Below are 72,089 nucleotides of genomic sequence, written 5' to 3' on the forward strand. Positions count from 1 at the left end.
AATAAATTTCATAAGGGAATTCAAAAGGAAAAACACATAGGGCTATGGGTAAAGAGCAGAGGAGTGGGGCTAATTGGATCGCTCTGTAAAAGAGCCGGCACCAGTACGATGGGCCGAATAGCCTCCTTCTGTGCTGTACCACACCATGACACTATGATAACGTGTTTAATATATTCAAAGAAAAAGCGATAAAGGCAAAAATTCCAACTAAAATATTTAATACATGTATTTTATTATTGAATGCTATTTACATTGTACATCACCACTTATGTTATGAGACTGCAGCAGTCTCTGTACATCGAGTATAAGGTGGGGAAACATCTGTTGTTTCAGTTTTTGTATTGGTGGATGGACAGTTACAATAAATGGATATAAAACAGGCAGACCATTCATTGGATCTCCTGCGGGTTCTAAACCTCCTGCAATGAAGAGATATGAAAAAGTGAAGCGATCACAAAATGAAGATCCTGTAAACTCATAATTAATCAACACAGCTTCTTAATCTCTATTACAGGATCCGCGTATATACAGTATTAACAGACTGAGAAATGATCCGAAATACATTCTTTCCGTTTTACATTTGTTAATTACACAGAACACATACACTTTCAGACAGAATATGGAGAAAAAACAAATCCAGTTATTTCAACACAAAGTGACATGGTGATCGATTAAAATAAAGTGATGTTTATATTGTGATGAAAAGCACATTCAGCGTCTTCACGCTGTTGGAAAAGTTAATGGACATTCTCTCAGATTTAACACAGAATATTTCGTGCCAGTCTCTGTCACGTCTCGGGACATCACATCCTGGATTTAACGTTGACTTTTTTCTGGAAGGGAAAAAACACATTGAGAGAGAGGGAAAGAGAGAAAGAGAGAGAGAGAGAGAGAACGGTGAAAACAATTCCCACCAACACACCATAGAATCAAATGTAGTCTTTCTTCACTAGTAAATACTCAGAATATTCTCTCTGATATGTCACGTCAACGAGCTGCACGAAACACATTCCCCCCTATCATACGATAGACAGAATATGGTTGGTATAAAGGGAACTTTTATTTCAATAATAACGATACAACTTGTTCTCTTTTATAATTATAGAATTATAAACTGTAGAAAACACATTCCCCACAATCAGAAAATATAATTAAATACAACCTTATTAAAGGGCCTTTTATTTCAATAGTAAAGACACAGCATATTTTCTCTGATATTTTCCATTACCAACCGTAGAACACACTCGACATTATAACAGAATGGATATCACCCGGGACTGGACACTCCCCCAGCACTGGGATATCAGGGATAGAAACAACTGCAGTCCTTGGTTAATATGTGCAATAATCAATATCACCCGGGACTGGACTCTCTCCTAGCACTGGGACACAAACAATTGAACAAACAATAAAACGCTGCTCTTACCGATTTGATGTAGAACTTATAATATTTTAAGCCACAATCTCACTGTCCATCGGTGGCCAAATGTCCGGGGCTGCGTCCGAGTCATGGACAACATCGTCATTTTTTCCGTGAATGAAAGGGACAGGGAAACCAGGCTCAGTGCGGGTCTGAGAGCTGTATACTGTGGGGAGAGAGAGATTATGGATTAATGATGGGATTGAAACCGGGATCAGTGCGGGTCTGAGAGCTGTATACTGTGGGGAGAGAGAGATTATGGATTGATGATGGGATTGAAAGCGGGCGCAGTGCGGGTCTGAGAGCTGTATACTGTGGGGAGAGAGAGATTATGGATTAATGATGGGATTGAAAGCGGGTTCATTGCGGGTCTGAGAGCTGTATACTGTGGGGAGAGAGAGATTATGGATTAATGATGGGATTGCAAGCGGGTTCATTGCGGGTCTGAGAGCTGTATACTGTGGGGAGAGAGATTATGGATTAATGATGGGTCTCAGTGCGGGTTTGAGAGCTGTATGATGTGGGGAGAGACAGATTGAGTATTAATGTTATGATTGAAACTGCAATGTATATCAGTATATTATATATTTGTGTCACCGCCGATTGGAATGGAATTCAAAACAGCGCCAATACATCAATACGTCAGGACATTCCTACAGAGGGGGCTGGTGAATTCAGGAATATCAGAGATTGAACTCACCGAGAGTGCAGAGATCACCGCCGGCTCTTGTGAGTGTGGGCGGATCATCAGGGTCACTTTCCAGCGGGAAGTGACCGCCCTGCCTGTCAATGGCTCCAGGTTCAACATCGTCATAATCGCCCGGAACCGAACCTGGGAGGAAATAGTGATTCTCACTGAAACCAAATGATAGAACTCGGAACTTAGAATTATATTATTATCAGTCAATCTCCCTGGGACTTGCAGGGAGGGACAGTGGAGCAATTGTATTTTTCAGGTGAAGTGGGGTGAGAGGGCGGGTAATTATTGGATCATGATGTGCAAAGGTAGTTTAGTCTCCGTTTAAAACTCACACATCCTCTCCTGATATGTTGAATGTACATTATAAATTCCTTTGTCCAAATTTCTAACAAAAGCTTCCAGTGTCCACCTGTCAGGCTGGAATTGCTTCTCCCGTCCAGTGAATCAACTACAGAGCCGTCACTGGTGGGACGGTGTAATTACAGTGTGACCGTTCACACCGCCAGTTTCCGCTGTAAATGTGAACATCGGAATTTGTCATCGAAGTAAATTGACAGGCCGTACGTGCAGATGTAACTTTTAAAATCTGCGATTTGAATTAGATTGAATGTCATTATAATCAGAATGCTAATGGATTCAGAGTCATTTTCTGTTTATAAAATCGACTATTAGAAATCTGATAACATATTGATATAATTGAGCCTGTCGATTCAACGTGTCTGGAAGAACACTCGTTCGCGTGCTGAGAACACACTCTGTTGCAACTTTTACAACTCAACTGAAGATTGTATAATTATTTGAAATCTGCTGAATTGCTGAATTCATTTTTCACAGAACTTGAAGATGCAATTGTTCTCGTGAATTACATTAAGCCCAGTTAGGAACCGCATTCCCAAGGAAATCAATGTGACAGACACATTTTCCCACATTCCAGGAATATCAGAGTGACGGATCCACTTCTCCCCACACTCCCAGTAATACCAGAGTGACGGATCCACTTCCCCTGCACTCCCAGTAATATCAGAGTGACGGATCCACTTCCCCCACACTCCCAGTAATATCAGAGTGACGGATCCACTTACCCTACACTCCCAGTAATATCAGAGTGACGGATCCACTTCCCCTACACTCCCAGTAATATCAGAGTGACGGATCCACTTCTCCCATCCCATTAATATCAGAGTGACGGATCCTCTTCTCCCACACTCCCACCCCTATTGTTTCACTGAGCGCAAACTGACCTGCACTAGAACTGATTTTGTGCTGTTACCTGTGGTCATTGACATATGGACCGAGTTTGTCTCAATTCGGTTTAAAATAATGCAGCCTCAATACGCAGACAGCGGAGACGTTAATGAGACCAAAGCGTCTGGGATTTAAACCAGAGAACGGGAGGGTCCTGTAATATCGCACTGAATCACCCACCCAACCAGCGCACACATTTCACATTCCATAGAGAAATGTGAGGAAATACATTCAACGGAATTTTTCATTCCATGATACTACTGGGTACAAACAGGATACATTTGCTTCAAATCCAAAGTATTTTTGCAATCTTTTGTAACTAAAGTCCCTCTCCAGAACCGCGGGTCATTGGCAGTGTCAATTTACTTTGAATAACTCTGATGTCTTCAGTTCTTGGTTTTCGACAGTAGAGATCATGAACACATCAAAGAGATCGTGGGAAGTGAAAATGTACCCACCCTGATCACTGGAGGAGATCCCTTCATAATCTTCTGATCCCGGATCATTGACACCCAAACTGGTGTAATATTCGATATTATTGAGGGAGTCAATGGAACTGGAAACTGTGAAACACAAAACATGGATGGTTATTGGAGATATTGATTGGGAAACCGGAACAAATAATATCAAACCTTCAACGTCCCTGTGTTAATGTCCTGGAATTTGTTACAAGGGGAAGACCGATCACCATCTTCTCAGGAGAACTAGAGATCGACAATAAATGGACCCAGAACACCTTCACCACACGGACTGTGGTGATTCAAACAGATGGCCTACCACCACCTTCTCAGGATAACTAGGGATGGACAATGAATGCCGTCGCTACCAGTTATACCCACATCCCGTTAATGAATAAGAAACAAACTGGGCAGCCCGATAATACCGATTCTGTTACACAGAACAGAGCAGACACATTAATACAAATTATCGTCCGGTAGTCTCGATAATATCTCACATATCAGAGAAGAAACAATAATACAGAGTAAAGCCCGTTAGTAAAGAAGCTCTCAGATATCAGAACAATGGGAATCTTCCCAAAGCCAATACTGGGATCATTATACACAAGGACACAGAGACGGTCTCACTGTGTTAGGAATTCTTCACATGGGAACAATGAAAGGCCCAGAGGGAATCTTCCCAAACTCATTCCTGTTGTTACTATACACACGGACACAGAGACTCTCTCACTGTGATAACAATATCTCACATGGGAACAGTGAACAGACTGCTGATCGTTTTCAGTCAGAACAGTTACAATTAAAATGGATATTTAAGGAAAGCGGAGCCTATCCAGTAAAGACTCGTATCAAAGGAAAAGTACAGACCTGATCCACGGAGCTGAGTGGAATCCTCGCCGGGTGGAATATTCTCAATCTCTTCATAAATTGCTTGGTACAAACCAGCAGGCGAACCCCTGCCGCGAGTGACAGCACCTGTTGGAGGGAGGGCGGGGAGATTAACATTTTGTTTCATTCCACGCACATTTACCACTAATTTGTGTGCGAATAAATCCAAATCACAGAGAAGCTGGTCGTCAAGGAACAAAGGCAGGTAGTGTGGACAGGGAAGGGATTTTCGTGTGTGCATGCATGCGCACGTTGGTTTGAGTATACGTACGTGCCTGTATGAGTGTATGAATGTTTGTTATGTGTGTGTTTGAGTATCAACAAGTGTGCATTTGTATGAATGTGTGTGTATATATGTGTGAGTATGAACAAGCGTACGTATGTATGAATGTGTCTGTATATGAGTATATAAACGGATCTGTGTGTATGGGCGTGTGAGTGTATATGAACGAATGTGTGTGCATGAGTGTACATAGACGAGTGGTAGAAGTGCCTAAGGCTGGCTAGGCCAAAAACTCTGGAGTTCCCTCCCTAAACCACTCCGCCTCTCTACTTCTCTCTCTTTCTTTAGGACGCTGCTGAAAGCCTGCCTCTTTGACCAAGCTTTTGGTCCCCAGTCCTAATATCTCCTTAATTCGCTTGGTATCACATTTTGCCTGATTACGCTCCTGTGCATCGCCTTGGGACGATTTACTACCTTAAAGGTGATATTTAATTTCAAGTTCTTTTTGTTGTCCATGTGGTGTGTGTGTTTGTGTGTGTGTGTGTATATATATGTGTGTGCGTGCATGTGTGCTTGTATATATACATCTATATGTCTACGTGTTTGTAAATGTATAGCTGTTTGTATATGTATGTCTGCATGTATGTGTTCGTATATGTATATCTCTATGTACACATATGTCACTTGGAAATATGTTTGTATATGTCTATCTATACTATAAGAATTTGCCTGGTTATACGTGTCTGTATATGTAAATCTATATGTATACCTGCTTTTATATAGTAGCTGTTTGTATAGTTATATCTATCTGTACACATGTTTGTATCGGCATGCGTGCGTGTATACGTGTTTGTATGTGTATTTATGCGTATATACGTGTTTGTGTACGTTTATTTGCGTGTATAGTTGTTTGTAAACGTGTGTGTGCATGTATACGTGCTTGTATACGTATGTGAGCGTGTATACGTGCTGTGTACGTATGTGTGTGTACACATGCTGTACACTTGTGTGCGTTTACACAAATTGTGTACGTAAACGTGCTCTATACGTATTTGGGCATGTTTACGTGTTGCATACGTATGTTTGCGTGTATACATGTTTGTATATGTATACATATGCGCATATGTATTTGTATATGTATATCTGCATGTACACGTGTTTTATATGTATATCTACATGTATACGTGTTAGTACATGTACATCTATAAGCATGCGTGTTTGTATATATATATATATATCACGTTGCATATAGATAAACATAGACAATCACGTGTAGATATAGATATACGTATACAAACACGTATACATGCAGATATACATATGCAAACAGATATACATATTCAAACTCGTATGCACATAGATATACATATACAGACACGTAAACATGCAGATATATATATATTTATATATATATATATATATATATATATATATATATATATGCAAAAACGTATACATATACAAACACGTATACATATAGATATACATATTCAAATAAGCATATATGCACACACATAAACAAATACGTATACAGATAGATATACATATAAAACAGATATATATATATATATATATATCTATGTGGATACGTGTTTGAATATGTATATCTGTTTGAATATGTATTTATGTTTGTATATGTATATCTGCATGTATACGTGCTTGTCAATGTGTCTGTATGCACACGTGTCTATTTATATATCTACCTGTAGACGTGTTTGTATATGTGTATCTATATGTACATGTGTTTGTATATGCATATCTGTTTGTATCCGTATATCTATCGGTATACATGTTTGTATACGTGTGTATATATGTATGCGTTGTCGTATATGTATGTCTATATGAATGCGTGATTCTATGTGTATCTATATGTATATGTGTTTGCATATGTAGATCTGTTCGTATATGTGCATGTTTTTGTGTTTGTATATGTATGTCTGCATGTACACATGTTTGAATATGTATACGTGTTTGTATATGTGTGCATGTTTATGCATGTATACGTGTTTGTGCATGCGTGTCTGCATGTGTGCGTGTTTGTGCGTGCTTGTGCATGTATACATGTTTGTGAGTGTTTGTGCATGCATGCATCTTTGTGCGTCTATATGTGCATATGTGCGTGTCTGTGTGTGTTTGTGCATGTATGCATGTTTGTGCTTGTATATCTGCATATGTGCATGTTTGTGCGTGTTTGTGCATGAATACATGTTTCTGCATGCACGTCTGCATGCATGCTTTTGTGCACCTGTTTATGTATGTATATCTATCTGAATGCATGCACGGGTACGCAGACGTGTGTCTGTCTCTCTCTCTTTCTCTGTTCGTCTATATCTCTCTCTGCGTCTCTCTCCATATATATATATATATATATATATATATATGTCTATGTGTGTGCGCATGCCGACGTGTGTGCGCATGCCCCCATGTGCGCATGCCCCCGTGTACACGTGTGTGTGGACAGTATCAGTATGGAGGACCGACTAAGGAGGTCATGGTTTCTTGGCCTGTTCAGTCAGTATGAGAAGTGACTTGCTGTGAACAGAGAGCAGGAGTGTGTTGGGTGGGTGAGATGTGAGTGGAATAGTTGTGCTGGGATGTAGAATAATCACTGGCGAAAGCAGAAAGTCACCTCTCAAAATGACGGACAGAAGCTGGTCAGAGATTTCAAGATTGGACTTCCGGACCCCAGAAATTGAAGGGGTGGAACGGATACCCAATGGATCAGGGAAGAATAATAGTCAAATAAATAACTGAAAGCACAGCCCAAAACAGTTCAATTAAACTTTCTGTTCCATTGTTGCAACAAATAAATTTTTCTGGAATCTCATTTACCGGCTGACATCCTGGGACGGTGAATGTGGACACTTAAGGGAAGGTCGTGCCTGACTAACTTGATTGAATTTTTTGAGGTGGTAACAAGGAGGGTCGATGATGGTAGCACGTTTGATGTAGTCTACATGGATTTTAGCAAGGCTTTTGACAAGGTCCCAAATGGCAGACTGTTCAAAAAAGTAAAAGCCCATGGGATCCAAGGGAAAGTGGCAAATTGGATTCAAAATTGGCTCAGTGGCAGGAAGCAAAGGGTAATGGTCGACGGGTGTTTTTTTGACTGAAAGTCTGTTTTTAGTGAGGTTCCGCAGGGCTCAGTACTGGGACCATGTTTTTTGTGTTAAATATTAATCATTTACATTTAAATGTAGGGGGGCATGATAAAGAACTTTGCAGCTGATACAAAAAATGGCCATGATATTGAGGAGGAACGCTGTAGACTGCAGGAAGATATCAATGGTCTCGTCAGGTGGGCAGAAAAGTGGCAAATGGATTCAATCCGGAGAAGTGTGGGGCAATGCACTTGTGGAGGGCAAACAAGGCAAGGGAATACACAATAAATGGGAGGATACTGATGTGTAGCGGTAGATTGGGACCTTGGAACCTTGGAGTGCATGTCCACAGATCCCTGAAGGTAGCACAACTGGTAGACAAGGTGGTTAAGACGGCTTACGGAATATTTTCCTTTATTAGTCGCGGCATAGAATATAAGAGCAGGGAGGTTATGCTGAAACTGTATAAAACACGAGTTCGGCCACAGCTGAGTACTGCGTACAGTGCTGGTTACCACATTACAGGAAATATGCGATTGCAATAGAGAGGGTGCAGAGGAGATTTAAAAGAATGTTGCCAGGAGTGGAGAATTTTAGCTATGAGGCAAGATTGGATCGGCTGGGGGTTTTTTTGGAACAGAGGAGGCTGAGGGGTGATTTAATTGAAGTGTATCCAATTATGAGTGACCTAGATAGAGTGGACAGGAAGGACCTATTTTCCCAGCAGAGAGGTCAATAACCAGGGGGCATAGATTTAACGCAATTCGTAGAAGGATTAGAGGGGATTTAAAAAGTACTTGGATATGCAATTGAAATGCTGTAACCTACAATGCTATGGACCAAGTGCTGGAAAGTGAGATTAGGCTGGGTAGCTCTATTTCGACCGGCACAGATACGATGGGTCGAATGGCCTCATTCTGTGCCGTAAATTTTCCATGTTTCTATCTTTCAAATAATTCACCGTTTAAATGTCATATTTTACTAATTCGGGCAGCACATTGAACGGAACAAATCGCCAAAAGCGGATTAAGATTTCTTTCTGACAATACCACGTGAGAATCTCTCTATGGAAAAGTACAATGTACTGGAGTCCCGCCAGGATATGAAACAATATCCGAGATCCAGTGTTCGTTCAGCGGGAGGATTTGAGCCTTACCTCTTCTTGTTGACTTTCTCTGTATTATCACCATCAGTGCGATCAACTCACAGATTAGAAGGACTCCAAGGGTTATGCAGACGACAACGGGGATGGATGTGCCTTTACCTCCCTGTCCTTAATCATAAGATTACAGAAAGATGTATTACAGCCACAGTCCGCGTTGTGTATTAAAAAGTTTACAATAAATGTTTATTAATTGAATGCACTGCTCATGCGCAATGAGTCGCGCTAAACATTCCCCAATAACTATGGTGCACATTGTACCAGAGAAAAGTATGAGCGGGTCAGAATTATAGAGACCGAGTCCCAGCCCCGCCTCCCATGTACCTGCTGAGTACAGGACAGTTCAAGTATAGTCAGAGACCGGGGATTAACGGGCTTTAAACCGATCTCTTTCAAATACTCGGGAAGGAAAAAGCGTTCCAGTCATTTTGAAGCTAGTCACATGAACTTCAGAAATGATCAAAAGTAACAATAAAGTGTTATTATTAATAAGAATGAGAATAATAATAAGTATAGGAGCATGGAAACATTCGGAACAGGACTACACCATTCAGCCCCTCGAGCCTACTCAGCCATTCAATAAGATCATAGGTGACCTGTACCTCAACTCCAGTTACCGTATATGCTCCATATCCCTTGCTACCCTTAACCAACAGAAATCTATCTATCTCAGGATTGAAAGCTCCAAGTAACCTTGCAACCATCGCATTTTGAGGGATAGAATTCCAGATATTTGCGACAATTTGTGTGAAAAAATTGCTTCCTGATTTCGCTCCTGAATGACCTCGACCTAATTTTAAGATTATGTCCCCTTGTTCTTGATTCCACCATCAAACAAAATAGTTTCTCCCTATCTACCCTATCAATTCCTTTCAACATTTGAAACACCTCGATCAGATCACACTTCAATCTTCTATGCTGAAGGGAATACAAGCCGAGTCCATGCAACATGTCCTCATAATTTAACCCTCTCAGCTCCGGAATTAATCTGGTGAATCTGCGCCAGACTCCCTCCAAGGTCAATATATTCTTTTTGAGTTGTGGTGTCCAAATCTGAACACAGTATCCCAGATGCGTTCTGACGAAGTTTATATACAACTGAAGCTTAACTTGTTCCGCTCTGTATTTGAGACACATTGAGAATTAGGCCAATTACTTTTTGTACCTGTCCGCTGGCATTTAATGTTTTGTCTACCATTTAGAAAATGCTCCGATTTATCTTTCTTGGGCCCAAAGTGGATGACCTCATGCTTGCCCACACTAAACTCTATTTTCTATAGTTCTGCACACTCATTTAACCTATCTATGTTCCTTTGCAACTTCCCGCTCCCACAATTTACTGTCCCGATTAATTGGGTGTCATCTGCAAACTTGGATATACAACTCTCTGTTCCGTCATCCAAGTCATTAATACACATGGTGAAAGTTTGAGGCCCCAGAACATATCCCTGGGGAGCACCGCTTGTCACATTCCATCAATCAGATTATGACCCTTTAACCCCACTCCCTGTCTTCTTCCTCCCAACCAATTTCCAACCCAAGTCTAAACGCTACCTGCAATTCCGTGCATTCTCATTTTCCCTACGAGTCTCTTGTGTGAAACTTATCTGATGCCTTCTGGGAGTGCACTAGAGGACATCCATAGTGTCCATAAGAGCCAGACGAGGGCCAGGCAATGGCCATCTCCAACAAGAGAGAGTCCAATCACCACTTCTTTACATTCAACAGCATTACCATCGCTGAATTACCCACCATCAACGTCCTGGGGTTCACCATTGACCAGAAATTAACTGGAGCAGCCACGTAAATAATGTGGGTACAAGAGTAGGTCAGAAGCTGGGTATTCTGCGGCAAGTGACTCACCTCCTGACTCCACAAATCCTTTCCGCCATTTAAAAGGCACAAGTCAAGAGTGTGATGGAATAACCTCCACTTGCCTGGATGAGTGCAGCTCCAATTACACTTAAGAATCTCGACACAACCCAGGACAACGCAGCCCGTTTGATTGGCACTTCATCCACTATCTTCACTCCCTCCACCATCGGCACACAGTGGATGCAGTGTGTACCATCCACAGGATGCACTGCAGCAACTCGCCAAGGCTTCTTCGATACCACCTCCCAAACCAACGACCTCTACCCCCTAGAAAGACAAGGGCTGCAGGCACATGGGAACAACACAACCTGCAAGTTCCCCTCCAAGTCAAACACCATCCTGACATGGAAATATATTGTAGTTCCTTCATCGTCGCTGGGTCCAAATCCTGGAACTCCCTACCTAACAGTGCCGTGGGAGAAACTTCACCTCACGGATTGCAGCGGTTCAAGGAGTCCGCTCGCCACCAACTTATCAAGGGCCATGAGAGATGGGAAATAAATGCTGGCCTTGCCAGCGATGCCCACATCCCATGAATGAATAAAAAAAAACGCTCCATTACCCACCTTATTAGTGACCTCCTCTAAAATCAGCTAGAATATTCAGACATGACTTACCCTGAACAAAGCCAAGCTGAATCCCCCTGAACAGCTCATATTTGTTCAAGTCACTCTATGCTTAATACACATTCTAGTCTGCACAACTGACGTTAAACTGTAGACTTGTTTTTTCTCTCCCACCCTTCTTAAACAATGGAGTAATATTAGGAAATGTCTAATCTAACGGCACAATTCCTGAATCAAGAATGATATTGGTGACCATAATAGTAATAATACAGTAAAATAAAATATTAATGCGAATGCTAAAACTGATACTCGTGATAAATACCTGCAGATGTGGACGGAGAAGCAGTAGGGGGCAAATCGGGCCCTGTGGAATATATTGTACAAACAAGACATGAACTTAAAATATTAGGAATTTTACATTGAAGATAAAAGTTGTTCCTAATTTACGAAATCAATGAGTCATTTTCACAAAACGAGGAAAATCCGGCTGCGAACCTTACCGGAACAAATCACACTGGCATCTTCCTTGTGATCACAGTCATGTTGACCTGGCGGTGAGGAACGACAGTCGGACAGAAAGGATTCACTTCCAGTGCACTTCACATCATCCAGCCAGATAACACCGTCACCACGGGCAAATGCGGCCCCTCCTGCGGCCTGTAGAGCGGGGCCGCAGCGCAGCTGTCTGCAGACAACATTGGCATCGGCCATATCCCAGGAGTCATCACACACCGTGCCCCAGCCGTTATTGGACAATATCTCCACTCTCCCGGAGCAGTTGGTGTTACCGCCAACCAGCCTCACAGGTTGTCCCAGGTCTGGCAAAGAGAATAATGTCATATTTATTTGGTAAATGCCAAGAATACAAGTCAGATATTTGGTATGAAGAGCAGGAAGCACCTGGTAAATGTCCATCTTTAGAACCAGAGTCTCGAACGCAGATACTTGAACTGTGGGATCTCTCCGGCAATTTGACATCTGTTGAGAAGAGAAACATGCTGACGGTATTAGACACCAATGTTTGAAATGACGCCCGCGCATTGAGAGGTTCGTTGTGTTACCTGAACAAACAACACCTGCATCCTCCCTGTGATTACAGTTGTGTTCACCCCACGGGTCAGACTGACACTGCCAAAGGAACGACTCGTGTGATTTACACTCCATCTCATCGAGCCAAATGGGCCCGGATCCCTCTCCGAATAACCGAGTGTTATACTGAACAGATGTGATAGGGCCGCACTGTAACTGTTTGCAGATCACTTCTGCATCCTTTGGGTCCAGATTTTCCGAGCAAACTGTTCCCCAGGTCCCATTGTAGAACACTTCCACTCTCCCTTCACAGCGATGCTCTCCATTCACCAGCCGCATCTCTTTGTGCTCTGTCAATGAAACATAAAATAACTCGTTGTGTGTTCACACTGCCCACCACATGTTTTACCGGTTGTTTTCTCAGGTTGTCGGTAATTATTTCAGAAATCTCCCGATTGAGGCTTCACGTATAATACTGCAGAAAATGAGCAGATTGAAAGCGCCCTTACCTGAACACACCACCCTCACGTCTTCTTTATGAGCACAGTCGTGTTGACCCCACGGTGCTGAGTGACAGTCCCAGAGAAACGATTCCTTACCCGAACAGTTCAGTTCATCCAACCAAACTAGGCCTGGGCCTTGTCCACACGAAGCAGGAAGTGCCGCCTCCAACGCATTTCCACAACCCAGCTGTCTGCAAACCACGTCAGCGTCGGCCAAATCCCAGGAATCATCACAAACTGAGCCCCAGGTCCCATTGTAATAAACCTCCACTCGCCCAGCACATGGACTTCCACCGTCAGACAATCTTATCTGCATGTGTTCTGTTGGACAATACGGGAGCATTGTACATATTAATCTTATCACTCAATCCAACCACTGCTTCTTCAGCGAAGAAAAAAATTCTGATGGATTTTAATGCCCTTTGATAGGTAAATGAAGGAATACCCCAGAACATCTGCCTATGCTTACATACTGCATAATGCAACTTACACCAGTACAACCCCAAGGCATCTGTCTCCACCAAAATACCGCATAATGGAAGATACAGCAGTACGAACCAAAACATCTGCCTACATTTGCATACTGCAATTCACACCAGCAGAACCCAAAATAGCTATCTACAATTATATACTGCACGATGCAACCAACACCAGTACAACACCGGAACATCTGCCTGTACTTAGATACTGCATAATATAATTAACATCAGCACAATCCGAGAACACCGGTCGACACTTACATACTGTATAATGCAACATGCACCCGTACAACCCCAGAACAGCTGTGTACACTTGCATACTTGATAATTGAACTTAAACCATATAATCCCCAAACATCTGTCATCCTTTATTACTTCATAAGAACACTTACACCAGTACAACATCAGAACATCTGTGTGCACTTACTTACGGCATAATGGACTTACACTAGTACAACCCCACAACATCTCACTGCACCTATATACGACATACTTGAACTCACCAGTACAGCCCCAGAACATCTGTCTGCGCCTACATACTGTATAATGGAACATATTTGCAACTTCGGCATTGCATTTGACCCCTGGGCTCAGCTTCCAATCACATATGCTCTCTGTCAAAAAGATCACCTCTGCAACATCGCACACCTCCGCTCCTGCCTCAGCCTGTCTGCAGCTGAAACGCTCATCAATGCCTTTGCTGGCTCCAGTACCGAATATTCCAACGCTGTCCCGGCCAGGCCTTCCATATTCCACCTTGGATAACCTTCATCTCATCCAAAGCACTGCTGCCCATACCTTAACCCGCACCAAGTCCCACTCACCAACAGCCCTGTTCTCACTGGCCTACACTGGTTTCTGGTAAATGCCTCCTGTGTTATATTCTCATCCTCATACTATCAAAATATGGCACAGCACAGAACGAGGCCGTTCGGCTCATCGAGCCTGTTCCGACTCTTTGAAAGAACTATCCAATTAGTCCCGTGCCCCTGCTCTTTCACCATAGGACTGTAATTTTTTCCCTTCAAGTATTTATCCAATTCCCTTTTGAAAGTTACTGTTGAATCTGATTCCACCACCCTTTCAGGCAGTGCATTTCAAATCATTACAACTCACTGAATTAAAAAAATGTCTCCTCACGTCGTCTCTATTTCCTTTGCAAATCACGTTAAATCTGTATCGTCTGGTTACCGACCCTTCTGCCACTGGAATCAGTTTCTCCTTATTTATTCTATTAAAATCGTTCATATCTTGAACACCTCCATCAAATCTCCTCTTAACCTTCTCTGTTCCAAGGAGAGCAACCCCAGCTTCTCCAATCTCTCCACATAACTGAACTCACTCATTCCTGATACGATTCTGGTAAATCTCTCCTCAACACTCTCTCTAATGCCTTAACATTATTTCTAAAGTGTGGTAATCAGTGTTTTATGAAGGTTTAGCATAAATTCCTTGCTTTTGTCTTCTATACCTCCATTATAAAGCTAACAATCCCATATACTTTTAAAACGGTCTTCTCAACTTGTATACGTGCACACCCAGGTCTCTCTGTTCCTGCGCCCCCTTTAAAATTGCACTATTTAATTTATAGTGCTCGTTCTTCCTACCAAAATATATCACTTCACTCTTCATTGCATTAAATTCCATCCGCCATGTGTCTGCCCATTTTACCAGTCTGCCTTTGTTCTCCTGAAGCCTGTTCCTAACCTTCACGTTGTATGCTACATTTCCGAGTTTCTTGTCATCTGCAAACTTTGAGATTATACCATTCACACCCAAATCCAGGTCATTAATATATATCAAAAAGAGCAGTGGTCCTAATACTGACCCGGGGTAACCCCACTGTGTACTTCCCTTCAATGTGAGAAACAACTGTTCACTCACTGCACTCTGCTTTCCGTCCCTGAGCCAATTTGGATCCACGCTGTCACTGTCCCTTTAATTTCTTGGGCTTAAACCGCTCCATGACCTGGTCCCTCCCTATGTCTACAACCTAATCCAGCCCTGAAACATTTCGAGACAGAGAAACATAGAAAAAATTACGGCACAGAAGGAGGCCATTCGGCCAACCGTGTCTGTGCCAGTCCAAAAGGAGCTGCTTTCCAGCACTTGGTCCGTAAGCCTTGTAGGTTACTGCACTTCAAGTGCATATCCAAGTACTTTTTAAATGTGATAAGGGTTTCTGCCTCTATCACCCTTTCAGTTAGTGAGTTCCGGACCCCCACCACCCACTGGGTAAAAGAGGTTTTTCTCAGCTCCCCCCTAATCCTTACACCAATTACTTCAAATCTAAGCCCCTTGGTTATTGAAATCTCTGCTAAGGGAAAAGGGTCCTTCCTGTCCGCTCTATCTATGCCCCTCATAATTTCACTCTCTCGCTCATCTCTCTCTCTCTTTCTCACACCATCTCGCTCATCTTTCTCTCTCTCGCACATCATCTCCGTCAACTCTCTCTCTCACACACACACCATCTCGCTCATCTCTCTCTCGCTCTCACACACCATCTCGCTCATCACTCTCTCTCTCTCTCTCACACACCATCTCGCTCATCACTCTCTCTCTCTCTCTCACACACCATCTCGCTTATCTCTCTCCCTCTCACACACACCATCTCGCTCATCTCTCTCTCTCTCTCACACACACACACCATCTCGCTCATCACTCTCTCTCTCTCTCTCACACACCATCTCGCTTATCTCTCTCCCTCTCACACACACCATCTCGCTCATCTCTCTCTCTCTCTCACACACACACACCATCTCGCTCATCACTCTCTCTCTCTCACACACACCATCTCGCTCATCAGTGTCTCTCTCTCACACACACCATCTCGCTCATCTCTCTCTCTCTCACACAATCACCCTCCCTCCCTCTCTCTCTCACACCATCATCCTCCCTCTCTCTATCACACCATCACCCTCCCTCTCTCTGTCACACCGCCACCCTTCCTCTCACAACATCACTCAACTAAATGACCCCTCAGCATATTCTGTTCAAGTGAAAACAATCCCAGCTTATCCTTACTTTCCTCACAGTTAAAATTCTCCAGTCCTGGCACCCTCTTCGTAAATCTCCTCTGTACCTTCTGTAGTACAGTCACATCTTTCCTGTAATTTGGTGACCAGAGGTGTACGCAGTCCTCAAGCTGTGGCCTAACTAATGTTTTATGCAGTTCTAGGAGAACTTCCCTGCTCTTATATTCCATGCCTCAGCTAATAAAGGAAAGTATCCCCTATGCCTTATTAACCACCTTATCTACCTGTCCTGCTACCTTCAGGGATCTGTGGACAGGCACTCCAAAGTCCCTTTATTCTTCTTTACCTCTTAGTATCCGCCCATTTATCGTGTACTCTCTTGCCTTGTTTGCCCTACCCAAATGCATTACCTCACACCTCTCCAGATTTGCCACTTTTCTGCCCACCTGAACAGTCCATTTATATCTGCCTGCAGCCTACAGCTTTCCTCGTCCTATCAACCAAACGGCCAATTTTTGTATCATCTGCAAACTTCTTAATCATGCCCATTATATGTTAGTCTAAATCATTATTATATACCACAAAAAGCAAGGGACTTAGTACTGAGCCATGCGGACTCCACTGGAAACAGATATCAAATCACAAATACACCTGTCGACCTTTACCATTCGCTTCCCTCCACTGAGCCAATTTTGTATCCAATTTGCCACTTTCCCTTAGGTCAGATGAGCTTTTACTTTTAGCACTAATCTGCCATGTGGGACCTTGTCAAAAGCCTTGCTAAAATCCATGTAGACTACATCAAACGCACTAGCCTCATCGACCTTCCTTTTTACCTCCTCTGCATCCCTTCAACTCTGGACCCTTTTGCATCTCCCACGCCCTTACTCCCACCATTGATGACTGTGGTTTGAGCTGTCTATGCCCCTCCGCCGGTCCACCTCTTTCTCTCCACCGATATTACCACTTTCCTCAGCAGATTAGACCTTCCCCTTTCTGGTTCTGTAAATGTGAACCATTCACTCACCTGAACAAAGCACGCCTACATCCTCGCTGTCAGTCAGACTCTGATTGAATGTGAATGAGCTGCAGTCTCGGAGCTGCGACTCGTGTCCCTCACACTGGACATCATTCACCCACACGGGCCCTTCATCCTCTCCGTACTTTGAAGATTTATAAGCGGATATCGCATTGCCGCAGCCCAGCTGTCTGCAGACCACATTGGCATCATTTAAATCCCAGAGATTATCCCGCACTCGCCCCCAGCTGCCGTTGGAGTAAATCTCCACTCGCCCGTCACAGCGGTTTCTCCCATTTGTCAGTCTCGACGGCCAACCTTCATCTGGAGAAGAATAAATTAATAACAGCGAATAACCTGAAACTCCCAATTCGACAGGCGGGTTGCGAGCACATCCTTTCTGCCGTCTCCTGATCTCGGTGAAGAGAATCTAGAGAAATACAGAGCAGATACCAGCCGCTACTCCAGAGATTGGAAGATAAATCAGAGGGCGACCGGCCCAGGCCGGCGGTGGTTGAAGTGCTGCGATCGATGGCAGGAGCTCGGTCAGAAAATGACTCCTGGCCACTCGCAATTTGCCTCATCCAATATATTGAGGCCGGGTTCAGACAGTGCTCACATGGTCATAATAGCTATTAACTGCCCTCAGGTTCCCTTTTAAAGGGAGCGGGTTCCGAGTTAGTGATAGGATTTCATCCTTCGACATTGAGGCCAGTATAAAGGCCCTTTTTAAAATGGATTACGGTGCCAGGGGGCAGAGCTGCCACAATCAGGCCCTCACCAAATGAGGAGAATCGGTGGCGGGTGATTGCCAGGACTAATGTTTGATGACAGCGATACTATATTACAGGAAGTAGATACACAATCCAGACACAGGTAAATGGATGATTGTTAGTTTCAGCGCTGCCTGGATCACTACTCTGTAAAAATTCATGGCCCTGTTTGATTTGGAGCATAACAGGTGCATTGTGTAAATCCGTCACTTGGTCACTGGTGTATTTCTGACCGAGATCCCCAATGACCAGAAAGACACGAATTTCACCGGGTCAGTTGCACAAGTTCCTCCCAGCCACATTTTTACAATTTCAACGGTAATTTCAACTAAGCTGCAAAACAATTTTACTCTCGCATCGCCGGACATTAATCTGTTCAAACAATAGGAACCTGCAAACTAATTATTGATTTTAGCAACGTACTGAAGTCAATTATCCGAAATGACGGGCTGTAATAAACATAAAGCTCCTGACACTAGAAGAGTGATCGTGAACCAAAGGAGAGAACGAAAGGATCGATTCACTCAACATTACATTGTTCTCTATATAACACATACTGAAACGTGCAGACCAGGTATAAACTCATCTGGAAACATTTATCTGCTGCCGAATTAACGCCGAGAGTTTCCAGGATAAAGCACATCTCATCTTTGCGATGAATTTTATGTTGATTGATTCATTTAAGTCGGTAACATTTATAACGGTTTAAAATACGACAACAGGATTTCTGTGCTATAGCAACGTGAGCCTGTTTTGTAGGACTTTGTACAGGATTATATAAAATTTTTCAGCACACAAACAAGTCATTCGGTTGCCCGGATCTATGCCGATGTTTTTGTTCCACACGAGCCCCCATTCCCTCTCCTTACTTCACGTCACTCTATGAACATATCCTTCTATTCCTTTCTCCCTCGTTTACTTATCTAGCTTCCCATTAAATGCATCGGTGCTTTTCGCCTCAACCACTCCTTGTGGTAGCGATTTCCACATTCTAACCATTCTCTGGGTAAAGACGTTTCTCCCGAATTCCCTATTTGATTTATTAGTGACTATCTTATATTTATGGCCCCTAGTTTTATATTCCCCACAAGTGGAAACAACTCCTCCTCCTCTACCCTATCGAACCGCTTCATAATTTTGAAAACCTCTATCAGGTCACCTCTCAATCTTCTCTCGGGAAAAGAGCCCCAGCCTGTTCAGTCTTTCCTGATAGTTGTACACGTTCAGTTCCGGTATCATCCTTGTGAATCTTATTTGCACTTTGTCCAGTGCTTCTATAGCCTTTTTGCAACGTTGAGACCAGAACTGTGCGCAGGACTACAAGTATGGCCTAATCAAGGTCACGTTTAAGTTTCACATAACTTCTCTGCTTTCGAATTCTGTTCCTCTGGAAATGAAATCCAGCACTTTGTTTGCACTTTTTATGGTTTTGTTGCCCAGCGTTGCTTCTTTTAATGATTTGTGAATCTGTGCCCACAGTCCCCTTATTACCGCTGCGCCATTTAGACTGTTATTTTCCAAGCAGTACGGTGGCCTACTTATTCGACCAAATCTGAACCACCTCACACTTATCGATATTGAAATTAAATGGACAATTAAACATTCTGCAATTTTGTTGTATTCTTCCTCAGTATGAACTCCCCCCCCCCTAAATTTGGTGTCATCCGTAGTGGATTCACATGTATAGATTAAACAGTAAGTTGAGCCATTTATTAATGAAATATGTGCTGGACTGAAACCCTTTGGTCTGATGTAGTTTAATAATGAACCAATCTACTGATCAACCATCGGGGACACGTCCATTGCTGAATGAAAACATGAGATCTTCATCAGTAAAACTGGTGGATCAGTGAATGGTAGAAATAGATTCACTGATGAGAGACTCTACTCGAGGGAAGAACAGTTGGTGTATGTCAGTTCAATAGACAGTGAGGACTCACCCGAGCAGATGACACCGGCGTCAAGTGAGCATTTAAACTGTTCCCAGGATGAAACCGGACAATCCCACAATCGGGACTCGTTCCCTCTGCACTTGTAGTTCTCCTTCCACACTGGGCCGTTTCCCTCCCCAAAGTGAGCTTCTCCCCGGGTTGCGATTACTGCCCCGCACTGAAGGTGTTCACAGACCACACTGGCGTCTTCTAAACCAAAGTAAATATCACAAACCGTCCCCCACTGGTCTCCGTGTAGCACTTCAACCCGGCCGGAGCATCGGCTCTCCCCACCAACCAGTCGTGGGCCATGGTTTCCTGTTTTGGAAACAAATACAGATCGAAATAAATCCTAAATCACACTCAGTATAAAAACAGATGTTTAAGGTGGTAGATGTGCTGGCGATCCAGCAGGCTGATTTTTCCTGGATGGTGTCGAAATTGTTGAGTGTTGTTGCAGCTGCACCCATTTTAGGCAAATAGAGAGTAATTTATCTCACTCCTGACTTGTGCCTTGTAGATGGTGGAGAGGCTTTGGGAGTCAGGACGTGAGTCACTCGCCACAGAATACACAGCCTCTGACCTGCTGTCGTAGCCACGGCATTTATGCGGCTGGTCCAGTTCATTTTCTTGTCAGTGGCGAACCCTTGGATATTGAAGGTAGGTGAGTCAGCGATGGTAATGCCATTAAATGTCAAGAGGAGGTGGTTACACTTCCTCATGTTGGAGATGGTTATTACCTGTCACTTGTGTGGCGCGAATATTACTTGCTACCGATCCGCCCCCAAATCTGTGTGATATCCAGGTCTTGCTGCAAGCGGGTAGGGACTGCTTCATTAACCGAGGAATTGCGAATGGAGCTGAACACTGTGCAATCATCAGAAAATAACTGACATACACCAACTGTTCTTCCCTCGAGTAGAGTCTCTCATCAGTGAATCTATTTCTACCATTCACTGCTGACCTTATGATGGAGGGAAGATTATCGATGAAGCAGCTGAATATAGTCGGTCCTAGGACTGAAATTAGGAAGCACTTTTTAGAAAGGATAGTGAAAATCTGGAACTTTCCCCATCCGCTCCCAAAGAAAAAGGTTGTGGATGTTTGGTCAATCGAAATTTTGAAGGCTGAGCTCGATAGATTTTTGTTCGTTAATGGCATCAAGGAATACGGTTAAAAGGCGGGAAGATGGAGTTGAGGTACAGATCAGCCACGATCTAATTGAATGACCGAACTGGCTGGAGAGGCGGAATCCCCTATTCCTGCTCATATTTTCTATCGTATCATCTGAGGACAGTAAAATGCTCAAATTCTGTAATATAACTCCCCAATCTCCTCCCTCTGGCCTGATTGTACTGACCCGTGCTGGAGTACAGCCGCCCTCTGATACCCCACCATTCAGTAAGTCTGACCCTGGACAGGGAGGGTCGGAAGGCTATTGCAGTGTGGAACAGTCAGATCCTACACACACACACAATTATATTCATAAGTGACTGGAAGCAGGAGCCCTGGCTTAGTCCCCCCTTGCTGGTGTGTGGGACTCTGAGGACAACTGCAGCCCCCAGACAGCGACCCTATAATTCCGTTGGATAAATGCTCCCTAATAATATTTATTAGTGATATTCACAGCCATGTTCAAAGAAACCTTACATTTTACCCTCAGAAATTCACTTCAATATTCTATCCGTGTACAATTGGTGTGGTCTGACGTAGAACAATAATAGTAAACTGTCAGGGCGAGTTTAGATGTGACCGTGTTAAAGAGGAACACAGGAATGTCATCACCATCAGTTTTCCAAATATTAAGGAGGAAGTTAACTGTTTTTCAGTAAGTCTGTACTCACCGGAACAGATCACACTGGCATCGTTCCTGTGGGTGCACTCCTGCTGATTTACTGGAGAAAGAGGACAGTCCCACAGATGTGTCTCGTTGCCTTTACATTGAAAGGAATCACTCCGTAGAATCCCAGTGCCCTCTCCAAAATAAGCACCTCTTGGCACGGACACTGCGACTCCACACTGAAGCTGCGCACAGACCACATTGGCGTCATTCAAATCCCAGTGAAGGTCACACACTGTTCCCCAGGTTTCACCGTATTGGACCTCTAGTCTGCCAGAGCATGGGGAGCCTCCGGATACCAGTCTGGGAATTTTGTGATCTAAAATCATAATCACCATAGTAATCATCATAATCAGAATAATACTAAATATTTACAAATGAATACACATGAGTAATCACAGATATGTGACTATTACTTTCAGATTGGTTCCATTCTGGTTCAATATGGACAATACTGTTTTCCCCCTAAAGTTACTGGTTACACGATGACTGCATGGCTGTTGATAACATTTCTCTATTTATTGCTACCTTACCCAGTTGTCGTCACTGTGATGTTAATAACCCGCATTGAGAGAACTCGGAAAATTATCAATAGCGAGAGATGGGTAAATCCAAGTCAAACAATCTCTGTCCTGCCTGCACTGACTTTGGGTTCGCTCCACTGCCGACTGAATCCATGTTCTCCTCCAGAAACCAGAGGCCAAGATGGGCTGACAGAGGGCGCCCTCTCTTTTACCCTGGAACTGAAGGACAGAAGAGAATTCCGGACAATCCAGTCCCTCTCAGATCACACTCTCCTTTTACCCTGGAACTGAGGGACAGAAGAGAACTCAGGACCGTCCCATCCCCCTCAGATCACACTCTCCTTTTACCCTGGAACTGAAGGACACTGAGGGGAGAACTCCGGACCGTCCCATTCCCCTCAGATCACACCCTCCTTTCACCCTGGAACTGTAGGACACTGAGGGGAGAACTCAGGTCCGTCCCGCCCCCCTCAGATCACAATCTCCCTTTACCCTGGAACTGAAGGACACTGAGGGGAGAACTCCGGACCATCCCGTCCCCCTCAGATCACACTCTCCTTTTACACTGGAACTGTAGGACAATGAGAGGAGAATTGCGGACCGTCCCGTCCCCCTCAGATCACACACTCCTTTTACCCAAGCCACGATACATACGTTTTCTGATGATGGTCAAAGCCGGTACAGCTCATTAACCTAGAAATACCATAAAGAAGGCTTTTCACAGCAGTTTCTTCAATGTTTCTAATTTCCTCAACCAGAGTCCAATCCAACCCTCCACCGCTCTTTGTGAGAAAAATATCCCGACACCAGTCCTAAGTTTGTCTGTCTCTCCCTTCAGCATTTCTCACTTTGTTCCACTGTAAAGATTTAATTAAATGTCGTTTCCCAGATTCACCTGTCCTCTACGTTTAATACCTCCAGCAGCTCACTTCTGAATCACCGCAGTTCCCGCTACAAGGCCCACAATTTACCACATCTACCCGTAGACATCAGTCTCCAGGCTTTCCTACAAACCTCTTCCGGGGTTTGATTTTCCCCCTGCACCTGGAGACCGGAACTATGCACAATGCACAAGGCGGGGCCTTGACAGGGCTCTGTTTAGTTTAATTCTGACCAATTGTAATTGGTGACCAGAACTATAAACAATGCACACGACGATATCTGGACAGATCACTGTTCAGTTTAACTCCGACCTCTTGCACCTTGTGACCGGAACGATACACCGTGCGTGCACAAGACGATATCTGGACACAGCTCTGTTAAGTTTAACTGACCTACTGTACCTGGAGACCGGAACTATACACCGTGCACAAGGCAAGGCCTTGACAGATCACTGTTCAGTTTAACTCTGACCTCTTGCACCTTGCGACCGGAACGATATACCGTGCAGAAGGCGATATCTGGACAGAGTTCTGTTCAGTATAACTCTGATCTCCGTGACTTGTCCTGTACCGTTTCAGTGACAAAGTCCAGCATCCGCTTTGTTTCGCTGATTATTGTTTTTCGGTGAATGAACATGTTGAGGTTCAAGGCCACGAAACCCACTTGATATTTCTCCCCGTCACTCTGGCTAGTCCCATCCCATACTCGCAGTCCGCCTATCGCCCACTTTCCCTTCCAATGCGCAGCACTTTCCACGTGTCCCTATTAAATTCCATCCACAGATGATCCTCCCATTTACATAATGTCTCCGGTTTATACTGGTTGCTCAGTATAACCTTTATATTGATTGCTCCATCCCCTTCCCTCACCTTCTGCTCCCTTTGATAAACGGAACCCAGACCGCTCCCTTTGATGACCGGGACTCAGACTGCTCCCTTTGATGACTGGGACCCAGACTGCTCCATTTGACGACCGGGACCCAGACCGCTCCCATTGATGACCGGGACCCAGAACGCTCCCTTTGATGACCGGGACCCGGACCGCTCGCTTTGATGACCGGGACCCAGACCGCTCCCCTTGATGACCGTAACCCAGAACGCTCCCTTTGATGACTTTACAGTCAGAAATCGGGGAAATTATAATGGGGAACAAAGAAATGGTAGAACAATTAAACACATACTTTGGTTCTGTCTTCACAAAGGAAGACACAAATAACCTGCCAGAAATGTGAGGGAACCAAGGGTCTAGTGAGAGGGAGGAACGGAAGGAAACCAGTATTAGTAAAGAAAATAGTACTAGGGAAATTAATGGGGCTAAAAGGCTGAGAAATCCCGAGGGCCTGATCATCTACATCCCAGAGGACTAAAGGAAGTGGCGCTGGAAATAATGGACGTATTGGTGATCATCTTTCAAAATTCTATAGACTCTGGAATAGTTTCTACAGATTGGAGAGTGGCAAATGTAACCCCACCATTTAAAAAAGGAGGGAGAGCAAAATAGAGAATTACAGACCAGTTATTCGAACATCAATAGTGGGGAAAATGGTAGAGTCCATTATAAAAGATGTGATAACAGGACACTTGGAGGATATTAACGGGATTGGGCAAAGTCAGCATGGGTTTATGAAAGAGAAATAATGCTTAACAAATCTACTGGAGTTTTTTGAAGATTTAACTGGTAGAATAGATAGGGGAGAACCAGTGGATGTGGTGTATTTGGATTTTCAGAAGGCTTTTGATAAGGTCCCACACAAGAGGTTAGTGTGCAAAATTAAAGCACATGGGATTGGGGGGAATATACTTGCATGGATTGCGAATTGGTTGACAGACAGAAAACAGAGTGGAGGAATAAACGGAACTTTTTCCGGGTGGCAGGCAGTGACTAGTGGGGTACTGCAGGGATCAGTGCTTGGGCACCAGCTAGTCACAATATATATCAATAATTTGGATGAGGGAACTCAATGTAACATTTCCAAGTTTGCAGACGACACAAAGCTGGAGTGGAATGTGAGCGATGAGGAGAATGCAAAGAGGCTCCAATGTAATTTAGACGAGTTGGGTGAGTGGGCAAGAACATGGCAGATGTAGTATAACGTGGATAAATGTGAGTTTAACAACTTTGGTTGTAAAATCAGAAAGGCAGATTATTATCTGAATGGTGATAGATTGGGAAAAGGGGAGGTGCAACGAGACTTGGGTGTCCTTGGACACCAGTCGCTGAAAGCGAGCATTCAGGTGCAGCAAGCAGTTAGGAAGGCGAATGGCATGTTGGCCTTCATTGCAATAGGTTTTGAGTACAGGAGCAGGGATGTCTTACTGCAGTTATACAGGTCCTTGGTGAGACAACATCTGGAGTATTGTGCGCAGTTTTGGTCTCCTTATCTGAGGAAGGATGTCCTTGCCATGGAGGGAGTGCAATGAAGGTTTACCAGGCTGATTCCTGGGATGGCAGGACTGACGTATGAGGAGAGATTGGATTGACTCGGCCTTTATTCACGAGAGTTTAGAAGAAGGAGAGGTGATGTCATCGAAACAGATAATATTCTAACAGGACTAGACAGACGAGATGAAGGGAGGATGTGCCCGATGGCTGGGGATCAGGGGTCACAGTCTCAGCATACGGAGTATGTCATTTAGAACCGAGATGAGGAGAAATTTCTTCACTCAGAGGGTGGTGAACCTGTGGAATTCTCCACCACAGAAGGCAGTGGAGGCCAATCATTAGATGTATTCAAGAAGGAGATAGGTATATTTCTTAACGCTAAAGGGATCAAGGGATGTGGGGAAAAAGCGGGAACAGGGTACTGTGTTAAACGATCAGCCATGATCATTTTGAATGGCGGAGCAGGCCCGAAGGGCGGAATGGCCTACTCTTGCGCCTATTTTCTGCGTTTATATGTTTCTATGACCGGGACCCAGACCGCTCCCCTTGATGACCGGGACCCAAACCGCTCCACTTGATGGCCGGGACCCAGACCGCTCCCTCTGATGACCGGGACACAGACCGGTCCCTTTGATGACCGGGACCCAGACCGCTCCCTTTGATTACCGAGACCCAGATCCCTCCCCTTGATGACCGAGACCTAGATCGCTCCCCTTGTTGGCCGGAACCCAGACCGCTCCCTTTGATGACCGGGACCCAGACCGCTCCCTTTGATGACCGGGACCCAGACCGCTCCCTTTGATAACCGGGACCCAGACCGCTCCATTTGATGACTGGGACCCAGGCCGCTCCCTTTGGTGACCGGTACCCAGACCGCTCCCTTTGATGACAGGGACCCAGACCGCTCCGTTTGATGACCGGGACCCAGACCGCTCCCTTTGATGACCGGGACCCAGACCGCTCCCTTTGATTACCGAGACCCAGATCCCTCCCCTTGATGACCGAGTCCTAGATCGCTCCCCTTGATGGCCGGAACCCAGACCGCTCCCTTTGATGACCGGGACCCAGACCGCTCCCTTTGATAACCGGGACCCAGACCTCTCCCTTTGATGACCGGGACCCAGACCGCTCCCTTTGATGACCGGGACCCAGACCGCTCCCTTTGATAACCGGGACCCAGACCGCTCCCTTTGATGACTGGGACCCAGACCGCTCCTTTTGATGACCGGTACCCAGACCGCTCCCTTTGATGACAGGGACCCAGACCGCTCCGTTTGATGACCGCTACAATCAATGTTCAGGGCCTTCCCTTAATCGCAGTTCCTATCCGTGAACATTCCCTCTTTTTTTTGGATGTTTTTATCAATCTCTGCATGTGGGCCTCTATAGAATGACAGCATTTATTGCCCACCCATAGCTGCCCTTTAGGAAGTGGTAGTGAGCCACTTCTTGAACCGCGGCAGTCCATGTGGTGAAGGTATCTCTCAGTTTTGTTCGGTCGGGGGTTCCAGGGTTTTGACTGAGGGACGATGAAGGAACAGCGATATATTTCCAAGTCACGATAGTGTGTGACTCGGAGGGGAATTTGGAGGTGACAGTGTTTCCATGCACCTGCCGCCCTTGGCGTTCTAGGTGGAGCAGGTCATGGGTTTGAGAGGAGCTGTCGAAGAAGCTTTGGTGAGTTGCTGCAGTGCATCCTTTAGTTACTACACACTGCAATCCCGTTGCACCACTGGTGGAGCTAGTGAATGTTTAAGGTACTGGATTGGCTGCTGATCAAGCAGACTGTTTTGTCCTTGATGGTGTCGAGCTTCATGGGGGTTGTGTGAGCTGCACGTATCCAGGCAAGTGGAGAGGATTGCTTCATACTCCGAACTTCTTGGTGGTGGAGAGGCTTTGGGGGGGCTGTTAGGTGGGGAAGTCCAGTGTTTTGACTCAGCGACATGAAGGAACTTTGAGGTGGTGGTGTTCCCATTCACCTGCTGCTTTTGTCCTTCCAGGTGATGGAGGTCTCGAGTTTGGGAGGTGCTGCCGGAGAAACCTCAGCCAGTTGCTGAAGTGCATCATGTAGATGGTACAGACTGCAGTCTCGGTGCGCCAGTGGTGGAGGAACTGGATGTTAAAGGTGGTGGATGGGCTGCCGATCAAGTGGACTGCTTTGTCCTGCATAACGTAAAGCTTCTTGATTGTTGTTGCAGCTGCACCCATCCAGACAAGTGTAAAGTATTCCATTACACTCCTGACTTTTGCCTTGTAAGTGGTGGAGAAACTTTGGGGAGTCAGGAGGTGAACACTTGCCACAGAATATCAGCTTCTGACCTACTCTCGTAGCCACAGCATTTTTGTGGCTTTCAGTTAAGTTTGTGGTCATTGGTGACGCCCAGGATGGTGATGGTCAGGGATTCGGCGATGATAATGCCATTGGATGTAAGGGGGACATGGTTAGTCTCTTTCTTGTTGGAGATGGTCATTGCCTGGCACTTGTTTGACATGAACGTTACTTATAATTTATCAGCCCAAGCCTGAATGTTGCCCATGTCTTCATGCATGGGGACAGGGACTGTTTCATTATCTGAGGGGTTGCGAATGGATCTGAACGCTGTGCAATCATCAGGGAACAGCCCCATTTCTGACCTTATGATGGAGGGAAGGTCATTGATGAAGCAACTGAAGATGGTTGGGCCTAGGAAACTGCCCTGAGGAACTGCCGCAGCAGTGTTCTGGGCTGAGCTGATTGGCCTCCAACAACCACAACCATCTTTCTTTGTACAAGATATGAATCCAGCAACTGGACAGTTTTCCCTTTAATCCTTATTGACTTGAGTTTTACCAGGGCTCTTTGGTCCATCACTCGGTCAAATGCTGCCTCCATGGCCAGGACAGTCACTAACCTCACCTCTGGAATTCAGCTCTTTGTCCCTTGTTTGTAATGAGGTCTGGATCCGAGTGGTACTGGCGGAACCCAAACTGAGCTGCAGTGAGCACGTTGTTGGTGAGTAAGTGCCGCTTGATAGCTTCTTAAGTCACTTTGCTGATGATTGAGAATAAGCTGATGGGACGGGAATTGGCCAGGTTGGATTTGTCCTGTTTCTCGTGGACAGGACATACCTGGGGAATTTTCCACTTCGTCGGGTTGATGCCAGTGTTGTAGCTGTACTGGTACAACTTGGCTGGAGGCAAAACTAGCCCTGGTGCACAGGTCTTCAGCGCTACAGCCGGGATGTTGTCAGGACCTGTAACCTTTTCTGTGTCCCGTGCACTCAGCCATTTCTTGATATCACGTGGATTGAATCTGCAGAATGGATCTAAAGACAGAAAGCATTGACCCGGCGGTAGCCCTTGGCACGGTCTAAAGACACCCAAAGCCCTTCTCATCGCCTCAATTACCTTTAAACTACAGCCACTGTTGTTAATTGGCAAAGGGGACAGCCACTTTGTGCAAAGCAAGATCCCACAATTAGCAAATTGTAAAATTGGCGCTTAATATGTTTTGATGGTGATCAGGCGAGAACTATGGGCCAGGATTCCAGGAGAACTTTTTGCTCTACTTCCAATAGTTGCGTTAATCTAGTGGAATAGTTTAATGCTCTTTTTAACTCGTGAGAGACTCTGTCCTTTTTGCCTTCTCGATATTCGTTCAAAGCTTAAAATGATTGAAGGCGTGCAGGCAGATGTGGGATCTCACTGTGCAGTTTCCTCCAGTGCTGCTCACAGTAATCGCGGACCCAATGTCCAGGTTCCCCCCGAGACGGAGAAACCTCCCTCCCCAGTCTCAGCTTCAGAGTCTGTGTAAAATCTCAGATCTCACAACATACGATGAATGCAGGGGCACAGCCGTGCTCACGGCGCATGCCCGGTAGCGGTTGGTGGGTTCAGAATGGAGAGTTGGATTGAGTTTGGGACATTTCCAGCTGTTCGGATCATTCACCGCGGCTCTGGGTCAAATCTCAGTGGGAACTTGTTCTGTCTGCTGTGTAAATTTGCCGAGTATCAGGTATTTACTGCTCCCAGTGGGGGATGTTTAATAAATATAATAATAGGGATATTATAACACAAACAGTGATCCTAATATTAACAATACAACATTAATAATAATCTGAGAATACTGGAATTATCATCTCACTTTCCGGGTACGGACAGTCCCGGATTATTTTACTCTCGCTTTTCCCGGAAACAGTCAGACCCGGCGGGAGATGAGAGACAGAAGGAAGATTTTTACCTGAGCAGATGACACCGGCATCACTGGAGTGTGAGTAGGAATAGTGACGCCATGGATATGAATCACAGTCCCGCAGAGCGGCCTCGGTCCCGCCGCACTGAACACCCCACGTCACAATGGGTCCGGACCCTTCCCCAAAGTGAGCCCCGCCCGGTGCTGACAGCGCGGCCCCGCAGCCCAGCTCCCGACACACGACAGCGGCGTCCCGCAGGTCCCAGTAATGATCATACACAGTCCCCCACCATCCTTTGTAGTGAATCTCCACTCTCCCAGCGCACGGACTACCTCCGTTCACCAGCCTCAGCTTCACAGTCTCTGTAAAATATCAGAAATAACATCAAGCGGTTACAGTGTATTGAACCCCCAGTCTCCCAGTGCACGGACTGTCCCCATTCACCAGTCTCACAGTCTGTAAAATATCAGAAATAACATCAAGCGGTTACAGTGTATTAAACCCCCAGTCTCGCAGCGCTCGGACTGTCCCCATTCTCCAGTCCTCCAGTCTGTAAGCACGAAGCGGTTACAGAGTATTAAATCCCCGTCACCGGGAGATTCCCAGCCGCAGATCGGCTCCCACGGGGCGGATGGGCGATAGGCTGAGAACGTATTTCAGACTGAAGATGTCGGCAGAAGGGCGTGGCTTCAATGGTCAGCTGTCCTTCATGCTCAGAACTGATTGGCCAAGCGTAATGAGAGCCCAGCTCCAGTCAAGATACGAAGAATTTTTGCCTCCTGAGCCAATGGAGAAAGAGGCGGGGCTGGGTGTTCATGTGATCGCCATGGCCTTGGTTACATCGAGTTGCATTGAAACTACTGCACAGGTGTTCACGTTCCACACGAGCCTCCTCCCTCCCGACTTCATCTCACCCTATCAACATATCCTTCTAACCTTCGTCTCTCATCGGCTTATCTAGCTTCCCCTTACAATGCATCGATTCTATTTGCCTCAACAGAGAATCTGAAATAAAGGGCGATTACCTGACCGGTCAGCCTGACTGTTCCCAGGTCTGCCTGAAATGAGACATCGAGAATTAGAGTTCGCTTGGTCAAGAAATGAATGAAAATATCAGAAAGAAAAGTTAAAATACAACAAAGTTTGAGTAAAAATTCCCGTCACTTTGTGTAAGAAATGATACCGGGGTCTGTGATTTCATCTGTTCTTCATTCATTATAAAACCGGAAACACAGTCTCTGAAACATTACAACATTTGCAACGTGCCTACAATTTATGCAGAAAATTAGTACACACACGCGCATACACACACAAATACACAAAGAAACACAGACATACACACAGACACACACATATAACCACACACATATACACTCACACAGACAATACACGAAGATACACACAAAGACAGATTCATACACAAAGACACAGACACATACACACTTACATACATACATATATATAACCCCAGCACTGACAACTGGGAACAATATTTCTGACCCACCTTCAAACTGAACAAGACCCATTAACCCGACTCGTTTGTTTCGTGTCTGACACCCAATGTTCTAACCATTCTACTTCGTCTCCTCCTGTACCATACGCCTATTTTACATTCCTTCTTGAAATCCACATACACTGGATGTACTTCACTTTCATTGTCTATATAGCCTGTACAATTAGTGATATCTCCTGAAGCATCCATTAAACTTGCTAACAAAAATCTGCCTTGAGTAATTCACTTGTGGGCACTTTGATTATTTCAGGTATCTCTCATTGGTCACCGATTTCAACTCGAATTATCGTAAGCGGGAGAGGATAGGGTCAGAAATATTATGCGTTATTTAACACAGTACAATAATCGCTCTGGTCGATGCGTAACACGTGGAGAATAATTCCACTCATCGTTATATGTACCAAGATCTTACATTGTTCTCAGGATGTGCACAATGCTGGATCTGCCCCATTTATTACCCGTGTGTAGGTGTCCTGAGAAGGTGGTGGTTATGTGCCCGCTCCTTGTGCTGACGGTGCTCTGACCAATTATTAGCCGTTTGTAAATATTCTGAGAAGGCGGTGGTGATGGGTCCGCTCCTTTTGGTTACGGTGCTCTGAGAAGGTGGTGATGATGAACTCGCTCCTTGTGTTGACAAATGATGACAGAAATATAGGAACAGGAGTAGGCCATTTAGCCCCTCGATCCTGTTCCGCCATTCAATTAGATCATGGCTATCTGTGACCGAACTCCTTATACCCGCTTTAGCCTCGTACCCCTTACTACCTTTGGTCAACAAAAATCTATCAAACTCAGATTTGAAATTAACAATTGAGCGAGCATCAACTGCCGTTTGCGGAAGAGAGTTCCAAACTTTTACCTCCCTTTGCGTCTGGAAGTGTTTCCCACTTCACTCCTGAAAGTCTTGTCTCCAATTTTTAGTCTATGTACCCTCGTCCTAGAATCCCCAACTAGTGGAAATAGTTTCTCTCTATCGACCCTATCAGTTCACCTTAATAGCTTGAAAACTTCCATCAAATCACACCTTAATCTTATGAATTCTAGGGAATACAACCCTCGTTTGTGTAATTTCTCCTGGTAATTTAACCCTTAGAGTCCAGGTATCATTCCGGTAAATCCACACTGTGCTCCTTCCAATGCCAATATATGCTTCCGAAGGTGCAGTGCCCAAAACTGAACACAGTAATCAAGGTGTGGTCTAACCAGGGCTTTATACAGCGGTAGCATAAATTCTACCCCCATGTATTCTAACCCTCTAGATATAAGGGCCAGCATTCCATTAGCCTTTTTGACAGTACTCTGACCATTTATTACCCGTGTGTAGATGCCCTGAGAAGGCGCTGGTGATGGGTCCGCTCCTTGTGGTAACGGTGCTCTGAACATTCATGACACGTGTGTATATGCCCTGAGAAGATGGCGGAGATGGGCCCGCTCTTTGACCAGCTGCAGTGCTCACAGTGATTGCCCTCTTACAGTGAAGTTAAGTCGCGAATTTCATAATTTCGATCCAAAGTCCATGAAGGAACCGAGATATACCTTTAATTAAAGATTATTTTATTGTGTGATGAATTTCGGTGCCTTACTCATTAAATTCCTAACTTCCTCAAACAAAACACAATTTTAAAAGAAGAGTTGATCAGGTGGGATCTCGCCTCCTAACTCCATGCGGGCTGTTCCTCGATAATTTTCTGCTCTATGGGTTCTCTTGTAACCTGCCCTCTCCGATTTGTGACATCATTTTACCAATTAATGATGACCGGTTAATGGTCCTCTCGTTTACTGGTTAAGCTTTACTGCTCTTTAAAATGCAGCCAGTATATTGACCTGCTCCCAATCCCCGATGATATTCTGCCCTCCAGTATTCCCGGTCTCTTACTATTTTCTAGGTCATATATTATAGATATTGTGTTGACCTGCTCCCAATCCCCCTGATGGTAATGTACCCTCCAGAATTCCCGGTCTCTTTCTATTCTCTAGGTCATATATTATAGACATTGTGTTGACCTGATCCCATCTCCCTGATGATATTGTGTTGCACAGATTTCCTGGTCACTTTCTATTCTCGAGGTTATGTATTACAGTCTCAAGATAAGGGGTCATCCATTTAGGAGAGAGATGAGGAAAAAAATCTTCACTCGGAGGGTTGTGAATCTTTGGAATTCTCTACCCCAGAGGGCTGTGAATGCTCAGTCATTGAGTACATTCAAGACAGAGATCGATGGATACTACGGCATTAAGGGAATCAAGGGATATGGGTTAGGTGCGGGCAAGTGCAGTTTTTTTAATTCATTCATGGGATGTGGACGTCGCTGGCAAGGCCAGCATTTACTGCCCATCCCTAATTACCCTCGAGAAGGTGGTGGTAAGCCGTCTTCTTGAACCGCTGCAGTTCGTGTGGTGACGGTTCTCCCACAGTGCTGTTAGGAAGGGAGTTCCAGGATTTTGACCAAGCGACAATGAAGGAACGGCGATATATTTCCAAGTCCGGATGGTGTGTGACTTGGGGTGGGGGGAACGTGCAGGTGGTGTTATTCCCCTGTGCTTGCTCCCTTGTCCTTCTAGGTGGTAGAGGTCGCGGGTTTGAGAGGTGCTGTCGAAGAAGCCTTGGCGAGTTGCTGCAGTGCATCCTGTGGATGGTACACACTGCAGCAACTCGCCAGGGTTGAGGTAGTAGATCAGCCATGATCTTACTGAATGGTGGAGAAGGCTCGAGGGGCGGTATGAGCGTCTCCTACTACTATTTCTTATGTTCTTATGACAGTGTAACACCGATTCCTGTCCTCAGCTGTGCTTGCCGAGAATTCTTGAATGATAGCCAGCTTCTCAAACATAATCTCACAGGTGTCTTTCTTTACCCGGTTCTGTAGTGTAGACTGTGCGTGACTTGTTTCGACCCCAGTAGTGCCTCACAGTCCTTCCCAACTCTCCCCTGATAATAGTCAGTGCCCAGCAAATTCTCCTTTCCTTACCCATTGACAGACTAGTGGGAATAATCTTTCACTATTTCCACCCCTGCCTCAGCTGATCCGCTACTAAAACCTTTGTCCATGCCGTTGTTACCGCCAGACTGGACTATTCCAATGCTCTCCTGACCGGCTTCCCATCTTCCACCCTCCATAAAATTGAGCGCATCCAAACCTCTGCTGCCCGCACCTAACTCACACCAAGTCACCTTCTCCGATCACCCCTGTGCTCGTCGACCGACATGAGCTGCTGATCAAAGAATGCCTCAGTTTTAAAATTCTCATCCTTGTTTTCAAATCCCTCCATGGCTTCGCCCCTCCCTATCTCTTTAATCTCCTCCAGCCCGACAACCCTCAGAGATCGATGCGCTCCTCCAACTCTTGTCTCTTGCGCACCCCCGATTTTAATCGTTCCACCTTTGAAGGCCGTGCCTTCAGTTACCTAGATATTAAGCTCTGGAATTCCCTCCCTAAACCTGTCCATCTCTCTAAATCTTTCTCCTCCTTTAAAACGGTCCTTAAAACCCACCTCTTTGAACAAGCTTTTGGTCATCTGTCCTACGAGGTCCTTATCTGGCTCAGTGTGAAATTTTGTTTGATAATGCTCCTGTGAAGCACCTTGCGACGTTTTACTACATTAAAGATGCTCTATAAATGCAAGCTGTTGTTGTTAGTTATTCTCTTAAAAACGATCACCATCTGAATAATTCTTATGTTACAGTGATTGAAGAAGAATTCCCAGCACCACCTTCACAGGACAGCTAGGGATGGACTGCAAATGACCCCAGAACACCATCACCACAGGAACTGGAGGGTTCAAAAAGAACGGCCGTCACCACCTTCTCAGGGCAGATGGACAATAAATGACCTCAGAACACCATTACCAAATGGACAGGAGGGTTCAAGAAGAACGCCCGTCACCACCTTCTCAGGACAGATGGACAATAAATTCCACCCCGGGCAATTATGCCCCCACCCTAAATCAATAAAAACAATCTACAACAACAACTTGCATTTATATAGCACCTTTAACACAGTAAAACGTCCCAAGGCGCTTCACGGGAGTGTAATCAAACAAAATCTGACACCGAGCGACATAAGGAGATCTTCGGACAGGTGACCAAAAGCTTGGTCAACGAGGTAGGTTTTAAGGAGCGCCTTAAAGGAGAAGAGAGAGGTGGAGAGGTTTAGGGAGGGAATTCCAGAGGTTAAGGTCTAGGTAACTGACGGGACGGCTGCCAATGGTGGAGTGATTAAAATCAGGGGATGCACAAGAGGCAAGAATTGGAGGACAACCGAGACTCCCAAATCCGTCCATTGGTTGATGGGCCGAATGGCATCCTCCTGTGCGGTACCTACTGTGATCCTATGATCTAAGATACATCGGATAAATGTTCAGTCTTTTCCTTTTCTCAGACGGTATTATTTCCCATTCATCTACACAACTCTCTTAACCTGCTGATTCCTCCAATATCTCCTGTATCCTTCCTCACAGTTTCCAATCCGCTCTCATTTGCTATTTTAAACAAATGTTGAATCTAATTCTCTGTGAACCCATGTCCAAATCATTGATCGAGACAGAGAGTATATCCACTATCCCAACGCTCTCCTGATCGGCCTGACATTCTCCACTCTCTGTCAACTTCAGCTGATCCAAAACTCTGCTGCTGGTATCCTATCTCGCACCAAGTCCCGCTCACTAGTCACCCCTGCCCTCACTGACCTGCATTGGCTGCCGGTTCCCCAATGACTCAAATTTCAATGGTCGCACAAAACCCCACTAATGTCGTGCTTGGTGCGAAATTGTTGAGTTAATTGTAAACGTTTTATTTCAGTCAGTGTGCTCTTGTATCACAACAAACAGTGAAATACAATTATTAATATAATTAAAAAGAATCTGGAAGGACATGAAATAAAAGGGCAGAAGTTGGGGATATTCTGGTTCGGGAATTTAACTTCCTGAATGAGATACAAAGCCGCGCTCTTTTTCAGTTCATTGAAATCAACTACAGGGGTGATTTATTGATTACCAAATACAGTCAATACCGAGTGTTTATAAAAAGTATTCCTCCCACAACAGATTATTATGTATGTCAATAATCAAAACAATAATTAAATACTAATATATTTCTGGATCAATTTGACAGCTTTCACAATTAAAGGAGTTCCTGTTGGATTTACGAAGCAAATGAAGTTCAAACATTAATTGTAGCTGGTTCCAGTAATGGTACCCGACCGTTAACACGTCGCGATCCACCAGTTATTAGTGGTATTATTATTACTGAAACATTTATCTTTAATTGAAATGTAAGATTATCGCCGAGAGATATCCACTATTAGCGAAGTAACTGTTAAGGCGTTGGGTTGAGATGCCTCAGTCTGAGTAGAACAGTTTAAAAAACTCCAATAAAACACCGGACAGAGGGAGGTCACACCAAACAATCCAGACTCTGTGGTCAACAGCACAAACAGTAATTTCCAACACAATAACTTTATAGTCTTAACTAATCCCTGAATAAACGATACCACGCATAGAAAATAACCAAACATGCAGCGAATATTTACAAGACCGGGGAAAATTGCTCCGGTCGCTTTCTGTCGAAGATAAATATACAAATGAGTTTAGTATTTGTTGCACAAAAGAACCAGAGTATAGAACATGTGGAAGGAGATTGAGAAACAGGTCCCGATATCTCATTAAACACATGATACTGTGTAAAAAGTATGGGGCATGTGGAAGGAGCTTGAGAAACATTAATTATTACATCACACTGTCCATATAAACACATGAAAAAGAAATTTAATTTAAAAAGGTCATAATTTTGAATATTATCATTAACTGAAAAAAATACTCACACAGCAAAGCTCCCGGAGATTTAGGAATTTTCAGTAATTGAGACAGTTCACTTAATAATAATACTAATAATTATTAATTGAACAATAGAATCACTAACTGAACACAAATTCTGATACTGCAAATCCACCGGAGATTTAGGATCTTCAGTAACATCATTTTTGGAGACTGTACTTAATAATAATTATATTAACTATTAATACTAATTGAAACAATATTGGTTCCTTCTCTAGTTAACATTTAATTATAAAATATTTATAGTCCTTGTCCCACAGTCTAATGCTGAACAAACAAGTCAATATATTTTTAATCAATTCTCTGTATCACACCGGGGTCAGACAGCGCTTCAACTCAGAAATATCGGGGACAGAAATGTCTGTGTGGGATCAGTCGGCAGTCGGTGCAACTTTGACTGGTGTTCTACACTCAGTGAGTTAACTTGCACCCCTGACTCCGATATTCTCTATTCTAACAGTGACCGCGCTCTACTTCTAACAGGCTCAGTTTAAATAGTCCGATTCGAATTTCAACTCCAGTCTGCCCTGTCTCCAGAAGAACCGCAGGTGGAAGGCGATTGAGAAAGAATTCCCGATTTATCATTCAACACAACATAAATCTGTATAATAAGTATGGAGCATGTGGAAGGAGCGAGAGAAAAGATAATTAAATGACACTGTATACATAAATGTGTGAAATAGAAAGCTTAATTTTAAAGATCATCACCAACTGAACAACAATCCTCACACAGCAAATCCCACATTTAGGAAATTTCAGTAACATCATTTTTGGAGACTGCCTTTAATAATATTTATCCGAATAATTAATGCTAATTGAAACATTATTGCTCCACCTCTAGTTCATATTTAACTTTGCAATATTTACAAAACTTGTCCAACAATCTAATGCTGAACAAATTATCTAAAAATGTTTATTTCAATTCTCTGTATCGCACGGGGATCAGACAGCTTCTACTGAGAAATATCGGGGACAGAAATGTCTGTGTGGGATCAGTCGGCAGTCGGTGCAGCTTTGACTGGTGTTCTACACTCAGTGAGTTAACTTACACCCCAGACTCCGATACTCTCTATTCCAACAGTGACCGCGCTCTACTTCTAACAGGCTCAGTTTAAATAGTCCGATTAGAATTTGAACTCCAGTCTGCTCTGTCTGTACAAGAGCCGCAGGGGACTAATTAAAACAAATTGCCGCAGTATTTGTAATCAATTTCGGTTTAAAATCTAAGTTTGACACAAATGTCCTCCGGTAATTTAAACTCGGTGTTAATCAGATCTAAAATATTCTCAATATGTTCACTGACACCGACAGAAATGAAGAATAGTTGTCTGTTTGAAGCAGATGGAACATAAAATCAGACAAACAAAAATGTGCATTGAACAAAAATTGGACAAATTTAATTATTTTTAATTCACACATCACACGATCGCATTCAGAGACAAATTTGAATAAAATATGCACACGTTTTATAAATTGGCTTTCATGAGCATGAGATTTGTGAAAATGATTCAGGGAGTATACTACATTTCATATTCTTTCCATGTTTTATGCTTTGCAATGAACCCTCTTTAAATCATCTACAGAAACAGTATTTTAGTATTCAATCAGTTTTATAATATGAAATGAGATTTGCCCTAATACTTAAAGTAAAGGCACAATGTACCTGATAACAGTGCGAGAACGTTTCCCTGTCTGCACGACAGCATTTCTTACTGATAGAGATTAATAAATATAATAAAACAAACACTGGAAACAGCGAGAAACTGAACTAAGTCATCGACCGACAAAATTAACAAAATATCGAACATGTGGCAGGTGATTGAGAAACAAGTCCTGAAGTCTCATTGAACTCCACAGGACACTGTGCAAACAGAATAGGGCACGTGGAAGGAGATCAAGAAACATTAATTACAAGACACTGTCCATCCAAATTCACAAATGGAAAGAATGATTTGATATAAAAAAAAGTTTATAATTTTGAAGATAATCGCTAACGAAACAAAAATATTCACACAGCAAATGCCCCGGAGATTTAGAAACATTGTTATTATTTTCTGGAGAGTGTACTTTATAATAATTACACTTATAATTAATAGTAATTGAAACAATATTGTTGCATCTCTAGTTGATATTTAATTATACAATATTATAGACCTTGTCCAACACTCTAATGTTGAAGAAGCTGTTTTAAAAAAATCAGTTCAATTCTCTGTAACACACGGGGGTCAGACAGCGCTTCCATTGAGAAATATCGGGGACAGAAATGTCTGTGTGGGATCAGTCGGCAGTAGGTGCAGCTTTGTCTGGTGTTCTACACTCAGTGAGTTAACTTACACCCCAGACTCCGATACTCTCTATTCTAACAGTGACCGCGCTCTACTTCTAACAGGTTCAGTTTAAACAGTCCGATTAGAATTTCAACTCCAGTCTGTTCTGTCTGTACAAGAGCCGCAGGGGACAAAATAAAACAAACTGCCGCGGTATTTTTTATTCAATTTCGGTTTAAAATCTAAGTTTGACGCAAATGCCCTCCGGTAATTTAATCTAGGTGTTAATCAGATCTAAAATATTCTCAACATGTTCATTGAAGAACTGTTCTCTATTTGAAGTTGATGGAACATAAAATCAGACAAACAAAAGTGTGCATTGAACAATAATTCTACAATTTAAATTATACTTTTCAATTTTCACATTACACGATCTCATTCAATGATAAATATTGAATAAAATATGTACCTTTCCTGCAAATTGGTTTTTATGAGCAAAATATTTGTGCAAATGATTCAGGGAGTAAAAAAAATGTCATGTTTTTCTCTGTTTTTTGCCTTGCAGTCAACGCCCTTTAAATCACCGACAAAAATAGCATTTTAGTATCCAATCAGTTTTATAAAATGAAATTAGATTTAACTTAATACTTAAAATAAACGCACAATCTATCTGGTAGCAGTGCGAGAACGTTTCCCTATCTGTAAACCAGCATTTCTTATTGATAGAGATGAATAATGTTATTAATAGGTCCTAAATCTCCAAGTATATGCTGTGGGATTATTCTTTTATATCAAATTAAGCTTTTTATTTGAGGCATTTGGATGTACAGTGTCCTCTTGTAAGTAATGTTTCTTGATCTGTGTATTTATTCATCTCCACCAATAAGAAATGCTGGTTTACAGATAGGGAAACGTTCTCGCACTGCTACCAGATAGATTGTGCGTTTATTTTAAGTATATTCTGAAGATACTCGCTAACTAAACAAGAATACTCCCACAGCATATACTTGGAGATTTAGGACCTATTAATAACATTATTTTTTAGAGAGTGTACTTTATAATAATTGGACTAATAATTAATACTAATTGAATCAGCATCGGTTCCATCTCTAGTTAATATTTAATTATACAGTATAATACGGACCTCGTCCAACTCGAATGTTGAAAAAACTATTTGAAATATGTTTATTTCAATTCTCTGCATCACACGCGGGTCAGACAGCGCTTCTGCTGAGAAATATCGGGGCAGAAATGTCAGTGTGGGATCAGTCGGCAGTAGGTGCAGCTTTGACTGGTGTTCTGCACTCAGTGAGTTAACTTACACCCCAGACTGTGATACTCTCTATTCTAACAGTGACCGCGCTCCACTTCCAAAAGGCTCAGTTTAAATAGTCAGGTTAGAATTTCAACTCCAGTCTGCTCTGTCTGTGCAAGAAACGCAGGTGGAAGGCGATTGCAAATCAAGTCTCGATCTATCATTAAACACCACATAACACTTTATAATAATCACGGAGCATGTGGAAGGAGCTTGAGAAAAGTTTATGCTATGATGCTGTGTTTGAAAACGTATGAAATAGAAAGCTTAATTTAATTTAAAAGGATAATCATTTTAAAGATCATCAGAAACTGAACAACAATCCTCACACAGCAAATCCCACAGACATTTAGGAAATTTCGTTAACATCATTTTTGGAAACTGTCCTTAATAATATTTATGCTAATAATCAATACCAATTGAAAAAAATGATTTTACCTCTAGTTAATATTTAATTATACAATATTTATAAACCTTGTCCAACAATCTAATGCTGAACAAATTATTTTAAAATATGTTTATTTCAATTCTCGGTGTTACTCTGGGGTCAGACAGCGCTTCTACTGATAAATATTGGGGACAGAAAAGTCTGTGTGGGATCAGTCGGCAGTAGGTGCAGTTTTGACTGATGTTCTGCACTCAGTGAGTTAACTTACACCCCAGACTCCGATACTCCCTATTCTAACAATGACCGCGCTCCACTTCTAACAGGCTCAGTTTAAATCGTCCGATTAGAATTGCGACTCCAGTCTGCTCTGTCTGTACAAGAGCCGCAGGTGGAAGGGGATTGAGAAAGAAGCCCCGATTTCTCATTAAACTCCACATGACACTATTACAATTGAATAAAACAACATTTACTTTCCACATCACCTCAATGTGTTCTGCAGTAAAGATCAAAAATTATATTAACGAGGCAGATAGTTCAATAATAATCACCGTATCAATAGATAACCGAATACTTCCAATGATCAATAACTCACAGTTCAGAACCTGTAGTAGAAATAGGGTCAGGAAGGGCCGCAGCATCGTCCGGGAGCCGCTTGCACCGATAGGACCCGAAAATTAACCGAACTGTTCGCAGATACCGAGCGGTCCCTCCAGCGCCAACCGACTGATCTGGGAGTTAATCAGTTCACAACAGTTTGTATAGAAGCCAATGTTTCCTTCCAAATAACCAATAGATTTTAATCAGGTGTGAAGCGTGAATTACAGTCCGGTAAAATCCCCCAATGAGAAGTAAGCTGCCCGTTTCGAGATACAATGAGCCCAGGTTCCTCCCACCGCCTTCTCCTGAGAGACCAATGGCCTTTGTGAGTCTGACAAGGAAACCAGGGCATTGGGATGATGAAAATATCGGAATAACCGGGGGAAGGGAAGTGGAAACTGATGGAAAACGGAGGAAGGTGTTTTCTTTGACTCAAATCAATTTCACTGATCATCATTTCACTGATCATCATTTCATTGATCATCATTTCATTGATCATCATTTCAAAGATCATCATTTCACCGATCATCATTTCATTGATCATCATTTCACCGATCATCCTTTCATTGATCATCATTTCACCGACCATCATTTCGTTGATCATCAATTCACCGATCAACATTTCACTGATCATCATTTCAAAGATCATCATTTCACCGATCATCATTTCACCGATCATCATTTCAAAGATCATCATTTCACCGATCATCATTTCATTGATCATCATTTCACCGATCATCCTTTCATTGATCATCATTTCACCGATCAACATTTCACTGATCATCTTTTCGCTGATCATCATTTCATTGATCATCATTTCACCGATCACCATATCACCGATCATCATTTCATTGATCATCACTTCACCGATCAACATTTCACTGATCATCTTTTCACTGATCATCATTTCACTGATCATCATTTCACTGGTCATCATTTCACTGACATTTTTAAATTGCCTTTCCCGGTAGAGTGAGGAGAATGTGAGATCCATGAACACCCCGAGCCGGGAGAATGCCGAGTCCGTCCGGTCACCATCCCACTGATGGTCGGCACAGCTGGACCGATAACCCCATTGGGACAGGGCCCGAGCAGAAACTGGTCACTTCACACATTACAGCAGCAGTTCATTTAAATTCTAACATATTGAGATCATTCTATGCAACACATTAATAAGAAATCATTCCCCATTCCAAACAAATGCCCTGATTGTTATCCACCCCGTGGCGATCCCTCCCTCCATCACACCAACTGAAGCTGGTGCTTGTCTCAGTGACCGGGCTCAGAATGTTGCAGTCACTTAGTGGCTGCCCCGGGAACTGCACCTATACATATCTCACACTGAGCAGAGTTTCAGTCCCTGTCCCGGGAACTGCAGCTGTATATTTCTCACACTGAGCAGTTTCTTTCTCTGCCCCGGGTAGGGAGTCCTGGGATCAGACAGGACTCTTACCTGGAATGTAATGGAGAGACACTATGGAGTTAGAGGCAAAACTGGGAACAGCAGAAATCTCCCCTAAAATGTGACGGACAGACACTATTGCTTTAGAGGGGGACCTGGGATCAGACAGAAATCTCACCTGAAATGTAACGGACAGGCATTATAACGTAGGGGCATAGGACATAGGAACAGGAGTGTGCCATTCTGTACCTCGAGTCTGTTCCGTCATTCAGTGAGATCATGGCTGATCTGTTTCCTCACTCCATTCATCCACTTGACTTTATAAAACACTGGTTCGGCCTCAGCTGGAGTATTGTGTTCAATTCTAAGCACCACACTTTAAGATGTCAAGACCTTAGAGAGGGTGCAGATGATATTTACATGAATGGTACCAGGGATGAGGGAGTTCAATAATATGGAGAGATTGTGGAAGCTGGGGTTGTTCTCCTTACAGCAGAGAAGGTTAAGAGGAGATTAGACAGAGGTGTTCAAAATCATGAACGGTTTTGATAGTGTAAATAAGGAGAAACTGTTTCCAGTGGCAGAAGGGTCGGTAACCAGAGGACACAGATTTAAGTTCTTTATAAAAGAGCGAGAGGCAACATGAGGAAACATGTTTTGATGCAGCAGGTTGCAATGATCTGGAATGCACTGCCTGAAAGGGCAGTGGAAGCAGATTCAGTACTAACTTTGAAAAAGGAATTGGACAAATACTTGAAGGGAAAAAATTACAGGGCTATTTGGAAAGAGCAGGGGAGTGGGACTAATTGGACAGACCAAGGGAAGTCTAGAACAAACTGCATTTATTTCAATGCAAGAAGTCTGATGGGCAAGGCAGATGAACTCAGGGCATGGATGGGTACATGGGACTGGGATGTTATAGCTATTACTGAAACATGGCTAAGGGAGGGGCAGGACTGGCAGCTCAATGTTCCAGTGCACAGATGCTATAGGAAAGATAGAGCACGAGATAAGAGAGGAGGAGGGGTTGCGTTCTTGATTGGGGAGAACATCATGGCAGTAGTGAGAGGGGATATATCCGAGGTTTCGCTCACTGAGTCTATATGGGTAGAACTGAAAAATAAGAAGGGAGAGATCACTTTGATAGGATTGTACTACAGACCCCCAAATAGTCAACGGGAAATTGAGGAGCAAATATGTAAGGAGATTACAGACAGCTGCAAGAAAAATAGGGTGGTAATAGTAGGGGACTTTAACTTTACCAACATTGACTGGGACAGCCATAGCATTAGGGGCTTGGATGGAGAGAAATTTGTTGAGTGTATTCAGGAGGAATTTCTCATTCAGTATTTGGATGGCCCGACTAGAGAGGGGGCAAAACTTGACCTCCTCTTGGGAAATAAGGAAGGGCAGGTGACAGAAGTGTTAGTGAGGGATCACTTTGGGACCAGTGATCATAATTCCATTAGTTTTAAGATAGCTATGGAGAATGATAGGTCTGGCCCAAAAGTTAAAATTCAAAATTGGGGAAAGGCCAAGAGACAGGAACTTTCAGAAGTTGATTGGGAGAGTCTGTTGGCAGGCAAAGGGACGTCTGGTAAGTGGGAGGCTTTAAAAATTGTGTTAACCAGGGTTCAGGATAAGCACATTTCTTATAAAGTGAAGGGCAGGGCTTGTAGAAGTAGGGAACCTTGGATGACTCGGGAGATTGAGGCCCTAGTCAAAAAGAAGAAGGAGGCATATGACATGCATAGGCAGCTGGGATCAAGTGAAACCCTTGAAGAGTATAGAGATTGCCGGAGTAGAGTTAAGAGAGAAATCAGGAGGGCAAAAAGGGGACATGAAATTGCTTTGGCAGATAAGGCAAAGGAGAATCCAAAGAGCTTCTACAAATACATAAAGGGCAAAAGAGTAACTAGGGAGAGAGTAGGGCCTCTTAAGGATCAACAAGGTCATCTATGAGCGGAACCACAAGAGCTGGGTGAGATCCTGAATGAATATTTCACATCGGTATTTACAGTTGAGAAAGGCATGGATGTTAGGGAACTTGGGGAAATAAATAGTGATGTCTTGAGGAGTGTACATATTACAGAGAGGGAGGTGCTGGAAGTCTTAACGCGCATCAAGGTAGATAAATCTCCGGGACCTGATGAAATGTATCCCAGGACGTTATGGGAGGTTAGGGAGGAAATTGCGGGTCGCCTAGCAGAGATATTTGAATCATCGACAGCTACAGGTGAGGTGCCTTAAGATTGGAGGGTAGCAAATGTTGTGCCTTTGTTTATGAAGGGCGGCAGGGAAAAGCCTGGGAACTGCAGACCGGTGAGCCTGACATCTGTAGTGGGTAAGTTGTTCGAGGGTATTCTGAGAGACAGGATCTACAGGCATTTGGAGAGGCAGGGACTGATGAGGAACAGTCAGCATGGTTTTGTGAGAGGAAAATCATGTCTCACGAATTTGATTGAGTTTTTTGAAGGGGTAACCAAGAAGATAGATGAGGGCTGTGCAGTAGACGTGGTCTACATGGGCTTCAGCAAAGCCTTTGACAAGGTAGTGCATGGTAGGTTGTTACATAAGGTTAAATCTCATGGGATCCAAGGTGAGGTAGCCAATTGGATACAAAATTGGCTTGACGACAGAAGACAGAGGGTGGTTGTACAGGGTTGTTTTTCAAACTGGAGGCCTGTGTCCAGCGGTGTGCCTCAGGGATCGGTGCTGGGTCCGCTGTTATTTGTTATTTATATTAATGATTTGGATGAGAATTTAGGAGGCATGGTTAGTAAGTTTGCAGATGACACCAAGATTGGTGGCATTGTGGACAGTGAAGAAGGTTATCTCGGATTGCAACGGGACCTTGATAAATTTGGCCAGTGGGCCGATGAATGTCGGATGGAGTTTAATTTAGATAAATGTGAGGTGATGCATTTTGGTAGATCGAATCGGGCCAGGACCTACTCCGTTAATGGTAGGGCGTTGGGGAGAGTTATAGAACAAAGAGATCTAGGAGTACAGGTTCATAGCTCCTTGAAAGTGGAGTCACAGGTGGATAGGGTGGTGAAGAACGCATTCGGCATGCTTGGTTTCATTGGTCAGAACATTGAATACAGGAGTTGGAATGTCTTGTTGAAGTTGTACAGGACATTAGTAAGGCCACACTTTGAATACTGTGTACAGTTCTGGTCACCCTATTATAGAAAGGATATTATTAAACTAGAAAGAGTGCAGAAAAGATTTACTAGGATGCGACCGGGACTTGATGGTTTGACATTTTGGGAGAGGTTAGATTGACTGGGAATTTTTTCCCTACAGAGTAGGAGGTTAAGGGGTGATCTTATGGAAGTCTATAAAATAATGAGGAGCATAGATAAGGTAGATAGTCAAAATCTTTTCCCAAATGTAGGGAAGTCGATAACGAGGGGACATAGATTTAAGGTGAGAGGGGAGAGATGCAAAAGGGTCCAGAGGGGCAATTTTTTCACTCAAAGGGTGGTGATTGTCTGGAACGAGCTGCCAGAGGCAGTAGTAGAGGCGGGTACAATTTTGTCTTTTAAAATGCATTTGGACAGTTACATGGGTAAGATGGGTATGGAGGGATATGGGCCAAGTGCAGGCAATTGGGACTAGCTTAGTGGTATAAACTGGGCGACATGGACATGTTGGGCCGAAGGGCCTGTTTCCATGTTGTAACTTCTATGATTCTATGATTCTATGATTCTATTTAAAGAGCCGGCACAAGCACGACGTGCCGAATTGCTTCCTCCTGCGATGTACCTACAATGATACAAGAGCTCCTTATCCCTTAATCCCTTTGTTCGCGAAAATCTATCGATCTCAGATTTAAAATTACGAATTGAGATGGTTTTTGCTGCTTTTTGTGCGAGAGTTCAACCTTTCTACCAACCTTTGCGTGAAGAAGTGTTTCCTAACTTCTCTCCTGAATGGCCTGGCTCTGATTATAAGGTTAAGTCCCCTTGTTCTAGATTCCCCATCAGTGGAAAAAAATTCTCTCTATCTACCCTTTCAATTCCTTTCATAATCTTAAAACCAACAATCAAATCACCCCTTAACCTTCTATATTCCAGGGAATACAAGCTGAGTTTATGTAATCTCTCCTCATGATCTAACCCTTGGAGACCTGGTATCATTCTGGTGAAACTGCACTGCACTCCTTCCAAGGCCAATATATCCTTTCTAATGTTCTAGCCATTTAGTACATAAGAACATAAAAAATTGGAGCAGGTGTAGGCCATACGGCCCCTCGATCCTGTTCGCCATTCAATAAGATCATGGCTGATCTTCAACCTCAAATCTACTTTCCTGCGCGATCCCCATACCTCCTGATCCCCCTAGAGTGCTAAAATCTATCTATCTCAGCCTTGAACATATTCAACGACTCAGCATCCACAGAGCTCTGGAGTAGAGAATTCCAAAGATTCACAACCCTCTGTGTGAAGAGATTCCTCCTCATCTCAGTCTCAAATGGCCGACCCCGTATCCTGCGACTATACTCCCTGGTTCTCGTCACTCCTGCCATGGGAAACAGCCTCTCAGCATCTACCCCCTTAAGCCTTCTCAGAATCTTGTATGTTTCAATGAGATCACCTCTCATTCTTTTCAACTCCAGACAGTATAGGCCCATTCGACTCAATTTCTCCTCACTGGCCAACCCTTTCTTCCCAGGAATCAATCTAGCGAACCTTCGTTGCACTGCCTCTAAGGCAAGTATATCCTTCCTTAGATAAGGAGACCAGAACTGTACACAGTACTGCAGGTGAGGGCTCACCAAAGCCCTGTACAATTGTAGTAAGAGTTCCTTACTTTTGTACTCCAACTCCCTTGCCATAAAGGCCAACATGCAATTTGCCTTCCTTTTGCTTGCTGTACCAGTATGCTAACATTTTGTGTTTCCGGTACGAGGACATCCAAATCTCCCTGAACACAAATATTTAACAATTTCTCACTATTTAAAAAAATATTCTGTTCGTCTACTTTTCCTAACAAAGTGAATAACCTCACATTTCCCCACATTGTACTCCATATGCCACCTTCTTGTCCACTCACCTAACCTGTCCATATCCTTTGCAGACTCATTGGGTTCTCCTCACAGCTTAGTTTCCCACTAGTCCCCCTTTATCTATACTGCTAGTTACATCTTCAAGGAACTCTAATAAATTTGTTAAACACGATTTCCCTTTCATAAAACCATGTTGACGCTGCCTAATCATATTATAATTTTCTAAGTGCCTTGTTACCACTTCCTTAATAATGGAGTTCGGCAATTTCCCGACGACTGGTGTCAGGCTAACTGGCCTGTCGTTCCCTGTTTTCTCTCTCCCTCCTTTTGTTGAACAGCGGTGTTACATTTGCTACCTTCCAATCTGGGACATTTCTGGGATCTAGAGAATTTTGGAAGATCATAACCAATGTATCTGTGCCTCTGCAGCCACCTCTTTTAGAACACTAGGATATAGGCCACCAGGTCAAGGGGCTATAAAGATGGATATAAAGGCTAACATTATTTTAGCCTTCGTGGTTATTTTTGTACCAGCCAACTGTTTTTTAGTGATCTGTGTACAGGGGCCAATAAATCTCATTGGGCCTCCACTGTTCCTATCATTTCAACATTTAAAAAATGGTCCAAAATAGATGACCACACACTTACCTATGTTGAATTCCATCTGCCATAGTTTTGCCTACATTTGGAGGACCCTGAGATCAGGCAGAAATCTCCCCTGAAATGTAATGGACCGACACTATAGAGTTAGAGGGAGGCCCTGGAATCGGGCAGAAATATCCCCAGAAATGTAATGGACAGACAGTATAGAGTTAGAGGGAGACCCTGGGATCAGGCAGAAATTTCCGCTGAAATGTAACGGACCGACACTATAGAGTTAGAGGGAGGCCCTGTAATCAGGCAGAAATATCCCCAGAAAAGTAATGGACAGACAGTATAGAGTTAGAGGGAGACCCTGGGATCAGGCAGAAATCTCCCCTGAAATGTAATGGACAGACACTGTAGAGTGGGAGGGGGCCCTGGGATCAGGCAGAAATCTCACCTGAAATGTAATGGACAGACAGTATAGAGTTAGAGGGAGGCCCTGGGATCAGACAGAAATCTCACCTGAAATGTAATGGACAGACACTATAGAGTTGGAGGGGGCCCTGGGATCAGACAGAAATCTCACCTGAAATGCAATGGACAGACACTGTAGAGTGCGAGGGGGACCTGGGATCAGACAGAAATCTCACCTGAAATGTAATGGAAAGACACTATAGAGTTGGAGGGGGCCCTGGGATCAGACAGAAATCTCACCTGAAATGTAATGGAAAAACACTATAGAGTTGGAGGGGGCCCTGGGATCAGACAGAAATCTCACCTGAAATGTAATGGATATTGCAAGTGGGAAGAGATGATTCTTCTCCAGCTGGAATTGCAGTTTGGGCATGAGAGGGAACCTGTCTGCTGGCAACAAAGCAAAAAGAAAACTGTTCAATCTTTTAATGTAATCGCTTAATATCATCCTTTAATCCTTGATATAAAGATCATATTAAATGTGGATAACTCATTAGTTAGTCTCAGAGAAAGTTCTTCATTTATAACAATAATTTTTTTACAGTTTAAACCTAGTGTGTTTCCCTTTCAATATCCTGATTATAACCAGTGTATTAACTGAGACAGCATGTGGTTTACAGCGTTTAATGTCAGTCACAGACTGCAAAGTATTTAACCAAATGTTCAACAAGCCGTGAAATACACAGACAGAAACAGACTTGAACCATTCACACCTATTCTGCACTGGCCTTCAGATCATGTTTGAACATAACCGCGATATTCATATGAAAAAGCTGCTTAAAGTTTTTCTTTCTACCCTCGATGACCAAAACTCCCCAAAAAGGGCCAGTTTCAAAGTACGCACATAAACATTTCTAACAATTGTGCGGCTATTTATAATATTGTGAGTTTGGACTGGTATTTGTGTGTCTGATTATTGTACAATTCAGTGGATTCTCCAGAATCCCAAATCCATGCTTTATGAGTGAATCAAAGCGAGGAGAGTGGAGAATTTCACAGTGAAGTCCCAAAGAGATACTCAAAAAAATGCTTTCCATTTTAGAGAGAACAACCGCTCTAACAGGGGACCTTTAGCAAACTGATGGGATTGAGATGACCTTTGATCTCAATGTCATCTGAAGCTCAGACTGTTTGTTTTTGGTGCTCAGGTCACCGTGTGTCTGTTCTCCAAGCATTTAGTTCTTGTTAGATTGTGAGTGACCGTTCAGTACAGCGATAAAGTCTCCTATACTCTCTAGTCTTTTCTGCATCGGTTCAATTAAGCTCCAACGACAATTTCAACGACATCTCTTCACTCCATACTTGGACCAGTTTCCGTTGTTTATAATTTTACTGTCAATAGAAGTTCGGGCCACAAATCGTGTCACCCTTTAGAGAGCGGGTGTCCAATGAATGCTCTTTGTAGCTTCCTCTCGAGGCTTTTCTCACCTTTGTGATGTTGAACACCTGCTCTGATGTTTCATCTTCCATTCACTGAGGCAGAATGATACTGGATTTCGACATGTATTTAAATATTTCAAATATAATGTGTTTAGAAATGAAAGGGAAGGAGCAAGGGACGGTGGGGTGGAGGTGTTCATCAGAAATAACATAATGGCCGTCGCAGGAGAGGATATAACTAACAAAGAGTTAAAACACAATCCATAGGATTAAGTTGAAGGATAGGAATGGATCAGTCACACTATTGGTGATATACTCAAGCCCACCAAATAGTGGCAAGGAAGTGGAGAGAGAAATATGTCGGCATATATATGAAATGAGTAAATAACACAGAATCGGAATCATTAGCGATTTCAACTACCCCCAAATAAAGTGGCAGGAAGAGGGAGTGAAAGGGGAGAAGGGGAATGAACTTTTTAACAGTGTGTACAAGACTCCTTTCTGAACAATGCATAGGAACCCCAACAAGGGGAGAAGCACTGGGAGACCTAATAATGGGGAATGAGCTGGAGCAGATAAGAGGAGTCAAGTGTGGGAGAACCGTCACCACACGGACTGCAGCGGTTCAAGAAGGCGGCTCACCACCACCTTCTCAAGGGCAATTAGGGATGGGCAATAAATGCTGGCCTCGCCAGCGACGCCCACATACCGTGAACGAATAAAAAAAAAGTGTGAGAGAAGATCACTGTGGTTAGTGATTACAGTATAAGGAGGTTTAAGATAATGATTGAGAGACATAAAAGTGTGGGGGTGGGGGCAATTATGAGGGACGAGGATCTAAGAAACGTAAAATGGAGAAACATATTGACAGAAAAATAGATAGAACAACAGTGGGCAACGTTTAAAGGAGAGAGCAATAGAATCCAGGAAAAATACATTACACGAGATTGAGTACAATGGGCTTATACTCTCTGGAGTTTAGAAGAATGAGAGGTGACCTCATTGAAACATGCAAGATTACGAGGGGGCTGGACAGGGTTGATGCCGTCAGATTGTTTCCCCTGGCTAGGGAGTATAGAATTAGAGGGCATTGTCGCAGGATAAGGGGTCTGCCATTAAAGACAGATGAGGAGGAATTTCTTCACGCAGAGGGTTGTAATCTTTGGGATTCTCGACCCCAAAAGACTGTGAATGCTGAATCGTTGAGTATATTCAAGGCTGAGATAGATGGATTTTTAGATTCTAGGGGAATCAAGAGATATGGGGGTTGGGCAGGAAAGTAGGTTTGTGGTCAAAGATCAGCCATGATCTTATTGAATGGCTGATCAGGCTCGAGGGGCTATAAGGCCTGCTCCTGCTCCTAATTCTTATGTGCTTATGTTTTTATGATGAAATAAGAACAATCGAGTGAACAAATGAGATATCATGGATAAATAAAGAGGTGAGGATGAAATTGAATCTGAAGAAAAAGGCATTCACACAATTAAATGAAGGAGAGAATCACAAAAGTGAATGTGATGAGATTAGGGAAGAGATAAAATAGGCTTGAGCATCGAGTTGGGAAAGACAGAGAGTGAATCTCTAACAGACTGAAATGCTAACAGGATGAGGACTTTCAACTGGGAGTTAGGTGAGTGTGGGAATTTAGTGAGTATGGGAATTAAGTACAGAGGGGGAAGTAGGTGCTAAGTGATTTAAACCAAAGCACTGTAGACTAAGACTGAGTGGAGCATAAAGGGAGCTGCACGAGGAATCTAAACAAGACAAGGAGGAGCGCCGAGGGCAAGTCAGTATTTAGTTCATTGGGTGGTGTTTTTCACTGGTTCGTGTTTTAGTGACAGATAAACAGTTAAGTGCCTTAAAGCTAAACAAATTTTAAATGACAGTAGCTAACATGGCGGGACAACTGGGGCCCGTCGCATGCACATCCTGTGCCATGTGGGTAGTCCAGAACATTTTGTGTATCCTGGAGAACCACATGTGCAGGAAGTGCCGCCAACTGCTCGAACTCGAGCTCAGAGTTTCTGAGCTGGAGGAGAGACTGGTGTCAATAGAGTGCATACGGGAAGCAGAGAATTATGTGGATAGCCGTTTCAGGAGGTGGTCACCCCGCAGCTACAGAGAGTTCAGGCGGAGAGGGAGTGGGTGATTACCAGACAAACTAGGAGGAACAGGCTGGCAATGCAGGAGTCCCCTGGGAGTGTGACACTCACATGCGGTATTGAGTGTTGAATACCAGTGAGGGTGTTGACACCTCGGGGGAGTGCAGTCAGGATCAAATCCACAGCACCATGGAGGACTCGGCTGCACAGGGGGGCAAAAGAAATGCAGTTGTTACAGGGGATTTGATTGTCAGGGGATAGACAGGCGTTTCTGCAACCGCCGACCTAAGTCTCATTTGGTGTGTTGCCTCACTGGTGCCAGGGTAAAGGACATCACTTAGAGGGTGCAGCACATCTTGAGCGGGAAAGGGGAACAGCCAGACTTCGTCGTCCATGTGGGAACCAATGACATAGGAAGGAAAGGTCGAGGTCCTCCATTCAGAGTTTCAGGAGCTAGGACGGAAGTTAAAAAGCAGGATCTCAAACGTAGTAATCTCTGGATTACACTCAGTGCCATGTGCTCGTGAGTACAGGAATGGTATAATAAGACAGGTTAATGCGTGGCTGGAGAAATGGTGCAGGAGGGAGGGCTTCAGATACCGGGGGCATTGGGGCCAGTTCTGGGGCAGGAGGGTCTGTTCAAGATGGACAGGTTGCACTTTAACAGAGCTGGGACCAATGTCCTCATGGGGAGATTAACCAATGCTGTGTGAGAGGGTTTCAACTAATTTGGCTGGGGAATGAGAACCAGGATGAAACATTAGAGAGGATAAAAAAGGTGCGCAGAGGATTGGGAGGGACAAATAGCACTAGAATAACGAATGGTTCAGAAAGAGGAGGGAACAAATAGGTGGTAAATGCGAGTCAGTCTGCGATTGGAGTGCATGAGTGTAAATCCAAGTAGTGTGGTAAATAAGGTTGATGAGCTGGAGGCCACATGGGATTATGATAGAGTGGCAATAACGGAGACATGGCTTAAAGAAGGGGAGGATTGTGAACTTAATATTCCGGGCTACAATGTATTCCGGAATGATAGGGAAGGAAAGAAAGAAGGGGGCATGGCAGTATTGAGCAAAGGAACTATTATAGCACTGAAAAGGATTGATGTAGTTGAGGGGTCAAAGACAAAATCTGGTTAGAATTAAGGAACAATAGAGGAGCTATGATAATGGGGGACTTCAATTATCCCAATATAGAATGGGACAGTGAGAGTGTAAAGGGCAAAGAGGGAGATGAATTCCTGAAATGTGTTCAAGAAAACTTTCTGGAATAGTTTGTTTCCGGCCCAACCAGGAGGGAAAAAGTGCTGGATCTAGTTCTGAGGAAAGTAGTGGGGCAGGTGGAGCATGTTTCAGTGGGGCAGCATTTGGGGAACAGTGATCATAATATCATTAGCTTTAGCATAGTTAAGGAAAAGGACAAAGAAAAATCAAATGTGAAAATGCTTAACTGGAGGAGGGCAAATTTCAGTGAGTGAGAAAGGGATCTTGCCCAGGTGGGTTGGAATCAAAAATTGGGAGGCAGAAGAATAATTGAACAATGGGAGGCCTTCAAGGAGGAATTGGCTCAGGTACAGAGTAGACAGGTCCTTACAAGGGGAAAGGAAGGGCTCCCTGGATGATGAAAGATAAAGAGATTAAAACGAAACAGAAAAAGGAGGTTTACGATTAACTTAAGGTTCATTACACAGTAGAGTACCAGGTTGAATAAAGAAAGCACCGGGGAGACCTAAAAAAGGGAATAAGAGGATCAAAGAGAGAGTAGGAGAATAGGTTAGCGGCAAACATAAAAGGGAACCCAAAAGTATTTTATAAACATATGAAAAGTAAAAGGGTAGTCAAAGGAAGGGTGTGACCGATTAGGGATAAAAAAGGAGATCTTCTTGTGGAGGCAGCGAGCATGAATTGGCTGGGGTACTAAATTAATACTTCACATCTGTCTTCACGAGGGAAGAGGAGGTTGCCAATATATCAATAAAGGAGGAGGTAGTAATGATATTGGATAGGATAAAATAGATAAAGAGGAGGTAGTTAAAAGAATGGCAATACTCAAAGTAAAAACGTCACCCGGTCCAGATGGGATGCATCCTAAATTATTGACGGAAGTAAGGGTGGAAATTGCGGGGGTTCTGGCCACAATCTTCCAATCCTCCTCAGATATGGGGATGATGCTGGAGGACTGGAGGATTGTAAATGATAAACCCCTGTTTAAAAAAGGGGAGAGGGATAAACCAGCAATTATAGGCCAGTCAGCCTAACGTCGGTGGTGGGGAAACTTTGAGACACAATAATCCGGGACAAAATAAATTGGCACTTGGAAAAGTATGGGCTAATAAATGAAAATCAGCAGGGATTTGTTAAAGGAAAATCATGTTTGAATAACTTGATTGAGTTATTTGATGAAGTAACGGAGAGGATTGATGAGAGTAGCAGGGCTGATGTTGAGTTTATGGACTTTCAAAAAGGATTTCATAAAATACCACATAATAGACCGGTTAGCAAAATTAAACCCCACGGGATTAAAGTGACATTGGCAGCGTTGATACAAAATTGGGTAGCGGACCCAAAGCAGAGAGTAGTGGTGAACGGTTGTTTTTCAGACTGGAGGGAAGTATACAGTCGTGTTCCCCAGAGGTCAGTATTAGGACTACTGCTCTTTTTGATATATATTAATGACCTGGACTTGGGCGTCGAGGGTATAATTTCAAAGTTTGCAGATGACACTGAACTCGGAAATGTAGTAAACAATGTGGAAGATAGTTACAGACTTCAGGAGGACACAGACAGACTGGTGAATTAGCAGATAGCAGATGAAATTTAACGCAAAGAAGTGTGAAGTGATACATTTTGGTAGGAAGAATGAGGAGAGACAATCTAAACTAAATGGTATAATTGTAAAGGTGGTGCAGGAACAGAGAGACCTGGGGTTGCACATGCATAAATCTTTGAAAGTGGCAGGACAAGTTGAGAAGGCTACTAAAAATATATGGGAACCAGGGCTTTATTAATAAAGGCATACAAAACAAAAGCAGGGAAGTTATGCTGAACCATTACAAAACACTGGTTAGGCCTCAGCTGGAGTATTGTGTTCAATTCTGGGCACCGCACTTTAGGAAGGATTTGAAGGTCTTACAGATGGTACAGAATAGATGTACTAGAATGGTACCAGGGATGAGGGACTTCAGTTATGTGGAGAGACTGGAGAAGGTGGGGTTGTTCTCATTAGAGCAGAGAAGGTTACGGGAAGATTTGATAGAGGTGTTCAAAATCATGAATTGTTTTGACAGGGTAAATAAGGAGAAATTATTTCCAGTGGCAGACGGGTCGGTAACCAAAGGACACAGATTTGTGGTTGTTTATTGAGCAGTTTTCTGTTGGAGCTGACCCTGCTTTGACTATTATGACTGACTGTAATGATCCTGCATTTACTCACTATACAGGGACTCACATTGTTTACTGAACAGTTTTGTATTGGAGCTGATCCGGCTCTCATTATGTGAGATGGTACATTTTGGCAGGAGGAATAAGGAGGCCACATCCACCCTGGAATATAAGATTCTATAAGCGGCAGAGGAGCAAAGTGATCTCGGGGAACAGATTCACAAATCATTAAAAGTAGTAATGCAGGTTAACAAGGCCATAAAATGGTGGCAAAGCACTGGGGTTCATTTCTCGACGAATCGAATTGAAAAGCAGAGAAGTTATGTTGAACTTATATAGAACCGTGTTTGGACTATACTTAAAGAGCACTGTGCAGCATGCTGGCCTCCATATCACAAACAAGATATAGAGGCACTAGAGACGGTGCAATAAAGATTCATGAGGGCGATACCAGAACTGAGAGTTGATATTTATCATGAAAGACTGAACAGGCTGGTGCTCTTTTCTCTTGCAATGAGAAGGCTGAGGGTTGAAATAACAAAGGTCTTTAAAATAATGTTGGGGTTTCATAGGGTAGACGTAGAGCAGATGTTTCCAATTGTGTTGAAATACAAAACTAGTAGGCATAAATATAAGATGGTCACTAATTAATCAAATAAGGAAATCAGGAGAAACTTATTTATTCAGGTGAGAATGTGGAACTCGCTGCCACATAGAGTGGTTGAGGCGAATAGCACAGATGCATTTAAGGGGAAGCTAGATTAGTACATGAGGGAGAAAGGGATAGAAGGATATGTTGATAGGATGAGATTAAGTAGCCTGGGAGAAGTCTCGTGTGGAGCGTAATCACGGGCATAGATCAGTTGGGTCGAATGGATAGTACCTGTGCTGTAAATTACTGTAATTCAATGCAATTCTATGTAATTATCACTGAAGCCATGCTGCATTTACCCACTGTATAGGGACCAACAACAATAATAATAACTTGCATTTAACATCGCTTTTAACGTAATAAAACGCCCCAAGACGCTTCACATGAGCAATTTCCAAACAAAATTTGACACCGAACCAAATAAGCAGGTATCAGGACAGGAGGCCAAATGCTTGGTCAAAGAGGTAGGTTTAAAGGAGCGTCTTAGAGGACAAAGATGTTCAGAGGCGGAAAGGTTTAGGGAGGGGATCCCAGAGCTTGGGGCCTAGGCTGTTGAAGGCCAATGGTGGAGCGGTTAAAATTGGGGAAGCACAAGAGGCATTAATTGGAGGAGCGCAGAGATCTCGGAGGGTTGTCGGGCTGGAGGAGGTTTCAGAGATAGGGAGAGGCAAGGAAATGGAGAGATTGAAAACAAGTATGAGAATTTTAAAATCGAGGCGTTCCCGGACTGGGAGCCAATGTTGGTCAGCGAACACAGGGGTGATCGGAGAATGGGACTTGGTGTGAGTTAGGATACAGGCAGCAGAGTTTTGGATGAGCACAAGTTTATAGAGTGTGGAGGATGGGAGACCGGCCATGAGAGCATTGGAATAGTCAAGTCTAGAGGTAACAAAGGCATGGATGAGAGTGTCAGCAGCAGATCATCTGAGGCAGTGGCTTTGACGGGCGAGATTACAAAGATGGAATTAGGTTTTGGGTTTGGAGTGGGGATGTGGTCGGATGTGTGGACCCCAATGTTTATTGAAGAGTTTTGTTTTGGAGCTGACCCCGCTCTGACTATTTTCACTGACTGAAGTAATGCTTCATCTCCCCACTGTACAGGAACTCCCATTGTTTAGTGAACGGTTTCGCATTGGAGCCGATCCTGCTCCGATGATTATCATTGAATGTAGTGATGCTTCATTTATCCACTGTACTGGGACCCCCAATTGTTTATCGCCCAGTTTTGCTGTATTTACCCATTGAACAGTTTAACAGTCACAATCTATAAATGAGCTTGTAACTTTTGATGGCAACTTGCCAAAGTTTAGAGGAAAAGTGTTGTGATCCCTCAGTGAGACTCTCACAGAGAAGCAGAGCCGACGGACACGTTTGCTGGGAATCAGAAGTTGCACATTATCACCATCGATGAAATGTACAAGGGAAAGACGCGGTGTGTTCCCTGTAAACAAAAAGGGAAGTGATTTATAGAAGGTGATCACTTGGAATCGAGGATGAATTTCCCGAACCCCAGTGTGTGAAAAGCCGCTCACAGTCTGCAGTGTCTCAGACCAGTCGCTGTGTGTTTTGCTGTTCTGTTGAACTGACAGGAAGCACCTGGTGTTGTGGGGATTTCTGTGGTCGAGTTTTGCTGTCTGCTCACATGAAATATTGACACAATGCTGCTGGAACTTTCCCCTTGTGATTTGAACATAGGCGGCATAACTTCCAGCAGGTCATAGAGTCATAGAGCATTAGAGTTATACAGCACGGATAGAGGCCCTTCGGCCCATCGTGTCCGCGCCGGCCATCAAGCGCTGTCGACTCCAATCTCCAATCTCATATTCCAGCATTTGGTCCGTAGCCTTGTATGCTATGGCATTTCAAGTGCTCATCCAAATGCTTCTTGAATGTTGTGAGGGTTCCTGCCTCCACAACCCTTTCAGGCAGAGGGAAGTATATCTGGGTAATATCATTAATTCACTGAAAACACATGACAGCTTAGTGTCTGCAAACAAACTTAACCCTTATCGCAAAGACTGAATCCCAGCACAAGAGGACGGTAATCTGTGTAAACTTTCCCAAATGTACAACAACAAATATCCATAGGTCCAGATAAGTAGAATATTTCTGTGTCGAAATCAATCAGGAAATTCAGGTAGAGCGGGAGCAGCAATTCTCCCGGTGGTCTTAAAGTGAAGGAGAAGAAACCAGAAGAAGTTTAGGCTGATTTCTGGATCAGTGTCCAGTCCCGGGTGATATTGATTATTACAGACATTAACCAAGGGCTGCAATTGTTTCTATCCCTGATATCCCAGTGCTGGGGGAGTGTCCAGTCCCGGGTGTTATTGATATTCATAAGGCTGTGGATGCTGCGGGATAATTGGAGCTTTCAAGGCGAAGGTTGATAGATATATGTTCGGCAAAGGTATGAAGAGATATGGAGCAAAGGTGGGTAAAAGCAGTTGAGGTGCAGAAAAGCAACGATCTAGTTGAATGGCGAGACAGTGTCGAGAGACTCAACGGCCACCTCCTGTTCCTAATGTTCCTCTGTTCCCATTCATCCTCCATCCCCCTTGCTGGTCACTTCAGAGTCATGGACTTCATGTACCCAAAGCAGAAATTTACAAGCTTTTCATCCTCAAGGGCGACATAGCTACTTACCATTGAGCCTCCTGGGCCACATGTAAGTTTAAATCCCTGTTCCTGTTAATCTGCGTTAAGTCTCAAACCGTGAATCCGAACCATCCTGGTGTCTGATTGAGAGTTTATCCACCAACAGTGTCAAGAGCAGCCCTGTGCAAACCTCTAGATCCACAAAATTCAAGCTGGACAAATGCAAATGAGAAAGGTAAGTGTAAAGAGGACTGAGTTGTCTGGGCTTTGAGGGCCCAATTGCCAGCGCTTGGTGAGGGTTGACATGTGTCCATGAGCTGCAGTTTGGACACTCATGCCCAACGGGATGGGACAGGCAGCTTACTTCCTGGCAACTTGACAGGTGGCCCCCCACCAACACCCCCACACCACGACCCCGTCCCCCTCCTCCACCCCGTTTCCGGGACATTGACAAGTTGAAAAGGCCGTTAAAAAAACGCATACAGGATCCAGGGCTTTATCAATAGAGGTATGGAGTATAAAAGAAAATAACTTTTGGTAAACATTTATAAAACCCTAGTTAGGCCGCAGCTGGAGTATTGTGCTCAATTCTGGGCCCCACCATTTAGGAAGGGTCACGGCCTAAGAGAGGGTACAGAAGAGATTTACCTGAATGGTACCAGGAATGAGGGACTTCAGTTATGTGGAGAGACTGGAGAAGCTGGGATTGTTCTCCATAGAGCAGAGAAGGTTAAGTGCAGATGTGTTAGAGGTGTTCAAAATCATGAACGGTTTTGATGGAGTAAATGAGGAGAAACTGTGGTAGAATGGTCGGTAAACAAAGGATACAGATTTAAGGTGATTGGCAAAAGAACCAGAGGCGAAATGAGGAAACCTATTTTAACACAACAAGTTGTTATGATCTGGAATGCACTGCCTGAAAGGGTGGTGGAAGCAGATTCAATAGTAACTTTCAAAGGGAATTGGATAAATACTTAAATGGAAAACATTTACAGGGCTATGCGGAAAGAGCAGGGGGAGCAGGACTTCCTTCAAAGAGCCGGGACAGGCACGATGGGCCATATGGCCTCCTTCTGTGCTGTACCTACTATGATATAATGATACACATATTAACCAAGGGCTGCAGTTGTTTCTCTCCCTGATATCCCAGTGTTGGTTAAGCGTTGAGACCCGGGTGATATCGACTGTCCTATAATGGAGAGTGATTGAAAGTATCAGAGAGAATATTCTGTGTCTTTACTGTTTAAATATAAATCCCCTTTAATACTGGCTGTATTTAATTATATTGTCTGATTGTGGGGAGTGTGTTTCCTACAATTTATGATTCATAAACTATGTAAGAGAACCTGTTCCCTTTATACTAACCGCATTTTATTCTATTGTATGATAGTGGGGATATAGTTATTACAGTTAATGATACAGAAACTATCAGAGAGAATATTCTGAATATTAATGATGAAGAAAACTGTATTTGATTCTAGGGTGTGCTGGGGGGAATTGTTTTCACCGCGATCTCTCTCTCTCTCCCCCTCTCACTCTCTCTCTCATCGTTTGTTTGTATTCCAGGTAAAAGTCAACGTGAAATCCAGGATGTGATGTCCCGATACGTGTCACAGACTGGCGGGAAATGTTCTGTGTTAATTCTGAGAGAATGTCCATTAACTTATCCATCAGTGTGAACATGCTGAATGTGCTTTTCATCACGATATGAACATCACTTTATTTTAATCGATCATAATGTGTTGAAATAACTGGATTTGTTTTTTCTCCATATTCTGTCTGAAAGTGTCTGTGTTCTGATTAATTGACAAATGTAAAACAGAAACAATGTATTTCTGATCATTGCTCAGTTTGTGTTAATACTGTTCTGCATCGATGGACCAACTTTGTAATAGAGAACCTGTGTTTATTAACAGTGGATTTACAGGAACTTCATTATTTGATCGCTTCACTTTTTCATATCTCATCATTAAAGGAGTTTTAGAACCCGCAGGGGGTCCAATGAATGGTCTGTCTGTTTTCTCCCCCTTTATTGTAACTGGTCCCTCCAGAGCCACAGAAGCTGAAACAACAGATGATTTCCCACCTTATGCTCGATGTGCAGAGACTGCTGCAGACTCATAATGTAAGTGGTGATGTACAGCGTAAATAGTTTTCAATAATAAAATAAAATACGTTTGTTCACTCTTTTAGTTGGAATGTGTGCCTTTACTGGTGTAATTCTGTTTACGATATTCAAGTTATTAACATGGTATCGTTGTCTCACGGAATGGGACAGCACAGACAGAAGGCATTTGGCCTACCATGCCTATGAAAGAGCTATCCAATTAGTTCAACACCCCTGCTGTTTCCCCATAGTCCTGTAAATGTTTTCCCTTCAAGTATTTATACAATTCCCTGTTGAAAGTTACTCTTGAATCTGCTTCCACCACTCTTTCAGGCAGCATATTTCCGATAATAACAAATTGCTGCGTAAAAAAATGTTTCCTCGTATTTCTCTGGTTGTTTTGCTAATCACCTTAAATCTGTGTCCTCTGGTTACCGACCCTTCTGCCACTGGAAACAATTTCTCCTTATTTAAGGACAGCATTAGATCCAAAGAGGAGCAATGTAAAGTTGCCATAAAAAGTAGCAAGCCTGAGCATTGGGAGCAGTTTAGAATTCAGCAACAAATGAGCAAGAGATTGATCAAGCGGGGATAAATAAATTACGCGAGTAAACTTGCAAGGAACATAAAAGCGGACTGTAAAAGCTCCTACAAGTATCTAAAGAGAAAAAGATTCGTGACGACAAATGTAGGCCCCTTACAGTCAGAAACGGGAGAATTTATAATGGGGAACAAGGAAATGGCAGAGCAATTAAATAAAATCTGTCTTCACGGAAGAGGACGCAAATAACTTCCCAGAAATGCTAAGGAAACAAGGGTTCAGTGAAAAGGAGGAATTAAAGGAAATTAGTATCATTAAAAAAAATAGTGCTGGAGAAATTAACGGGACGGAAAGCCGATAAATCCCCAGGGCCTGGTAATCTGCATCCCAGAGGATTAAAGAGGAAATGATGGATGCATTGGTTGTCATCTTCCAAAATTCTATGGATTATGGAACAGTTCCTGCAGATTGGAGCGTGGCAAATGTAACTCCACTATTTAAAAAAGGAGGGAGAGAGAAAACAGGGAATGACAGACCGGTTAGTCTAACATCCTTCGTGGGGAAAATGCTTGAGTCTATTATAAAGGATATGATAATAGGACACTTAAAAATATTAACGGGATGAGACAAAGTCAACATGGATTTATAAAAGCGAAATCGTGTTGGACAAACCTACTGGAGTTTTCTGAGGATGTAACTGTGAGAATAGATTATGGAGGATCAGTGGATGTGGTGCATTTGGATCTTCAGATGGCCTTTGATAAAGTCCGACGTAAGACATTAGTGTGCAAAATTAAAACACATGGGATTGGAGGTAATATACTGGCATGGATTGAAAATTGGTTAACAGAGAGGAAATATAGTGTAGGAATGAATGGGTCTTTTTCGGGGTGGCAGGCGGTGACTAGTGGGGTACCGCTGGGATCGGCGCTTGGCCCGAGCTATTTACAATATATATCAATGATTTGTATGAGGGAACCAAATGTTGTATTTCCAAGTTTGCTGACGATACAAAACTAGGTGGGATCGTGAGTTGTGAGGAGGATGCAAAGAGGTTTCAAGGCGATTTAGACAAGTTGAGTAAGTGGGCAAATACATGGCAGATGCAGCATAACGTGGATAACTGTGAAGTTATCTACTTCGGAAGGAAAAACAGAATGGTAGGGTATTATTTAAATGGTGAAAGATTTGGAAATGTTGATCTACAAAGGGACCTGTGTGTTCTTGTACACCAGTCACTGAAAGCAAACATGCAGGTGCAGCAAGCAGTTGGGAAGGCAAATGCTATGTTGGCTTTCATTACAAGAGGATTTGAGTACAGGAGCAAGGATGTCTTAGTGCGGTTATACATGGCATAGGTGAGACCACACCTGGAGTATTGTGTGCAATTTTGGTCTCCTTACCTAAGAAAGGATATACTTGCCATAGAGGCAGTGCAGCGAAGGTTCACCAGACTGATTCCTGAGATGGCAGGAATGTCGTATGAGGAGAGATAGGGTCGACTAGGCCTGTATTCACTCGAGTTTAGAAGAATGAGAGGGGATCTCATTGATACATAAACAATTCAGACAGGGCTAGGCGGACTGGATGCAGGGATGGTGTTTCCCCTGGCTATTGGCTCGAGACCTCGGGGGTCGCAGACTCAGGATATGGGATAGCACATTTAGGACGGAGATGAGGAGAAATTCCTTCATTCAAAGGGTGGTGAACCTGTGCAATTCTCTACTACAGAAGGCAGAGCATGCCAAGTCACTGAATATATTTAAGAAGGAGATGGATAGATTTCGAGACACGAAAGGCATCAAGGGGTATGAGGAGAGCGCGGGAATATGGTATTGAGATAAAGGATCAGCCATGATAATATTGAATTGCGGAGCAGGCTCGAAGGGCCGAATGGCCTACTCCTGCTCCTATTCTCTATGTTTCTATTTACTCAATCAAAACCGTTCATGAATTTGAACACCTCTATCAAATCTCCCCTTCAACTTCTCTGCTCTAAGGAGAACAACCCCAGCTCCTCCAGTCTCTCCACATAACTGAGGTGCCTCATCCCTGGTACAAATTTAGTAAATCCCTTCTGCACCCTCTCGAAGGTCTTGTCTTTCTAAAGTGTGGTGCCCAGAATTGAACACAATTAGGCTGAGGCCGAACCAGTGTTTTATGAAGGTTTAGCAAATACTCCTTGCTTTTGTACTGTAAGCCTCTGTTAATGAATCTAAGGATCCCATATGCTTTTTTAAACAGAGATTGAAAAAGCATATGGGATACTGAGATTTATTAACAGCCTTCTCAGCTTGTCCTGTCACCTTCAAAGATTTGGGCACATAGATCCTCAGGTCTCTCTGTTCCTGCACTCCCCCTTTAAAATTGAACCATTTCGTTTATATTGCATCTCCTCGAACTTCCTACTAAAATGTATCACTTCACACTTCTCTGTGTTAAATGTCTTCCGCCATGTGTCTGACTTTTTCACCAGCCTGTCTATGGCCTCGTAAAGTCTGTTCCTATCCTGCACAATATTTACTACATTTCCGAGTTGCAAACTTTGAAATTACATCCTCTCTTCCCAATTCCAGTCATTAATACATATTAAAAAGAGCACTGGTCCGAACACTGATCTCTGGGGAACCCCACTCTACGCTTCCCTACAACCGGTTCCCAGACACACCACAATGTTGTTTCACTGCTCTACATCTATACCTGGGGATTCCAGAGTGTGGCGGGAGATCAGGAGAATCTGATCACAATTTCAGGGCCAATGTTTTTGGATTTTAATTTGAAAAGCTAAACAATGCAGTTACTCACCACAGAGGGCGTTTTCAGACAAACTGCTGCACCGTCCAGTATTCACCAGCAGGGGGAACTCCGGAATTGGACGACGCCATTCAGCCCTTCGTGCCTGTTCCGTCAATTCATTCGGTCGTGGCTGATCTGGAACTCAAGTCAACATAGCCATTTTGATCAATAATATTGGAGACACTTATCTCATCAAAATGATCTATCATTTTTGAAAATATCTATTCACCCAGCCTCCACTGCCTTTCGGGAAGAGAATTCCAGATTTCCACGAACTTTTTGGTGAAAAAGTGCTTCCTGATTTCACTTCTGAATGTCCTTGCTCTAATTTTATGATTGTGCCCCATTGTTAGGGAATCCCCAAATTTTGCCAATTATTTTAAACAAGCAAACAATTGCCAAATATATGATTTAAGTTCCAGGACACAAATCATTAAAAGCTACGAAACAGGTATAACACGAAATTGAGATGGCGAATGGAATGTTGGCCTTTATCTCGAGGGGGCTGGAATACAGAGGGACGGACGTGATGCTTCAGTTGTTTAGAGCCTTGATCAGACCCAATCTGGAGAACGGTGTTCAGTTTTGGGAAACAAACTTCAGGAAGGATGGATTGGCCTGAGAAGGGGATCAATGAAAATTGACCAAAATGAACCGGGGCTGAAAGGGTTAAATTACGGAGACAGGTTGCATAAACCTGAGTTGTGTTCCCTTGAGCTTAGAAAGTTGAGGAGTGATCTGCTTCAGGTCTTTAAACTGATAATAGGATTCGCTAGAGTGGAGAGGGAGAGGGTTTTTTCCCTTGGTTCCCCACTATTTCTGATATGTTTTTGTGTCTTCCACTGTGAACACAGATTTAAAAAAATCATTTGTTTAACTTCTCTGCCATTTCCTTATTCACCATTATAATGTCTCCTATCTCAGCCTGTAAGGGACCCACGTTTACTTTCGCTAATCTCTTCATTTTTACTTCCCGTTGGAAGCTATTACAATCTGTTTTTTTATATTTCTTGCTGGTATACTCTCATATTTAATTGTCTCCCTCCATCAATATGTTCTCTCTCTGTCTCTCTCCTCACGTTCCATCACCCTGTCCCTCCTTGTGAGCTGTCCATCTGCAATATCTCCCAGCTCTGCTGAAGGGATCTCCCTGATCCATCACCATTTCTCCATCATTTACAGATGCTCTGACCTGTCACCATTTCACTTCTCTTTATAGACGCTCCCTGACCGGTCACCATTTCAGTTCCCTTTACAGACGCTCCTTGTCCAGTCACGATTTAACCTTCATTCGAAGCCACTCTCTGACAGATCACTATTCCTAATTCATTTACAGACGCTTCCTGACCGTCATCATTTCTCCTTCATTTACAGACACTCCCTCACCCGTCACAATTTCTACCTCATTTACAGACACCCCCTGACATGTCACCATATCTCTTCATTTACAGACGCTACCTGATATGTCAACACTTTTCCTTCAATTGAGGAAGCTCCCTGACATGTCACTATTTCTCCTTCATTTATAGACATTCCCTGAGAATTCCGAGCACCTCCAGGCTGTCCCGGAGTTTGGCGCATGCGCGGGGCCACGGGCCTTTGGTTGAAAGTTGGACTGAAGCGAAAGGGGAGAAACCGGAATCCGTCGGGTTGGGTCGCGCTGCGGGGTTAACGTTCACTGCTTTATACTCGGGCCTGGGGCCCGCTCACCCCATGGTTTATTAATCTGTTCCCTCCGATCCTCTTACCTGCACCGACCGCTCCGACTCCCGCAGCCTCCACGACCGCTCATGCTCAGAACACACAGCCAAACAAGAGCCTGTACTGCGCCTGCGCTCTCGTCTCCTCTGATTCAGATAGGGGACATTCTGTTCCGCGCTGCTTGCTGGGGGCTGCAGCCGCCATCGATGCGCTTAATCTCCGGACTGAAAGCAAAGAGATGAGAATCAGGGAGAACACGTTTGGACCAAGGGTAATAAAATAAACTGAAACCCCAACGCTTGGTGCTATTAAAACCGCAACAAACACTCAGGGCAGCCGCGACCCGCTACTTTGGTGAACGGCACATATGATTTTTTTCCCGTGACTATTAATTTCGTTTTATTAAATGTTGCAACTGACTGGTTCAATTAATGTTTATTGCCCAACTGTCCCTCAGGACGTCACTCTCACTATGAACCCGCCCTGGTGACTAAGGAGAGTTCCGAACCAATAGGAAGAGCGGAGATGGACTGGAGGACCGAGCGGGCGGCTGGTCCTCCAACCATTCGGAATGTGTGAGGAGCGGGACTTACGGCACGGAGTGGGCGGGTCTGAGCCCGGATGACCCGAATTGTCTGAAACTCTGCATCATTTTTAAAACTTAATTTATCTTCAACACCAGGAGAAAATCGGAATTTTATATTGTGGCTTTAAACAGATGAAACACTGTGAAGCGGATCAAACGTTTCAACATTTGTTGGTAAAATGGATTAATTTAGGACACCATGACAAAGGAAATGAAGCGGATGTTGCGTAGATGGATTGTGAAAACGTGTTTGATAAGGTGCCGAACAGGAGCCTTGTTAATAAAATTAAGGCTGAAGTAATTAAAGGGAGTGGGACAGCGCGGATAGGTCGTTGGGTAAATGGCAAAAAACAGAGAGGAGTAGTGAATGGATGTTCTCCAGACTGGAGGAATGTAAACAATGGTGTCCCCAGGGTCAGTGTTGGGACCATTGCTCTTCTCAATATAAAGAAATGATCTGGGCTTGGGTATATGGGGCACAAGATGAAAATCATCAGTTGACGCCAAAAAAGGGACCAGTGCAAACTGTGAAAAGGACTGTAAGTGACTTTAGTGTGACATACACAGGTTAGTAAATGGGGCAGGTGGGTGTCAGATGAAATTTAAATCAGGGCAATATGAGGTGATACATTTTGTGATTTAAAAAAAAGATAAAATCGGGACTAAATGATAAAAGTTTAAAAGGAGTAGAGGAGCAGAACAGTAGCGGGGTGTAAGATTCTAACTAACGCTTTGTCTTATTAATTAGCAGATTCTATTGTCTAGCGTTAGTAACTTTAATACTTTATTACGAGATACAAGATGAGCAGATTCTCTGTCTTCGAAAGTATCTTATGTTGATCCATCAATCAGAGTAAACATGCAAGACCCTGGTGTCCACAGTAACTTCAACGAGGTCAGCCCATTGGACGGAACCTCGGATGCTCTGAGCTTCATCTCTGGTGTCTCCAGTCCCCACTGCCCCCTTCCATCAGCATCCCCTCATTTTTAAACCCTTTAGTGATCCATCTCTGTCACCTGACTTTTCTTTGTCTTCTCTGCTGGGTTTAGGCCGGAAGCGAGGAAATGACAGCTGGAGCTTCTCCAATCTGTGATTTACAAGGACACATTCCTTGGTTCCCAGCGATTACTTTTGTTCAGTAATTTTCTCATTATCCCTAAGCTACCCTGCCTACTGTTAATTATGTTATTTCTTATACTTTTCCAATTATAGGTCGAAACATCACACGTTATAATCCAATCTATTATTTTGTTCACCCTGGTTTAAGTTTATAGTTTGGTTAATAACAGACAAACTCCTGTTCTTTCCCCTTATCAGATTAGAGTTTCCAACGAGCCGATTCCGTGGAATGGAATGTCTGATCAATGTTTCCATGGCGACCGGTCTGCTGTGAAATGCTTGTTTGAGTTTCTAACTCAGACTAAATTTCTCTTCCCCATAATACACATTCGATAAGATTTATGTCAATGTGTTTTAAACATGTTAAGTTAATATCTCTAAAATCTACAAAGGGTTCAGATACATAAATCTTTAAAAGTGGGAGGGCAAGTTGATAAAGTGGTTAAAAAACCAAATGGAAACCTAGGTTTCACAAATATGGGTATCGAGTACAAAAGGACAGAGGTCATGTAAAACTGTACAAATCATTGATTAATCTGCAGTTAGAATATGGTGTAAAGATTTGGGCATCTTACACTAGGAAAGATGTCAAGGCCATGGAGAGGGTATAGAAGAGATTGACGGAGTTGATACCAGAGACTTCAGTTGTGAGGAGAGACTGGAGAAACTGGGGCTCTTTTCATTTGAGCAAAGACGGGTGCGTGGTGTACAAAAATTAATCAGGTAAATCAAGAATAAACTATTCCCATTGGTCGGTGAGTCAGTAACTGGAGGGAATCAATTTCAAGTCTTCACCAAAAGACTCAGCTCCAGGGATAAAATTTCGAAAACACTGTACAAAAATGTTAGGGACACTCACTGTTCTTCCAGACCTGTGTCAGGGGAGAAACTGATGGTTTTCTCTTATCTACGGAAGATACAGGGAAATAACGGGGGACTGGGACTAACTGGATTGCTCTTACAAAGATCCAGCACAGGCTCGATGGGCCGACGGGCCTCTTTCTATGCTTTAATGATTACATGATTCTATGATTCTATTTTCGGGTTAAATGTTCTCGGCAAGGTGATGGATGACAGCTTCGGAGAATTTGGCATTCTGAGCACTTAGTATCTGCTTGAAACACTCTCCATTCAGGTACAGCAAGCGTTAGATATAGAGAAAAGCTCCCTCTACACTTTCCCATCAAACACTCCCAGCGCAGGTACAGCACGGGTTAGGTGCAGAGTAAAACTACATTTACACCAAGCCATCAAACACTCACAGACCATACTGAGCAGGGTTTCTAGCCACTGCTGTAATGTCATAAACAGTGGCACTCAGACCATCTGGGCTTTCCTTGTCCCTTTAAAGGTGAAGAGCTGGGACATCCTGTCTCAAAACAAATCCCAGTTGCTTGAAGTGAGGATCGCAGGGGAAGAGTAAAAGTCCAGGGTGTGGAATGCCTGAAAAAATGCAGTCTTTGTTGAAGTCATGACGCTGATCAAAGTCTGTGTGAAGTTCTCTTGCCATTTCTGTCAAGATTTGGAAAAGACCTGCTGCCTGACACTTTAAATGTTGCCCAACTTTAGATTTGCTCACAGTGTCCGAACAGTCATTGATATCATATGACATATATCCTTTGATGTATCTCCTTGCACTCCATATCTTCTTTCATTCGTTCATGGGATGTGGGCGTCGCTGGTGAGGCCAGCATTTATTGCCTATCGCTAATTGCCCTTGAGAAGGTGGTGATGAGCCGCCTTCTGGAACCGCTGCATTCCGTGTGGTGACGGTTCTCCCACAGTGCTGTTCGGAAGGGAGTTCCAGGATTTTAACCAAGCGACGATGAAGGAACGTCGATATATTTCCAAGTCGGGATGGTGTGTGACTTGGCGGGGAACGTGCAGGTGGTGTTGTTCCCATGTGCCTGCTGCCCTTGTCCTTCTAGGTGGTAGAGGTCGCGGGTTTGGGAGGCGCTGTCGAAGAAGCCTTGGCGAGTTGCTGCAGTGCATCCTGTGAATGTACACACTGCAGCCGCAGTGCGCCAGCGGTGAAGGGAGTTAATTTTTAGGGTGGTGGGTGGGGTGCCAATCAAGCGGGCTGCTTTTTCCTGGGTGGTGTCGAGCTTCTTGATTGTTTTTGGAGCTGCACTCATCCAGACAAGTGGAGAGTATTCCATCACACTCTTGACTTGTGCCTTGCAGATGGTGGAAAAGCTTCGGGGAGTCAGGAGGTGAGTCACTCGCCGCAGAAAACCCAGCCTCTGACCTGCACTTGTAGCCACATTGCTCATGTGGCTGGTCCAGTTAAGTTTCTGGTCAATGGTGACCCCCAGGATGTTGATGGTGGGTGATTCGACGATGGAAATGCTGTTGAATGTCAAGGGCAGGTGGTTACAGTCTCTCTTGTTGGAGATGTTCATTGCCTGGCACTAGTCTGGCGCGAATTTTACTTGCCACTTATCAACCCAAGCCCGATGGTGTGAAGATATTGCTGCTTGCGGTCACGGACTGCTTTATTATCTGAATGGTTGCGAATGGAACTGAAAACTGTGCAATCATCAGCGCACATCCCCATTTCTGACCTTATGATGGAGGGAAGGTCATTGATGAAGCAGCTGAAGTTGGTTGGGCCTAAGACACTGCCCTGAGGAACTCCTGCAACAATGTCCTGGGGCTGAGATAATTGGCCTCCAACAACCACTACCATCTTCCTTTGTGCTGGGTATGACTCCAGCCACTGGAGAGTTTTCCCCCTGTTTCCCATTGACTTCAATTTTACTCGGGCTCCTTGGTGCCACACTCGGTCAAATGCTGCCTTGATATCAAGGGCAGTCACTCTCACCTCACATCTGTAATTCAGCTCTTTTATCCATGTTTGGACCAAGGTCTGGAGCCGAGTGGTCCTGGTGGAACCCAAAATCAGCATTGGTGAGCAGATCATTGGTGAGTGAGTGCAGCTTGTTGGCATTGTAGTCGACACCTTCCAGCACCTTGCTGATGATTGAGGGCAGACTGATGGGGCGGTAATTGGCCAGGTTGGATTTGTCCAGCTTTTTGTGGACAGGACATTCCTGGGCAATTTTCCATGTTGTCGCGTAGATGACTGTGTTGTAGCTGTACAGTTTGTCTAGATGCGCGGCTAGTTCTGCAGCACAAGGCTTCAGCACTACTGCCGAGAGCTAGTCGGGGCTCTTCACAAAATTAGCTTATCACAGCAGTGCTGTCTTCAAATGGTATCCCAGTGTGAAAAAATGCATAATTTCAAAGCGAAGCAACGTGTGCAAATTGGAAGGAGGTGCGACTGGAAATTATGGGCCTGGGGCAGCGAGAGCATCTCTTCAGCATTAGATGGTCAGTATCTGAAAGAAGCAGAGAGATGAGATCTTTATGTCTATTTATCCTAGTATATGCAAAATACATCATCCCTCAATGCCCAGCATCTTTCTTCCACTCTCCTGCTTTCCGGTTAAGGTTTTTTTTTTCGTTAAGTCGCAGTATTTGGTTTGAACATCTATTTCACCGGCATCTGGAGGAGCAGAGGAGGCTGGAGGTAAAGTAATGACAGAAACAGAAGGAGATGACACGTGATGACAAAATCTTGTGTGTGTCAATTG

At 43.7% G+C, this 72,089-nt stretch overlaps 1 protein-coding gene across 2 annotated transcripts; it reads right to left on the reverse strand.

Annotated features, from left to right (window-relative positions):
- Positions 1-243: 243 nt before the first annotated feature.
- Positions 244-42,300, reverse strand: LOC137335666 (deleted in malignant brain tumors 1 protein-like). Of its 2 annotated transcripts, none has more exons than XM_068000955.1 (17): positions 42,054-42,300; positions 31,172-31,204; positions 30,194-30,508; positions 22,191-22,505; positions 20,356-20,664; positions 17,652-17,966; positions 13,177-13,491; positions 12,700-13,017; positions 12,539-12,616; positions 12,139-12,456; positions 11,961-12,002; positions 9,192-9,308; positions 4,691-4,798; positions 3,824-3,928; positions 2,121-2,252; positions 1,427-1,586; positions 244-833 (listed from the first exon to the last, which is right to left on the reverse strand). In XM_068000955.1, exons 1-16 carry the CDS (start codon positions 42,097-42,099, stop codon positions 1,453-1,455), a joined length of 3,000 nt encoding a protein of 999 aa, XP_067857056.1. In that variant the 5' UTR covers positions 42,100-42,300; the 3' UTR covers positions 244-833; positions 1,427-1,452. The 2 variants fall into 2 exon arrangements, with proteins under 2 accessions (XP_067857056.1, XP_067857055.1); XM_068000954.1 differs by having other exon boundaries at positions 2,121-2,275.
- Between the last annotated feature and the right edge of the window lie 29,789 nt (positions 42,301-72,089).

This window comes from Heptranchias perlo, chromosome 20 (genome assembly GCF_035084215.1).
Source record: "Heptranchias perlo isolate sHepPer1 chromosome 20, sHepPer1.hap1, whole genome shotgun sequence".
Taxonomy (NCBI): Eukaryota; Metazoa; Chordata; class Chondrichthyes; order Hexanchiformes; family Hexanchidae; genus Heptranchias; species Heptranchias perlo.

Excerpts from the sequence above, each read along its gene's own strand:
- LOC137335666 (XM_068000954.1), bottom strand. The coding sequence starts at position 42,099 with ATGCTGCGGCCCTTCCTGACCCTATTTCTACTACAGGTTCTGAACT. Across the intron at positions 31,205-42,053 it reads TCTACTACAGGTTCTGAACT|GCAGACCTGGGAACAGTCAG; the intron begins GTGAGTTATTGA and ends GTCTCATTTCAG. Across the intron at positions 1,587-2,120 it reads CGGTGATCTCTGCACTCTCG|TATACAGCTCTCAGACCCGC; the intron begins GTGAGTTCAATC and ends CTCTCCCCACAG.